The following is a 60,948-nucleotide window of genomic DNA, read 5'->3' on the forward strand; positions in this document are numbered from 1 at the left end:
ATTAAACCAGGAAAGCTCTCCACTGAGCAAGATATAGTAGAAGTATGCATTGGATTTTGTAAGTTATGTGCAGAATTGACAAGGTCATATGCTCAAAGATGACTTCATTACATAGCTGTGTTAAGGTCACAGTGAGAGGTAGATCATCAGCTAGAAACAACATCATACGTCAAAACGGACTTTTTTTTTTCTTTTACAGGGCAAATCTCACAACAGTTTATCCTCGAAGCTACATCTTCCCACAGGATTTGTAAGAATCCATTACTTAAACTGATGATTTGTGAAACACTCAGGATACAGAATCAAATCAGCTACCTGGTATCCCAGCTACCATCCATCCCAGGGCAAGGCATGGCCATCTCTCCATTTACCATCCATCTCTGAACTCTCTACGTGGGAGTAAGGCAAATGAAAGACATTCATGGAAACATTTTGCTGGGAAAGTCAGCCTGCTTAGCATCTCACAGGTAGTAAACCTGTGAAAAATGGTCCACTGCTGCTGTCCTGAAAGCTTGTCCGTTCTTACATGAAGGAGATGGCCAATCTTAACACTAATTGTTTTAAAATAATAATGAGCAAAAGAAAAGATTAAGAATAAGCTAAAATGAAGTCTGATCCGGAATCAGTATTGATCACACTCTGAGAAGGAGGTTGGACATCCCAAAGCCCCTTCCAGCCTGCATCTTCTATGATCCTGTGAGCAGTTCCTAGAGATGCTTCTGCTCAACTCACATGGCTGCAAGACATGGGATGAAGGAAATCTACTTCACATCAGCTCAGAGCAGCAACTCCTTGTCACCACAGGGCTTGCCAGTTCTACACTTCTGTGCAAATTGGAGGGCAATGGATGAAGTTGATTAAGCAAGATTAAGGAGAAGGACCTGGAGATATTTGTACTTGGAATGTATCTCCAAGGGTACTGCTTAAAGATCTGCAGTACTGATCTTCCTGTAAAGAAGAGTGAATGGCATTTCAATGAGAATGAACTTTTAAAAGAGAAAAAAAAGTGCAGATATCCTGATTTACCTTTATCTGAACACAAACATCTCCCTGGAAAGAAAAAAAAAAAAGTAAAAAAAGATGACTTCACAAAATTGGTATTACTTTACTGTGGGCTCCATGCTGCTCTTCAAGCTTCATTATACTTGCTGAAGTTACGAGCACTGGGTAGTAAATACACATTTTAAATGAGATGCAAATTCAGTGAAATAAGTGATTCCTAAATAGCAAAGTAGTTTCTGACTGCTTTTAGGTGATCTGGAATGGATGAATGCTTTCGTGAATATTTTCAGGAAGGATGGAAATATTGAGGCCGGGGCCCATGAAGCAATGCAGGAACCCCAAACCCCTACTTTGAGAAAATGAGCTGCTGCCAGAAACTAAAAGTGGAAAGGAGACAGTGGAATTATCTTGAGAAAGCAGTGGAAAGGGTGTTTGGCTTGCAAAAAGTTGGGAGAATATTAGTTGAGACTATAAAACCCATTTGGATGCACACTTTCAAGTAGCAATCAACCGGCAACAGATAGAAATGGGGAGAAAAACTTAGGTCGTGTATTTTCTTAGCTGCCTTGATGCCTCTTTTTCTGGATTATTATTAGATTTATACCGGGAAAGTCCATTTTAAATATGGGTTGTCCAGACAGTCCAATTTGCCCTTTAATTCGGTCTGGTGGCAGAGTTTGTGGTTTGCTAGTGAAGTGGACACCCCATGATGAAGTCTCTTCTCTGATATATTTTTTTGTTGTGTTTTTACAAAGATGTAGGTTCCAGGATGGCAGCTGGGACTCCAGCAGAGCTCTGCCTTCTCAGGCAATGGTAGTGACCCAGTTTTCTGGTAACATCAAGCAACAACACTGGTTCCGCGCTAATTTTCTCTTTAAAAACTGGTTCTTACCTTTTCTTTCAAAAAGGTTGGTGCAATTCTTGCTTCTCCTGAAGTCTCACCAGTCTGATGATTTGAAAAGTGGTCACAGCACTGAGCTTATCAGAGTTCAAGAGGCATCTGGACAATGCTCTCAGCCATATAGCCTGATTTCTGTATGGTCCTGTGTGGAGCCAGGGTTTGACTCAATGATCTTTACAGTCCTTTCCAACTTAGGATAATCTTTAATTCTATGTTTCTATGATGGAAGCATTGCTATTGAGATGTGCCATCCTTTCCCATGGTGTGATCAGTGAATTTCCCATTCTTTTGGTCATTTTGGTCCCAAAATGTTTGCAACATGATGATGGGCTACCGATAGGTTGTTTCTTTCTTACAGTAAAAAGAAACACACTCTTAAAGCGTTCATTCTTTGGTAGTGCTAGAAAAAAAACACATTAAAAAATGGAAAGAAAAACTGACATTTCTAAAGTAATAAAACTACAGCAGCATGTACTGCAGAGCAATAATTTCAAAATGGCAGTAGCCTGTAAGGGTTGGGCCACAGGATCCCAGGGCCTCTTCCACTCCATCCTCACTCGGGGTCAGTCTTCAAGTCTGTTTGCAATAATATCTGTCTTTTGTTTTTTTTTTTCCTTTTCCTCAAAGACACCCTGTAAAAGCAGTCCATTCCATCCCCTCTCTTCAGCAGTGTTTCAGAGACAGCTGTAGGACAGTACAGCTTTATAGAGCAACAATCTTAGTGTGAAGTTTTACAGTCAATGGAAGCCATGAGCTCTTTTTCCTTTTCATTCCTTATTCGGAGAGTTTAAGACCTCACTGTGAAATACAAAGAAAACAATAATTCAGTACGATTTAGCCTTGTGCTGCCATGGTGACTGGTAAAAGAAAGAGTAACAAAAGTCAACAAGGTGAAGAACTATGAAGTGTTTTCACACACAAACAAAGTTCTAAACCTTCAAATGTAGGAGGTTCAAAAAAAAAGCCACAAGCAGACATATACAGTCACACGCCAGCCTGCTTGTAGCCTTATGAACACAGAGTCAACATAAAGTAAATAATAACAGAAACCAATTTCAGAATAAATTTCATTTACTCAAATGCCCTTAGAGAAAATCGCCAGGGAATGTGCGACATTTTTGCACTTTACACTCTGTGTGTTCCTCTGTGTATGAACCCTTCTTTGTTTTCTGGCTCTAAGCTTGCTTCCTGAGGTATTTCTTGTGATAAGACTCTAAGAGATGAGAGGCGGGTGTTGCCCTGTGGCAATCAACATCACTGTCTGGACAGTTTAACGTTTCAAAGCATTTTTTTTGGAGCTGTATGCCTTCAGAAGGGAGTGCTCGGGACTGTTTACTGGTGGAAGATCTGTCCTGTGACCAAATAATTCCTGTTTGCTATGGGAGACTCAAAGAACCTCCTCTCCCTCCTATAAATTGGAGCGAGACACTCTGTCATGCTCGTATTTAATCACATAATTTTATATGTTTGGGTTTTTTTTGCTTTGGACACTGACCTTGCTCACTGCACACCCTGGATGGCACTCAGCTCACGAACAGCAAGTCAACATGTTGTTCTCTTCCTGTTGCTGAGAGCTCATTGCTTGACTTGTAGTGTATTTAAACTTTGCTACTGTTGTCTAAATGTTGGTATGGGCCCAGAGTTATCACGCTGATTTCCTTCTATGATGCCCTCCTGTGTCAAGGAGACACTTTCCCATTTCACAGGTGGAAAGAGAAGCAATAACAGCATATGCACTAATTCTGAGCGCTCAGCCTGGGAGACCCAAAGTAGGATCTTTGAGTATTTGGTATCAAGTAGCTAAAAAAATCCAGAAAATACATCTCCCACTGACCAAAGTTTCAGTTCTGAGTACGCAGGCTCTGAGTCACAGTTCAGCAATCCAGAAAATAAGAAGCATGGGAACAGGGCAGTGCTCAGCAAACATCTCTGTGATATATTGGTGGTGGAGGCAGGGTGAAGATGTAGCTCTCCAAGGAAATGCTGGGGCTGTTTCTGGATGCTCCCTGCTTTGTCCATTGCACACCAATCAATCTTTCCCACACAGCCACGAATTGCAGTTCAAAGCACTATCTTTAAGGGTCTCTCAGAAAGCATTATGGAGAATTAAACTTTTAAGTTCTTACACATGAAATCCTAGAAAATATATATAAATCATTCCCAGCTGATTTTCTATGCATGCAAATATAGAGTTCCGTGGTGGAATAAGCATTTAACACATAGATAAAATATAAGCAAGGAAACAAACGCCTCTCATAACATTTAGAAAACATTATCAATATTTCTACCTGGGATCCTCATAGAACATTAACCTTAATTGAAAATACTGTAAAAACTGTATAAACAGATAGTTTGGACATATAACACTTGTGTTTCATTTAGTAGGCAAATGTAAGCACCTTGCCTCTTTCACTGCTGACTGTTCAGTCTCATAACAAGATCATGTCCCCTGGACTGTTCAGAGACTGAAAAGTTCTTAATGTCCATCCTTAGGCCACTTCAAAACTGCAGAAATTCGGCTCCTCCTTGTCCAGCTGCCTCTTAGCACTCAAGTTACCATGTTGTTCAAGGCTGGAGAGAGAACCCTCACAGTGGACCCCAAAATGCCAAGCTCACAAAGCAATCTTTTCCTCTTGCAGGCAGAACTTTGACACTGTGCAGTCTCACATGAGCTGGTCTGTCTCTGGAGATGTGCTCTGCTGGGTGAATTATCTGCATTTTATCTTTACAGCTTCAGGAAAAGAGACATGGTTATGTCGGTACCACCAGCAGCCATCCCACTCAGCAAACAGTGTTGGTGCCAAGGCATGAGATATTCAAGCCAGCATTCCCCCATACCTCCAAAAAAACATGGTGAGTGTTTGTGCTTTCCTCTTACGGAGCTGTTGGAGCAGGTCCAGAGGAGAGCCATGAAGATGATCAGAGGGCTGGAGGACCTCCACTATGGGGACAGGCTGAGAGAGCTGGGACTGTTCAGCCTGGAGAGGAGAAGGTTCCGGGGGGACCTTATAGTGGCCTTCCAGTACCTGAAGGGGGGCTACAGGAAAGATGGGGAGGGACTTTATATCAGGACATGCAGTGACAGGATGAGGGAAAATGGCTTTAAACTGGAAGAGGGTAGATTTGGACTAGATATTAGGAAGAAGTTCATTACTGTGAGGGTGGTGAGACACTGGAACAGGTTCCCCAGTGAGGCTGTGGATGCCCCCTCCCTGGAAGCATTCAAGGCCAGGCTGGATGGGGCTTTGAGCAACCTGGTCTAGAGGTGTCCCTGCCTATAGCAGGAGGTTGGAACTACATGATCTTAAAGGTCCCTTCCAACCCATGCCATTTCTATGATTCTATGACAATTCAAAGCCTTAACTTTGCCTTGGCAACAGTGAGAGAGTGGAGGCTTTGCCCAGACCTCAGCGCAGTTTCACACTGTGCAGATACCCAGGGATTTGCATTTTATAGTAGATCACTTATTTGTTTATCCTTTTTTTTTTTTTTTTTGGTGAATAATTCATGAGCAAAAGACACTTGAGGCTCCTTGAGCCATAATGAATATACATCCATTATAGCTTGATGATTGATTTTTGAATTTCAGCCTGGCAACCCAAACAAACCAGGTAAACATTACAAAAACAAAACCAGAGCTTATCAGCTGGTGCTTCTCCACTGCCTGCTCCCCAAAACAGCACTGACATTTATGATTATTGTTGCAAGTCTCTCTCAAAGCACGCATCCAGAATTACCATGTAGACTTTTGAATGCTTTCAGTGATGCCTTATTATTCACAGAATTAATTACTAAACAGCATTCTCAAATGCCATTGTATGAACCTGGCATCTAAAAGCATCTATTTATTCAGCCCAGCAGCCCAATTGAGTACATAAGACAGCCTCTCTTCCTATGTTTGCAATAAAAGAGACACAGGAGAGTTTCTTTCAACTGTCAGCCATGGATTTCCATGGCTTCAAAAAACCTGATGTAGAGTCCTAATGTGAAAGAAGGGAACTGTATAATTCATGACCACGAGCTGTCTCTGGGATTTTCTCATGGGAAGACAACACCAAGAACAGTGTGAAATGCAGAGCAGTTGTTGCTATAAGAGCCTCATCCCTGGGCTGGCGCCAGAAAGTGTTGAGGTCCCACATCTCCTGCCAAAACTGTGCTGGGGAATCAGCAGTGGGGCTCAGAGCACTCGGGAAGTTGGGTAAACCACCTGCACAACTGGGCCCTTTTTCCAAAATGAAATACCCATCTTCTAGCCATGCACTGTGGCTTTTCTCATCACTCCACACTGTTCGTGCTCTTCGGCAGGGTTGATATCTGAAGCTGCATGTTGTAAAACAAGCCATGCTACAAAGACAGTAAATGAAAAACATCACTCTAGGTAATGGGTCGGTGAGCCCATTCATCACATCATAACGAAAATATAGTCTTATCCTCCTTTTGAGACATCATTCTGTAATATGTCACTGACTGGAAGGCATGATCATGCAAACACTTGCAAGTACACGACGCTGAGAAGCCACAACCTCCCTGGACAGCCTGCTTCAATGCATTACCACTCTCACTGAGAAGAAATTATTCCTAACATCCAACCTGAGCCTCCCTATGTAACCTAAGGCCATTACCTCTCATCCCATCACTGTGCTCCAGATTCTTCACAGCTTTGTTGCTCTTCTCTGGACACACTCCAGCGCATCAATGTCTTGTAGTTGGGAGCCTAAAACTGAACATAGCACTCAAGGTGTGGCCTCACCAGTACTGAGTACAGAAGAATGATCACCTCCCTGGTCCTGCTGGCTGTGCTATTTCTGATATAAGCCAAGATGCCATTGGCCTTCTTGGCCACCTGGGCACACTGCTGGCTCATGTTCAGCCAGCTGTCAACTAACATCCCCGTGTCCATTACTTCCATGCAGCTTTCCAGCCACTCTGCCTCAAGCCTTAGTGATGCATAGAGTTGTTGTGACCAAAGCACAGGACCCAGCATTTTGTCTAGTTGAAGCTCATACAATTAACCTAAGCCAAGTGATCCAGCCTGTCCAGACCCCTCCGTAGAGACTCAGACAGATCAACACTTATTTCCAACTCGATGTCATCTGCAAACTTACTGAGGGTGCACAATTTAGCCCTTTGAATTCCTCTACTGGAATGAGCATTTTGAAAGTACACTTTTTGCACCTTTCTTCAAACAGCCACAGGAACAGTTGTACTTTTGCAGATACAGATGCTCCCTGGGCTTCTGCCTTTGGCAAGGTCTACCAACTATGACACTACATAAGGATGCTGGTATAGGAAACAGAAACTTATGAAGTAGCTCCCTATGAGGAGCTGCAGGCACCATCAGGCCTCCCTGATGCTTCTCTGATCTGGGCTGAGCAAACCAAGAAATCTCAGCCAGTCCTCATCCCTCTTGCCCTCCAGACCCCTCACCATCTTTGTAACCCTTTTTTGGACACTGGCAATTTTATCATCTCAGCACGCAGCTGAGACAGAAAGGTGGATGTGTAGCTTGCCTCAAAATGCTCAGTTTTAATGGAAAGGCTTTGGAATATTTCTAGCACTTTTAAATGAGCAGTTTCAATGGACAAATGTGAACAGGCAATTCTCAAGCCTCATGGGGAGACAGAGCAATTCTGAGGAATTTGTGTGGTTGCTTTTCCACACGGACTGAGCTGCCTTCAGCTCCCCGAGCTCTAATTCCTCTAAGCTGAGGGATTTAAGGAGGAGGAGACTTTGCTGTTTGATTGCATCTCTGCACATTGCACCAGGCAAGGCATGGAATGTGAACAATAAGATGGAACTCAATGCTTTTACTCAGAGCAGTCATTTGTTGAAGTTCTAGTCATTCCTGTATCAACTTTAGCTTTAATAAAAACAGAAATTAAGGAAAGCACCTAATACACTCATTCGATCTCCTTTTCTCTCCTGTGTTATGTTGCAACAACAGTTGCACATCTCTTAACTATTCCTTCCTAATGTCTTCCTTGTTAATAATGCTGCCTCTGTGCCATGGCTGAAGTTTTCATTAATTTCCTTCCTTTCTCCAAGGAAAGTTATACTCCCACTGTCTCTTTCCAAGGCACGCTTTGGGTTATTGTTCTCATAATTTCACTTCTTTCAGACCATAATCCAAAGCCTCCTTGGAATAGAGGAGCCAGAGCCCTTTGAACCATCTCATTCAGCTATTGCTTGGCTGAACTGAAGGAAAACATCAACCTGAAGGAACAGTCTCAGTCCTAACCTCATACCGTGTGGCATTTTGTTGCATTATTCCTAAATAATGATCTCCCTCAGTGTGGTATGAAACCGGGAGCAAAACTACATCGATAAATGAGCTGTGCCCCTGTGGCAGCAATGAAAGCAATTGGAAGACCTTCAAGAGGTGAGCTGGCACTGGAGAAAAACTAATGGCAGGGAGAAGAGCAGGAGATCCAGGGAACGAGTGATAAAAGGAAAGGTGATATATTAGAATGAATTCATTTAGCCATACAGCAATTTCACCCCCTCTGTTTGACAATTTTTTTTTCTTTCCTAGAAACTGGAGAGTTCTCATATCTTCTATTAATTGTGAATCTTCTATCATTTGGGTGAAAATCACTTTATATGCACGACCCCAGAAGCCCTAAGTGCCAAAGGTTCCCATGAAACTCTCACAGAGCAAGTTAGAAATCTCCAAGTAACACTGAGTGCATTAAAAATTGAGTTTTTAGTGAATAAAACATGGAAATGAATAATGCAGTCAGCGCGCTAATCTTTGTGTTATTAATTTGATGATAAGTTTAATTAACTTAATGCTGTCCTAAATTTAAATTTTCCTTGTGCTGCCAAATCTCAGACTAGAGATGTCAAAGGGCATTGTAGAAGTTATAGAGAAACTGCTAGGAATTGCTGCAGGTGTAGAGGAGACAGCTGGAGTCACTGAGGGATGTAAGACATGGGTGACGGTGCAGGAGCATGGAGTGCAAACATCCATCTTCCAAATCTTACTGGGTATTTAAGCAACAAGCAAGGCTAGTGATGAGGGAGAATAAATCTGCATTCCTTTCTTCCAGTAGCTGGGGTGAGCTGAGGTAGGTTAGGAGTACATGCAGTATATCCACTGGGCATGTTGCTCAGTGCCACATCTCCATGCTTCTGGACATCTTCAGGGGTGGTGACTCCTCCACCTTGCTGGGCAGCTTATTTCCATAATCCTGCAGCTGGCTCTGGTGTCTTTTTGTAGTTACATCAAGGCACAAAAGTTCTGCTGCAGGGAGATGTCCGCCCATCCTCCAGGCAGTTTGCTTTATCCCAAGAGGAAACATTCAGGAAATTACTTTTAATCTATGTATTCCCTTGACAGACCTCCAGCATATCCTCATACTGAGGTCAAGAGCCGTCTGCCTTACAGCAAAGGTAGCCCAAGAGCTGTCAGCCATAGACAGAGGGACCCAGGAGAAGAGGGATTACTGGAAATGCAGAGGTGCCCTGCATACCTTAGTTACTTCAACATCTAGATTTTCATGGTTCAGTAAATTTGGGTGCATAATGTATTTTGCTGTGCAACTTTCAAATATTTATCAGGTTTTCTGATGCATGGAGGAGGGAGACAGTTTGCCTGGCGGTATTGCAGACCTGCTTTCTAGCAAACTTTCCCCATTTCTTCAGAGTTTTTGTTGGTAAATTAAGTAGTTGTGCTGCTGGCTGGCTACCAAGCAGCTGCTTTCATATGCAACTACACAACATGATCCTCCTAAATAGAAGCTGTCTCTGACAGCAGAGAAAATACTTGTCTGGAAAATGACAGTGTTGGTGCTTTGGGGAACCAACATTTTTGCCCTGTTTTTCCAGACCAGTAGAGCATCCTTGCTCACACTTGCTTCCATGGATTCTGATTCCCAGTCTTCACCCTTCCATCATACCAACAAAGACATTTGGCCTCCATCTGCAATAAGGTGGTAGGTCCTGTTCAAGGCTGGGGCTGCACTGTGCAGCAAAAAAGCCACTGCAGTCTTCTCCCAGTTCCTCTGTACTGGTCTGAAAGGGCACCAATCTGCTCGAGAGGGCGAGTAGGTCCTGCCTGGAGAAGGGGCAACTTTCAAATTGGCTTAAAGATCCAGCAGAAGTGGGGGGTGAAAGAGGGCTCTGGAGTTGAATCCCAAGGAGATTTCATGAACACACACACACACACACAAAAAAGGGCATAACTACTGGCATATTTAATCAGTCTGGGAGTGCAAGGTGTGAGCTGGGCAAGTAAGCATGGCAAAACACAAAGTAAAGAGATATGATATGGTTTTCTTTTGTTTCTTCTACAAATCTACACAACAGGCTTCTCTTATCTTTGATCTAACTACTTTTATTTACTTTAACTACAGTTTGGCTCTTCTTTGAGTGTTTTCATTCAGCTCCATCACTAGAGATAGAGCATAAGACCCATCTGTCAAAGATATTTACCTTCTAAAGAGGTTCCTGGCAGTAGCAGCTTCTGAAATGAAGACGCAGCATTCACTAAACCGATGTTGCTGCTCTCTCCTATTGTCAGTGGATCCTCCTAAGAGCAGATATGGGACGGAGGCCTGACCTGGGAGACCTCAGGCACCTTTAGGAAACCTGAAGCAAGTCTCCTGCTCTAAATTGCCCTTGGGTCAAGTTCAGTATTCCTCTCTGGTTGCTCAGAGCACCAGACACTGCCTTCCTGTGACAGTACAGTCTTCCAGTGTCTACAGACACTGTCTTCCATCTCAATACAGCATTTACTTGCAGGTATGGGCAGCTCCACGCATTACAGTTCTGTCTATAAAACCCACACATCTTTCAAAATCTACAGTGAATGCTTTTTAATTCAACAGTTCCCTTCGTAGAGTTAAACTAGCAATGGTTTTCTGTAAAACAAATGATTGTAATTTGTGGGCTTTTTAATTTATTCTTTTCCGTAAATCCCTTTTTCTAGAGGCTGGTGGATCTTCCTTCTGTCTTTCTTCTCTCTTTCTTCTGTAGGAAGGTGAACAGCTCTTTCAAATGCACTACTGAGTTCTTCAGATGATAAGAAAGTGTGTAGCTGCCACCACTTAGAATCCCAACAAGTCCTGAACATGCTGCTCCTCCTGAAATGAGTGCAATTCATAAGAACAATCAAATATGGACCCGTGGAGATTAAAAGAAGGCATCAAAAAATGGTGAAGGAAAACAAGCATGTGAATCAATGAGACAGCAAACGGAGAGCACAAGGCAATGCAATGCAGACCGTGTAAAAGGGGAGGCAGAGCTCTCAGCTTTTGGACAGTTAGCTCATGGAAAATGATGCTCTCCCTGCCTGTTCTTGCTTGCAAGCACTGTTACCCTTTCTTCCTGCCCGAAGTGCAGGGAGATTTGAGCCCAGTGCTGGCACAGCTGAGGGAAACTGCTTGGGCAGAGCCAATGGCCCTCAGACATAGTCATGGCTTCTCACAGGGAGGGGTGAAAGAACAACATGATGAGCTGGGAGGGCAAGAGAGATTTCAGCACACACAGAACAGAAGATAAACTAAGAACCAGGAACACAGATAAGTCCCCTACTGAACTTCAGTGCATGTGGAATCAAGTCCAGCTCCTCAACCTTTCTTCATAGGAGAGGTGCTCCATGCCTTTCATCATCTTCATGGCTCTCCTCTAGACCTGCTCCAATAGTTTCACATCCTTCTCATGCTGGGGGCCCCCAGTCTGCACACAGATCCAGATGGAGCCTCACCAGGGCAGGGTAGAGGGGGACAATCCCCTCTGTCTCCCTGCTGGCCACCCCTCTTCTGATGCAGCCCAGGATACTGCTGGCCCTTCTGGGCAACTCTTGCAAAGGAAAGACAAATCTTCCATCAATACATCAGTTCTGAGTAAGGTTTTTCTTTAAAGTTTTATTTTTCAGAAAAAAAAAATGTTTACAGACCTTTTATCATCCAATACACCTGAGTGACTTTAATGCTCTGTTTCTCAATTTCTCTGAGGAAAAACACCTGATTGCCTCATCATTCCCTGCTTATGGAAGTAGCTATTTCCACAGGTTGTGAATGCAGGAGGAAAAAACACAAGACAAGTGGATGGTGAACACCTGTGTGTATGGATCCTTCATTAGTTTTCTCGCACTTTAACACACACTTGAAAATCTTCCATTATGTGGCAAGGATTGCTTAATTATGGCTTATCTTACAAAAATAATTATTTCAGTTGACTGAAAAAATGTAGTTTAACTTGTAGGATGCTTCAGCTAATCACCTCCAAAGAAAATAAATGCATCTGATCCGTTAAAACACGCCCATAGAACAGAATTCAAGGTTCAGCCACTGATGGTTCTGAACAGTTTTGCCTCATTCATAGCCATGTTGGGTTCACAATATTCCCAGCCCCCAGTCACTGGTGATTGGGACAGAATATCTGTGAGGTATCACTGCTGCTTATCAAGATCTTTCCCAGTGCCCTCTACCAAGCAAACATCTCACATTCCCCATGCAGTGCCTGTTATATACAACTGTAACTGAATTTCAGTGGTATTTACAGCTCACATCAGTTTTGCAGCAAATACACACCAAGGCTGCTGAAGACTGGCTCAAACTGCAAAGCTTCAAATTAAATCTAGCAGCTGTAATAAAGGTTTTCTTCCTCCTCAGGCACCTGAGGAAGTTTCCTTGCATTGCAGCTTCCCATGGCTGGGATATGCAGGTGTTGAAGAAATTGCTTGTAGTGACTGCCTTCATCAGGCAAAGAGGTTCACCAAGCAGCTGATGCTGTCTTTAGAAGCAAAACATGGTACACTGTCACACGTTCCCCAATACCAAAAAGTGAAAATTCACCCATGATCCTTGCACGACTCAAAAGGGTAGGCCATTGCTTCATGCACATTCTTTGTTCACATTAGTTTGATATTTGTAAATATATCTGGTATTTGTTTAATGAAGCTATCATGGTTTGCTAAGCTTAACACTAGTGTAGAGAACCCAATAGCTGATCTCTGAATCCCACATTGCCAGTGGTTAGATTGCTTTTGCAGAAAGGAAAAAAGCAGCAGCATTTGCTTCTATGATTATCTCAAGACAGTTAACAAAACTCTGCATCAATAACTGTGTTAAAAGGCAGCAAATCATCTAATACAAACTCCTTTCACTACCATTAAAATTCCAGGTCTTTTGAGACTTTTATCTCTTAGAAGTTATTCACACATTCTTCATGTTTTGTTTATTTTGTTATAAATCTTGCTTCTGGCTGTACAATTTTAGTAAGCTTCCATTCAAACACATCTCTGATGCTTAGTATTCCAATGCAGTAAGGGAAAGCAGGTTGTTCTGTAAAGCATTAAGAAGATTAAAGTAGTTCTGACAATCAGCTTTGGGCCCTAAAATCATCAGCTACGTGCCAGATGGATTAACAGTTCTTAGTTGCAACATACTTGGACTAAGATGAAACAGGCTGAAGAACAATTAATATATATCAGTAATTAAAAGGTCCCATTGGCACTTTGTTAGGCATATGGAGATTATTTAATTTAGTTTCAAGATACTTTCACCAACCAATCACTGGTTGTGTTTCAGCATCAAGTGAAATAACTAATGTTTCCAGACTCCATCAATGGTGCCATCTCTATACATGACCCTGCCCATGATATTTCATGTTCATACTCCTTCCATGCCCACTATCCCACCTGTGACACCATATTCAACACCTTCCATACTACTGTTTTCAAACAGAAATTCAGCTTTTTCCATTAAGAAGTATTTACATTATAAAGGCATAAACATTGCTGAAGTGCCTTAAAGTAACCATCTTCATCCACACACCTTACCACTTTAAAGTGCAGAGTGGTTGGATACAGTCTGAATGCTTAGCTCAGAGACTTGGATGCTGTCTCCCTCCTACCCCACACCTATTCATTATCTCTTTGAAGGATGAGGTTTTTTGTTTTGTTTTTAAACACTAGTGGTAAAATAGCTTTCTGACAAGTCCATTGCTTGTGAATGCATTACTGAGTATTTCAGTGTTTTACATTCATAGAAAATTATTCTTCCTTGGCTTCCTCTTCCCTATTCAACAGTTCAAACAGTGCATAAGGAAATTTTGGACTAACAACGGGTACAGTTTTATTTCAGTTCTAAAAGCCCATTTCCATTTCTTATTTTTGGCAACATCAAGTCACTTTTGTTCCACTGTTCTTTCCTCTTAAGTTAAAAGAAAAAGGTAGACTGTAATTACGTTTTTAAAAAAGAAATCCATCTCCTTATGAACCTGTAAGATTATCGTTCTACATAAATTTTAAAAGCAAAGGCTAGAAGCAAACATACACATTTGAAATGAATTATATTCTCAAAATCATTCAATGCTTAACAAGTCTATTCAGGCTGGTTATCGCTGCAAACCCATTCAAGACCACTGAATAAAAGAAATGCCAAGCATACCTACAGGCCCAATTTAGCACACTGGATTAACAGCACACAAGTTATGTGTTGTGAGAGACCAACTAGGTCTGAAAATAACCCAGTTTAAATTCTACGTGAACTTAGCTTCTGCTAATTTTCTTTGGTACTGTCAATAAGCTACTGAAATATACCTTGCTTGTTTAAAGTTTCATATCACCCTACCTACTTCAAAACTGCGTAGCATTGGCTGTAAATTTCCCCACATTCCATACATACATTTTAAGTCTTTTGTTAATGTTTATCTTAGAATGAATCATATATTGGTTTGAGTTGGAGGGAATTTTAAAGATCACCTGGTTCCAATCCCCCTACCTTGGACAGGGACTCCTCCCATTGGATCTGACTGCCCAGAATCCCATCCAACCCAACTGTGAACTCTTCCGATGATGGGGCACTCATAGATTTGCTTTGTAACTTGTTTCAGAGCCTCACCACTGTCATCTCTTCCTCGTATCCAATTAAAATGAATCTACCCTCTTTCAGTTCAAAACCACTGCTGGTTAAAAGACTTTCTCCATGCATCTTAAAAAGGATTTCCATTTTGAAATCCCGCAGTAGACAAATTCATTATTATTTCCTGACAAAACCACATTTTGTTAACCAAGAAAACTGCATTTAAACAAAAAATGAAAAATTGCAAAATACAAAAAAAGTTTCCAAACTTGACATTAAATTACTAAGAGGTGAATGTATGCATCAACAGACAAGTTTCAAGTTGTATACAATGCCAAAAATCAATAGCGCTTTAAAGTGACAAAATCTAGCTTAATGAGTTCACATTTTTAATCATATAACTCAAGGGAAAAAAAAAAGAACATATGATATTACTGATTTACTTCTAAAAAGCTTTTATCTTGCTACCTTTAAATCCCAACTTCATCTTCGTGTTTATGCAATTGATCAAAGTGGCGACATACAAAGAAAAAGACAGAAGTTGTTTTGGGAGACATTTTATTCATGTACAATTTTATCAGCAATGTACAATAGACGCTCTAATCCTCTATATATTTCATCTCTTTGAAGTTTGGTAAATGCTTATTCATATACAAAACTACATGATGCTTTCTTGTAAAGCCCCAAAATTGTGAAAATTTAAGTGCTACAGTATATGTTGTAGTGATTAAACACGTTGTCCAGAAGAGTAACCAGCCACTTCAATGAAGCACTTCTAAAAATGTTTCTGATCAAGTTCAAATGCACCTGTTCATAAATAATGATCTGTTTGTTCAAGTCCATTATACTGCTAAGTACAACTGTCTCCAATATAAAATACCGTTTCAATACAATTCTCCACAGGGACAACTAGATAATCTAGTCATATTTATATTGAACCAAGGCTAATACAAATTTACAAGTAAAGGAACTTTAGAATTTATTCAGAATAATTGTTCAACCAGAAGCTTTACTTTGGACAATGCAGCTGTATATTGCAAGTAACATTCTGCAGCAAAAGCAGGAGGTTTGAGAACAGCTAAGGACTAAATATTAGCAATACACACTTTTACAAGAAGTCCAACCATTCTGAATGTTAACATTAAAGACTAGGTACTTCAGCCTGCGTGCCTGCCAAATAATCAAAACCTCCGCACAAAAAAAAAAAAAAAGAAAAACATCCCACATAACACAGTATTTCAGAGAAACATATTAGACGCTGGCATGACATTTCTCAGATCAAATTGGCAACTGAAATTTAACATCCACCTGAGCTTGTTTTGCTAAGCTTACTATCTCAGAGAGTTTCACCACCTGTAAAAGAAAACAAAGACTTAAATTCAAAACAATCCTATCTTTTTTTTTTTTTTAAGCTAAGTAATTTCAGAAGTTCTCCTTCCATTTGGAGAGGTGTCAACTTCTCTTGCGTAACCTTCATGAATTAATTCCTGCTAAGGAATACGTCCTCATTTTTTGCGCATTAAAATTCCTCATTTTCACTACTGCTACATGTTTGTAGAATAACTTCTTGTCCACATTAAGTAACTTCAAATTCACCTAAAATCTTTGTTGGCCAGTTTTCATCTAGTGAACATTCAGGTGGGAACATGTATAAATACAACCTTTTAAAATCACTGATTACAGTCACTGCTTTGAATGCTCAGCTCATTACACTGTTCTATCCTCATCCATCTGTTTATCAATCTCATTGCATCATTATATATAAACCTGTTCAAAGAATTACCTATTGGCAACATATACAAACAAACTGAATCCTTTCCAAAAATGCTTCTCCAGGTACAGATATTTTTAAGTTAGAAAATTAATTCTATTTGTATGGCTCCATGATTGAACCAGCAAAACATCAGTTTTAAGAGACATTATATAGATCCAATACAGCTTAAGAATTCACATGCATTCCTAGGGAATATTTACAATCACCAAATCAAAGCTTAATAACCTTGCAAGACTTAATATTATTCCTTGAAAACAAGGGCTGTATCATCAGGCTTAACAAGTTAAGCAATCCAGAGCTAATTCTAGAACTTCAACATTAGGAAATAAAAATCATAACCAATCTGTCTGATTATCTAATTATCTTGCTGCAGAAGCAAGGTGATCAACTATGTTTGATCACATGCACAAATATCACGCTATGTCAAAAGAAGTGTTACATTTCTCAGTTACTTTACTTAAAACTAACCTCTCAGCCATTTCCCTAACAAAAAGGATGACAGATACATCCATTTAACTGTGCGTTGGCTTTTTTCCCCCCCAGTTTTTTCTCTTTAAAACTGCTTTTCAGAAAAAATAAAATAACTGAAGGTTATTCACCACTTCTCAGAGTGTTGATGCATGGGAACAGGCTGCCTAGGGAAGTTATGGAGCCACCATCCCTGGAGGTGTTCAAGAAACAGGTGTAATACTTCGGGACATGGTTGAGTGGGTAATATTGGTTGCAGGTGGACGGATGGACTAGATGATCTCAAAGGTCTTTCTCAACCTTCAGAAACTCTGGGGACATAATAACTCCCAACAGCATAGTAAGGGAATATTTTGAAAGGAGAACTAATCTGTAAAACATTTGCTTGCAAACCTGGTAATAACTAGCACTGATTACCCAAGGCTACCTTTTGCTGACTGAAAGAATTTTCAGCTTTTCAATATTCTGAAACAGATCCCATGTTCTGAAAATAATGTTCACTATGAGCTCTCTTACCATTTTAGCAGCTTCATCCAAGTCGTCACAGGCAAGAATTTTGAGGCCACTAGCAGTTATTAAAGCTTTAGCATCATCAACTCGCGTACCTTAAGAAAAGATAAAATGCAACTCTTACAGAATACTGGACTACCATTTCCATTGTATGTGGATAAACGTAGAAGACAACTACTTTAGTAGTTATAAAAGCAATAAATCTCTTTTTATCAACTTCCCAATCCTCATCACCTAAATTCTATGTTTTTCCTGTTCTCCCATAGTCTAACAGCTACCCAGCTTATTACATAGCAAGTTTTCTGTATCTAAGGTCAAGAACATCTGTCAATATAGACAGAAAGATATTTATCACATACACTCACCTTGCAATCGTACCACAATAGGTATTTTTAGGTCCAAATCCTTTACTGCCATAACAATGCCTTGTGCTATTACATCACATCGCATAATGCCTCCAAAAATATTTACCAGAATAGCCAGTACCTACAAAAATCAAGAACAATATTTACGTTAAAAATGGATAGAGACACATCGGCTAAAAGCACCACTCACAGCTTTCAACCAAAGGAAAATTCAAGCTCTGTAAGTGTAGTAAGGGACTCAGCTCAAGAAAGGGAACATTTGGTTGCTGAAGTTCTCTGGAACACAAAATACAGTTCTATGAAGTCACACACTTCATTTCAGGAAATACAGTTCTTCATTTCAAAAATGTATGACCCAGGATATTTTCATGTTGTCCATATTTTGTGAAACTACCTGAGAAAAGAAAACATTTTCTGCACAAATCCATCACAGTACATTATCGGAATGGCCTCAATTGTCCCAGGGTGGTTCAGGTTGGATATTAGGCAAAATTTCTTCTCAAATTGGTGAGGCAAAGAAACAGGCTGTCCAGGGAAGTAATGGAGCCACCATCACTGGAGGTATTCAAGAACCACGTGTGGTAACCTCAGGGACATGGTTTACTGGGTAATATTAGTTGCAGGTGGACATATGGACTAGTTGATCTTAGAGGTCTTTTCCAACCTTAATGATCCTATGATTTTATTCTATAATTACTTCAGAGAATGATTAATAAAGAAGGCTTGCATTTCTTTGAGCAAATCAAACAGATGAAACATCAGTAATTAAAGCAATTTAACTACTTAATTTGTCAACTGTTTATCTTTTCATTTCTAACATTACCAGCAAGGGTATTTCCCACATTAATAACTCAGCATTACTGAAGAAGTCACTCTGAAAAGCATATGAAATTTAGAGAACTTACAACACTGTTTATGCAGCTTACTTAAAAGCTAGCATGTTTAGAGACAGATATCTGATGGATATTTAATTCAGGAGGACTAAGCCTGAGGTTAAGGGAAAGACTCTTCCTGCTTAACTAGCAGAAAGAAGGCTGGAAAGATTGCAGTCAGTGGTGAAAGAGAGGACATGTAACAGCCTTGGAGGACAGAATAAACTTAACAAGACAGTTTTAATATGCAGCTAGTACTAAACAGTAGGCTGGTGCTCATTATCTTGCAATCAGACTAGCTTATTTGCATATCATTTTCACTTCAGCTACTAATGTGTAAAAGCAACCTAGACTGGAACCCCAGAAAGCTGTTCCAAACAACCCCTGAAGTGGACCCAAACAGACTGCAGTCCATTCCACCAGTGAGCTGTATTACCGTTCGACTTTTCAGCACCAGGAATCTCAGCTACTTCATTTTTACTTTTTTATTTTTAATCAATCAGTAAACACTTGAAGGAAACCAGAAAGGGAAAACTAAACTCCTCTAACACAGATCTCTATTTCCTTCTGACCCTTTCCACAGAGGTTCAAGAGGTATATTTACTTGTGACCTAAATGTAGTATACCATTACCAGATCCTGCAAGGAAATCCCAACTTTTTTGGTTACTGGGATAATCATCCCTATGTAGACCACCAAATCAATCTTCATGTTATCTAAGACAGTAAAGTTATCTCTCTGGTTCCAACCAATTTATTATCTTAATAATGCTCAAACACTACTGATAAACTTTGGATAGGATAAAGCTATTCCATGCCCATTACGAAGTTATTTATTTACATTATATAAAATTAGTACCTGAGAAATTTGTGCACAGCACAAAGAATCTACAACTCTAGCAGCTGCAAAACTAGCACAAGAACACACACAAAGAAAGGAAATTTATCAAAATACTGGTTTCTGTTTAAAAAGCCAGTGTGGGCAATTTTACACTCACAGGATTTCTGAACAGACTCACAGCTGTAATTTCAACCAGAGGACACAAAACCGCCTACTCAGTACACAGCCAAAGAATTCATATAAGAATAAAAAATAAGAAAAAACTCGAGCAGGTGTTCAGAACTTCTCCATTTGTAACAAGATTTAGCTAACGTCTCCATTTTCTTCCCTTTCTAATTTTACACTTACAAAAACATGTTTTCTGGAGAACATGCACTGAGCATTGTAATTCAAAGTACAGCTTGTGTTGTGCCTTTGTAGGACCTTCATATGCCAAGTCCCTACCTTTTTATCAGAGGTAATAAGCTTAAAGGCTTCTGTGACTTGCTGCACTGTAGCACCACCTCCAACATCAAGGAAGTTTGCTGGAGTTCCACCATGAAGTTTAATAATATCCATTGTGGCCATAGCTAAACCAGCACCATTGACTATAAGAGAATAAATACAACATTTAGGAATTCAGTTTATAAATTTACTAAGTCATTTAAAACTCATTAAATAGAGCATACCTAAACAGCCTATATTTCCATCCAATCCTATGTAGTTGAGATCTGCTTTTGCAGCATCCCTGTCTCTTTCATCTTCCTGTGTCCAGTCTTGCATATCAAAGATTTTCTTCTGACGATAGGCTGAATTGCTGTCAAAATTTATCTTTGCATCCATACACATCACTGAAATGAAATCACAGTTTATAAAAGTCATTTAATGCCATTACTACTATAACAATACTTCAACTGCTACGTATGCATGTTAACATCTGTTACGTCAAGCTTGGCAGCCAGCTCATGTAGTCCAACATTTTGCTGAAATGAACCACTTAACACTGCATGTACATACAAGATTCTCTCCAGCTTCCCAACCAAGACAACCATCTAAATAGATTTATATTTATACGCTGTATTAAATTTGTTTTCCAACACAACATGTTAATGTCAAGTCCTCCTTGCCACATACCACTGAAGTATTAGCTGAAACTCATTGTAAACTAACACAATTATGAAAGCATCAAGCTGTTACAAAAAGCATACGAATAAAAGAAACATTACCAACTCCTGATGCATCTTCAACCATAGGATTTATTTCTATCATGGTAGCGTCATATTTCAGAAAGAGATTATATAATTTGATCATGTTCTCAGCTGCTTCATCCACAAGATTAGGAGGAAATCCCATTTTTTGGGCTAGCTGAAAGTAAAAGTTTGATTATCAGTTAACTGATGTTCATGTTTTGATTGACATTTACAAGTTAGGAATCTCTAAACTTAAATATTATTTTGATACTGAGTTTGTAGACACAGACTCCCTCCTGTCTTTCAGCAGAACAATAACTCTTGGGTTTCAAAAGACCATTTTTGATATAAAAAACTGCAATTATCTTAAAGGAGAGCTAGTCATCACTGTCTTTATGTAGCTATATAAAGCACTGCCATGCATAGCTGGATTTACATTGATTATTAAACTGAAAATACTTAAATCACTCAAATCTGTTTCAAAATGTCAAAATGCTTTAAGACAACTCAGCAGGCTGAACACACACACACATTTCATCAACTTTAGGAACAACACTACCCATCCTTGCTAATGTGTACTTTTCCACATTAACAATTACCCTAACAGCTTGCTCCTTTTTTATGCCTTCTACTATATCAATGGGTTCCTTAATTATCGCATCAGGATTCTCTGCAGCAACATCTTCAATATTAACACCACCCTGAGAACTGCCTATCAGCACAGGACCCTGGAACAAAAAGAAAAAAGGGTAAAAGTGTCAGTAATTTTATACCCCACAACTGAAATGTAGTTTTTTCCATAAGACACTTTCCAACAGTAAAGCCCTGCTCATAGTTGGACACCTCTGTATTTCAGCATTTTACCTACATGCTTTTACTGAAAAGAACGTTACTATCTTTTTTATTCAGTACATCTATATAAACACTTTTAATAATACTTCCAAAATTGCGAAGTGTTCCTTGAGCCCAATTTCTTTTCACAAGGAAAAAATTTTCTATACAACAGATCAATCAACAGATATAATATATTTTGACAGAAAGATCCAACTTATTAATTATACGCATTTTGTCTTCTAGGCTGTATCACTAGAAAAGGAATATCTCCCCCTTCTCCACTCACCCCTACACAAACACACATCCAATGCCAGGGACTCATTTATTCATTCCACCATGCTCCAGCTCCAAGGACAAATTTAGGTCTGCAGAATCCAGTGATAAATTACTGCAAACTATGCCTGTCCAATAGGATCACGAAGCTCAGTAACGACAGCTATTGCTGAAAGTCAGTCAAGGTTTTCTGACAAAATATCACCCAATTATTCAATAATAAAAGAAATTAAAACATATATATATAAAAATAAAACAATAGATAACATTTTTTAGAAACTTTTCTGTTTGTCTTTTGTTGTTTTTTTCCCCCCCCCATGCTATCTAAATCTCAAGGAAAACATCAAGGATTCACTACCAATATACCTACAACCTCCCTCTGTGGGAACAGTCTTCCTGTTTAAAGACACACACTTGTTTTTATCCCAAGTACCTTCCCTTATCATCACCTGTGCATTAATTATGACATCTGGTGTACCAGAGCAGCATTACTTAAACATTAAAAAGCCTTATAGCTGCTGACAATTTAATACAGAAAGCAAGATGCTGATTCCAGGAGCATGCTTAATAAGCACACTATTCCCTTCTCATCACCATCTTTCCAAATGGAAGCACGTAGGTGATTAATTATCCTACATCAAATAGCAAGGTTCAACACAATGAACATTTCTGAATGTTTATATCCTGAACAGTCAGGAAGCTAAAAATACTTTACAAAAATAAAGTATTCCACAGAATTGACTAAAATAAATGGTTTTAATATGCAAGTGGTCTTGCCTCCACTGGCAAGTAAAACCCAAGATATCACATTCTACTTTCAACTCATTATTTTATAAGTTTTTTTTCTCTCCTCCTAAAGGAAGAGGTCTGCAACAGTATCAGAAATACCAGCTGTGTGCTATTCAACTTATACAATTTCTTCTTTGGAAAGGTTCTTCCTAATCATCAGCACCCTAGACTCGTTAGAGCAATTAGAAGCACATCCAAAAACAAGACTTAAAAAGTCAACAGTAAAAACAAAGTACATCCCTACCCAAAAAAGCAGAACTTATGGTTCAATAAAAGGCAGTAAGATTTTTTTAATTAAATAAGAACAAGATGTTAGAATTACAAACTGGGCATTGGCAGTATTTTCATGCCACCTTGTGGTAATTCTGGGATGCATACTGTAATATTTGGCTCTTCCAAGCTTTTGTACAGTACAACAGAATGTAGGTGCCCAAATCACTTAACTGCACTAAAATCCAAATGATACTTTCTTATTAAAAATAAAGGAAGACACAGGTATAAGTACAATATTGAACTTCTAGTTTTCCATTAAAAGGGATTAGTTTCCTCCACAGAAAATTACTTCATGCTCATGCTAGAGACACTCCTCAATGACCAAGAACTATCCTTCTACAAACTCTTAAACATTTTTACTGACTAAACTCAGCTTGCAGAGCTTCAGAAGAAAAATTTTCAAGATCTGCTTTACCTTGGCTTCATTACCTAGCAATTCATGTTCCATACTACCAAATGGAACATTAATCTGTCAGATTGCACTGACACATCTCAGTAGCCAAGTTTGTATTGTAGCCTAAAAGGCTGCATAGCCATACATACAGAATATAAAAGAAACTACAGTTTTCATCTTCCTGACAGCCGTGAAGACAAGTCCTAAGCTTCCTACCACTTACTGAACAGTGCTGGTATAAGAAAGCTACCACCACTCCCAAAACTGAGGGAACAAATCTGTGCATCCCAAAGAATCTCCACACTGTGGTGAACACAGGTACTTGATTTATCTAGAACTACAGCCTCTTCCAAAAGACTTTTACTTATCTTGTTTCTAACAGTCATAAATAGTGTGTACACATGCATGCACACACAAAGCTGGATTTTTAAACTTAATTCTAGTACAAGCATCTGGTAGATAAGTGTAGATAAGTGGACACTTTAAAAGCAAAATGAAAATAACCCTCTCAGTCTACCCACCTCCCCTTCAGCCCCGTGAATTCGAGCTTCAGCTGAGGCTACCAGTACTTTTTTACTACAACTTAAATTCTAGCATAACATTTTTAAAGCATTTAAAACTCTATGGCAATTACACAGTTAGAGATACTAGGAAATTACATTTCACTTGTTTATATTTCTGACTTTCAAATGGAAGCAACCAATACAGTGAACAGCATTTTTTTTTTTTTAGTTCAATTATAACAAGTTAATTAGTTGACCTCTATTTCCAATATTACTCACTTGAAATGACCTTTCCATTGTTATTGCAAAATAGTATTCTCTTCTGGGATATCTGCGCTCACAGATAAATACTTGATTGCATATCCTGCCCTTTTCTCCTGTCTGCTTGGTAAACAACTTCTTCCCAATCATTTTGGAGGAGATATCTTTTGCTTCTTCTGGACTAGAATAAAAGAAGCTCAGAATGTGACAGAGAAACTGCTGGAAAAACAAAAGTAGTATAAAAAATTCTTACCTCCTATTTGTTGTTATTTTAAGGTCAATAATTAAAATGCTGATTTTAAACTTGGCAAGAGGTTCAATTCATAGTAAGAAAGTGAAGTTTTTCCATTTGGTTGGATAACATAGAAAGAACTTACGAAAAAACTATTTTCACTCCTCCTTTGAGGCCACCTTCAAATGTTCCTTTTCCTCTACCACCAGCTAAAACCTGTGCTTTTACCACAAGATCCTTTGTACCTGTAATGAAAGAAAACAAAATTTATCATGCATGACTATTAAAAACGAATTGCCCCAGGTATAACAATAGAGGCTGTTTTCACTTTAACCCCCACCCCTCCATATTCAAACAACAAACTTGAATCAAAGACTGTATCACAATTCACATAGAAAACAAACCCTGGTGAGTCAGTATTAGGAAAAAAAAATCTTTCTTCATTAACTATTTTACTTTCTTAAACACATTTGAATCATAACTGATCGAGAACTCAATAATAAATATTTAATAAGTCCCAGTCTATTAGTAAAATGGCACTGAATATCTGAGGTATTACAATCCAAGATCTACCTGAATGAAGTATAAATCCCCTATGTCTATAACTATCTTCTCAGCAATGATATGCAACTATTGCACTTACCTGAGATAACTTGCAGGTGTGCTATGGTTTCCATTTAGCAGAGCACTGAAAGCTTGGGTGCTTTGCAGAAATCAAAGGCCTACGCAAACCCATTATTTTTACCAGAGCAGGCAAAGTCAGTCTTTTAATTGCCCTAAGCCATTTTAAAATATTCCTGAAGGTAGGGCAGGCTGTGCATATGAGTTTAAAGAAATGAAATCTGAAAATAAATTCACTATCAACTGGGATATTCTGAAGCACAGTTGAAAGAGAAAGAATTTATCGTTGTATTTAAGGTGATAAAGGCAGAAAAATAAAACCCCTCTGAGATACCACTCAACTTCAATTACACTGAATAAGTGCAGAAACAGCTGGATTGCAGGATCCAATCTATGTGGCACATCCCATCTTCTTTCATGCCACAGCTAGCTGAGCCACTTCGCTCTTAGTGGGCAAACGTTGTCCACTTGGATGTGAAAAGGAAGCCAAGTAAAAGCATAAGAAAAATAACAGTCTTGACTGTGTACCTAGCAACAGACCTGCTGAATGTACAGCTGATATGGAGCTCCTTGGCATGAGAGGCTTGAACATTACAAACATGCAAACATATGCTTATTTACTATGCTCTATTATCTAAGATTTAATTCTGGTCCTGGAGATAACCATTTTTATGGCTACTGAGTACTAGCAATCAAACAGGTTAATGGGCTTTACAGAGGCCACATAAGACTTTGGTCTTTTTAATTCATGAGACCATTTTTTAAAGCAATTACTTTAAGCACAAAGCTAGCTTGCTTTAAGAAACAGTAAGCATCATGCATGGGTAAAATCTTTAGTAGCTTCATGGATATACGAGAGCCACATGCTCCAACATGCCAACTTAACAATAAAGTTCCAGCCATTTGAACATCATTTACCTAGTACTTACACAAAATGTGGAGAAGTGTGATATTTAAGTGACAGTAAAAAACTCTGTGTAGTGATTCAAAGCAGACGTTCAGGCCCCTGCTCACAGGGGATTTTTCAAGTATTTCAAGTGACTCAAATATTTAAAGATTTCACAGCACTATTTAATTCACTGTTTTGAGGTTCCTACTGAAGTTTTGTATTTGACAAAGATTGAGATCAAACATGCTCAATAATCAAGACAGAGAGACTTAAAATACAGTCCACTAAGAAGCTGAGAAAAGAGGATCCTCCTAAACCCTGTTTTTCACCTCTTACACCAAGTCCAGAAGGTAAAAGCTACTTCCACAGAGAAGTTTCCTGGAAAGTCATGAAAATTACCACACATCTGCGGCATCAGTGCTTTCTGTTTCATAGTCTTTGTGAGTGAAAACAAATGCCACCTACCAAGGCAAGTCGGTTTGAAAAAAGAGTGCAAATGATTTTTTCTTACACAGAAGATACTGAAGCATACCAATAGACATGAAAGCAGAATAGGAGATTCAAAAGAAACCAGGCAGAGATGCTCTCTTTAATATTTTGGGGAAGACTATTATGGATGCAGGAGGGAAACAAAGGGTACAGACTGCAGAAAATAGCCAGGTTCACAGTCTCCCAAAATAGCATGTTCTTTTGGCTCTTTCAGATTTTGGCTATCCATACCATAGGCCTGTTCCCATGGGGTATTTCTTAAGAGTTTGAGTAGTATCAGTGGTTACACTTCAGCAACGTATAAAGACATCTGGAAAAAGCCTGTGAGAAACAACCTTAAACAAAACTATCATTGAACTGTCCCTTAAGAACAGAATGCAACAACTTGTAGCATTCCACAAACAGGCTATTAATTATTTGCATTTTTTTTCCTACACCACTGCAAATAAACTGGCTGGTTGATTGCACACAAAACTTCAAGAGTTATTTGAGCAGCTATGTTCTCGAGCAATTAAGTTTCATAGATGTACCTGAAGCAAAAGTAAAGATAACCATGTCCTGAGAAAGCCTTAACTTGACTCTATAAACAGTTCTTTCCTACAGCACCCATTTAAAGTTGTCCTTAAACTCCAGAGGAGAGAGATGCTGTGTCACACACATCATCTGCAGTGTTACAGCTGCAGCACTACTACAGATGCCACACAACAGAGAACTGCAGTTATCCCCCAGTAACTCAACAAAACATTTGGAAAACAGCAGATAACACCATTTTCTACTAATATGAACAGTTTTGCTGTCCTGTGTTTTCCCTACATTGCTCTAAAATGCTGCTAGGCTTTTGTTTCAATGACAAATAGCAGCTCTGCTTTGGAGCAGGTATCCATATACCATCTTTAGGCAGCTGAGTGCAGCTAAAGTCTCAGGAAAGCAGTTAAAGAGGCAAGCAAGCTAAGGCAGCAATGTACAGAACTCAGGAATTAAACTCAGAAATGGTTGGAACCACTAAGAAGAAGTACCTGGAATCAGTGTAACACTGAGTTAGCATCTATTCAGGATGACAAAATCCACACAGTACTAACACAGGTTTCATATTCAACAATGGTTTATTAACTAGACAGCAAAAAACAGTGGTGCAATCAGGAAATGCCCTGTTCTTTATTTCAAGCAATACTGACACTTATCAACCTGAAGGAATCATTACTGATTCCACAACCTAAGCTTTCAGGCTGGCAGAAAAGTCCCTTTCTCACCACACTCACACACTGATGATCGAAGTGCAACACAATTTTATCATAAGTTTATTAAGAGGAAAGCAGGCTTGGTGTTCTGTCACCTCTCAAATGTTCTGTGCAATTAGGAAGTTTGATGATTAGGGCAGACATCCTTAATTAAAGTTTTCTGCTTTACATGTTTCCATCCTGAATTATGTCAAATCACTTTTGTTGTCACTTCTCTATGCCTAATATTCACTACAATGGCAGTGCTGCTTTCCACCTATTGCAAACGTCTTCATGATAACCATGCAAGCCTGATCTGTTCTAACAAAAAAAAAAAAAAAGGGAAATAAGAGGCAATAATAGGATAATGACAAGTAGCAATTGAGATCTCAGCTGCCATTCAGCTGCAAACCGTGGTAGACAAAGACTCAAATCTTTCATAGAATAGAATCACAGAATCACAAGGTTGGAAAAGACCTGCAAGATCATCTAATCCAAAGGTCCTCCCATCACCACTGCTACCACAAGCACTAAACCAAATCTCATAGCTCCTCATCCATAGCTCTCTCACCACCAGGGACGGCGACTCCACCACCTCCCTGGGCAGCCATTCCAGTTCCTGACCACTCTCTGAGAGAAAAAGTTCTTCCTTATGTCTAACCTAAACCTCCTCTGGTACAACTTGCTGCCATTTCCTCGGGTCCTTTGCCAGTTACACTTTATTTAAAAGCTTTTAGCTCTAGGACAAATTTCTCCCAGTTATAATGCAAATCAATCTTTTCTTCTTGCACGGACATAAGAATTCAAAGTGTAGATAATATTGTTGTATTTACTGGAAGTAGGGAAAATATAGACTTGTAATAAATAATGTATTATTCACAGAGTAACAGAGTAACAAATGCAGAGAGCCTCTTCAAAGCACACTGTACTTTGCTAACTAGCACAGCTACTCAGGATAGAACTTCAAAATCACATTTTCTCAGCGTTAGAAACATTCAGATTAGAAGAATCTCTGCAAGCAGAAGTCTAATTATCAAAATAATTATGTGCCAGCAATCTTCATGCCAAGCAGGAGAGTGAACAACATGTTTCACACTTCTTACACAACACTACTTTCTACACAAACACAGCCTGACATTATTCACCTGCATCAAGTTTTTCATCAACTCGCAAGGTTTTGGCAGTAGCTGAATCTAAGTGATTAAAATACAGCAGTCACAATCTGAACAGGCGGTTAGACAAGTTATCTGAATGACTGAATTATTATCAACAACATGCTTTGATATCGGAACTTCAAAGAGGTGAAATGCTATAAGAGAAAGCAAAGGCTGAAGCAAAATGCAAGCCTTGGATGTCAAAAAGTAGTGCTTGCCAAAAAAAAAAAGTCAGAAAACTTCGGTTTCTAGACTATGACTGCTGGTTCCTGAGAGTCTCTGGCCAGACAAGTAGGATCCTCATTGAAAAAATTGCTTAGCAGTCCATTTGAACCTGACCACCATGGCAGCTGGATTTGAAGACTTGGAGGATTTTTGTACAAAACACATACTTACAAATCAAAACATTCCTTTATAAATCTACCCACATGTTACTTTAAAAAAAAATACAAACTGCATGTTTAAGCAATTGACAGCAAAATCAAGGCCAGGCTGGATGTGGCTCTGGGCAGCCTGGCCTGGCAGTTGGCAACCCTGCACATAGCAGGGGGGTTGAAACTACACGATCATTGTGGTCCTTTTCAACCCTGGCCATTCATGATTCTACGAAAATAAAAATACTGAAAAGAACTTAAAGCTCTGAAAAAAAACATGTACTCATCAGGGAGCTGCCATTAGGAATGCAGCTATGCCAACCATTTCTGTCATTCTGCTGAAAACATATCAACAGAGATCTCTGCTCATAAACTACACTGATAAGGATCCACTGCTAACAGTTAACAATAGTAGCAACAAGGATGATTCCACTGTTCCACCAAAGCTGCTTCAAGATCTCTCTCAAATCATCACAAAAGGAAACATACACTTCTCATGAAAGAAAAGCAAGCTTCTCCGTGGGCACAGAATACATCACTCCCTCTCATACACAAAAACTGTTAACAGAGGAAGGTGTCAGGAAGCATCAACATTTCAGTTACCACAATAATTTCATAGGTGCTGCTGCAACTAACAGCAGTGCTGTATGCTTCAAACAGTGCATTCCACTGAGCTATCTGCTATCACACCAATGAAACAAGCTCTGCTCTTCAAAGAATAGCCTCTAGGCCTGTTAGTAGTGTTATTGACACAAATACATATCAGCTCCTGGTGACAGCGTTAAATGCAATCACACATTGGCTGAGAGTAAACTAAGCTCATAAGCAGTCATCAAGACATACTACAGCATCTTAACAATACTTTTTCAAAATGTAAGCCATATCATAAAATCACAAGGTTGGAAAAGACCTGCAAGATCATCTAGTCCAACTGTCCTCCCATCACCACTGCTACCACAAGCACTAAATCAAATCTCATAGCTCATCCAGACGCCTCTTGAACACTGCCAGGGATGGCGACTCCACCACCTCCCTGGGCAGCCATTCCAGTGCCTGACCACTCTCTGCAAGAAAAAGTTTTTCCTTATGTCTAACCTAAATCTCATCTGGTACAACTTGTGTTCAGACAGCATATAAATAGTCATATTGCAAAACTCAAAAATAACTAAAAATACCAATATTAAAAAAAAAAACGTTTAAAGTCTATATCAGACACTGGGAATCAGTATTCTTAACTCTGAGTAGAACACATTCCTTCATCAGCATAAATTAGATGTTCAGTGGAGACAGCGAAATTGTAGCAGAAAATTATGCAGTGACATTTACAGGAGGTCCAAACCTGTTCCCAGTGACTGAATTACTCAGTAATTGCTTTGAAGAAATATGTCATTCCATGACCCGCTTCAGTATGTGATAACAAATCACTTGAAATGAGATGGAGGGCTCTTCCGAATGAAAAGCTGTTCGGTAAACAATAAATGCCAGTGACCCTCCACAGCCAAAAAAATATGAAAAGAAAAAGTTATATGCAAGCCAATGTTTTAATAAGGTCCAACCTTCACGTGACACAACAAAAAGCTTTCTAAACAATCACAGAATCATAGAATGGCGTGGGTTGAAAAGGACCACAATGATCATCTAGTTTCAATCCCCCTGCTATGTGCAGGGTCACCACCCACCAGAGCAGGCTGCCCAGAGCCACATCCAGCCTGGCCTTGAATGCCTCCAGGGATGGGGCATCCACAGCCTCCTTGGGCAACCTGTTCCAGTGCATCACCACCCTCTGTGTGAAAAACTTCCTCCTAATATCTAACCTAAACCTCCCTGTCTCAGTTTAAAACCATCCCCCCTTGTCCCATCACTAACCACTCTCGTAAACAGTTGTGCCCCCTCCTGTTGATATGCTCCGAACAAAACAGAAGCAAAACAACAGAATTGCAGAATCCAGCTAGAAAGGAAATCTGAGTTCAATAAAGTACTTTAAGAAATGATACAGCAGAAGAAATCAAATTTTGAAAAACAGTAAAGAAAATTTTGAGTTTTTTCCTCAAAAAACCCATGAGTGATCTGCCATCATTGCTCTAACACTGTTCACAGCATCTAATTTCATCTCAGTTTCCTTTAAAAATATTAGAAAAAATGTTACAGGGAAGAAGTGCACTCTTGCAACTCAGTTCTAAGATGAACTGCAATATTCACACCCTCACTCAGCTTGATTCTGTCCTACACGAATTATCTAGCAGTGATGATAATCCTTGGTACAGTTAAGCTTTGGCTTTGTTCTGGCTTACACTGACTTAGCTATAGATACAGCTAAATTATGGTAATTTCTGTTAATGAAGAGAATGCGTTTGTTGTGTTGTAGGATAAAAAGTTACCCATTTGTAACTGGAGTGACCTATCTGCAAAAGGAAAGAAATCCAGTGCCAAAGTGAAGTTTACAGAGAGCAGGTTTCTGGCTAAAGGTTATCAGGAGCATGTGGGTTAGCACCAGAAAGGCAGAGCAAGCAGCATTACCAACTGTCTTTGTCACAGGTTAGACAAACATTTGGAAAAAGGTTTAACACACGAAGGGAAGCAAAAGATAATCTCCTGTCTACCAGCAACAACTTTTACACAGTAAAAACAAATAATGAGCGGGAGGACAAAAAAGTGAGTTTTTTTCATTCTTCTCCAAATTTTAGGGTTGTTTTAAGTGAATACTATGGTTAGAGTAACACAGAAAACCAAAATATTGCAGCCAAGATCAGCCTGCCACATGCAGGCTGTTCTGGGCAATGCTTAAGAAAAGCCCCAAAAGCTCCTTCAGCTTCTCCCCCCTATTAGGAAGTCTTCCTTTCCTCATCCCTAACATCAAACAAAGCCACAGTGCCAAACACAGACCAACTTAAAGGAAGTATATGAATGGCAATAAGCTGCTCTGAATTCTTTACCTCTTGTATTCTTACACGATGCCAACTCATACACTTCACAACTTCATTTTCCTCAGCCCTAAGAAACTGCACAGGGTCACATCTGCCAGATAACACAGGCCTGTGGGCCTCCATGGATGAGACAGAACTATAAGCAAGCAACCACAGACATACCTGCTTTGCTACAGGTCTCCTCCCTAAACAAGGAACAAAACAAAGGAATTCTGAGGCATGAGTCCGCCTACTGTTCACCAAAAAGCACAAGGGATGTCTTATTTGTCACCAGCAAGGGATTTGTGCAGATATTAACATAATAGGGCATAACCCTCTGCTTATTGAAGTTTACACTGTGCTACAAGCTCACTCTGCACTGAAGGTATGAGACTGAATTTTAAACCATTCAAAGAATAGTTGGAAAGGAAGCATTTTAACATATTTCCTTTATGATGGTGAAGCTAGAATGGGATCAAGACAAAGAAGACAAGCAAAATACACCTGCATTTCTGGGACATCAAATCTGAAGCTGCCCAAGTCTTTTCTACATTACAATTTGCTCTAGAAAAAAATAATACTTTCAGATCGCATAAAGTCAAAACACGAAGCAGAAATGAATCCAACAAAACATATGACCTCAGGAATAACTAGAAATATATCCATTTGGAGATGAAAAGAGAAAGGCATTTTCATTTAGAAATGAAATAAGCAATGTCTTCTGTTAAAATTGTGTGACAAGCCTAACACACTTGGGGAAGGAAGCTCTAAACTGAAAAAGAAAATAGTATTGATAATGCAAATTATAACAGACTTCTATATTATATCCAAATCCCCAAAGTTTTTTTTTTTTTAGTAAGATGTATAGAAGGTAAAGTGGTATATCAATGGGTAAAATCAAGCCCTAAAGCTCAAGTAATCATTCAAGCGTCAGGTAGAGGAGATTGGATGCATTTTTACTAAAAAGACATGAATCCAGCATTAACTACAGGCTGTCAAAGTCCTCCTGTCCTGTAAACTGGCTGCATTCTGACAGAAAAGTCTATTTTCAAAGGCACAGGGTTTTACCCTTCCTCTGCAGCCTAAAAGAAAGCCTCTTTCGCATCTTCTGCACTATAGCAGATTTTGGACTACAGAAGTCCTACCAATATCCATCACTGAAGCTCATCACAGAAGATCTACTCTACCCTGGATAGAGAATGAGAAGAAATCCATGATTTGCACGAAGGAGAGTCTATTATTCATTTCAAAGAAGCCTAGGCACTTGTACAACCTAATGCTAATGCAACTTAAACCTGCCACATCCTCTCAAAATACAGTCCTTCTAAGCATGACTCACAAGTTACAGGAAAAACATCTTTAGCATTTGGGATATGGGAATGATGGTGACAGAAATACAAGTTCACAGCCTTCACTGGAAGTAAGGTTAGATCCTTCCCCATTGCAGTTTCACAGTTTAAATTCATAAACCAGTCTCCACGTGCATAACCCAGAGAGTCTTTAGAACTGTCACTTAACCGATTTCACCATTTGCTCACGCACTGAGCATTCTTAGACATGAAATATTCTTAGGAAAAAGTCAGCTCCAAAGTAAATACTCAGGTCTGCAAGAAAGATGCTCCACAGGAAGGGTTCTCATAAAGAGAAAGTGCATTCAGAACTCCAAGGAATGTCTTACCAGGAAAGAGACAAAGTACTTAAAACCTGTATCAATCCCACACCTATATTGTATATGTTCTCTCTAATATTATACCTATTTCTTTTGCTATTTTGTAAGCTTCATCTGGCGTCCTGGCAACCAGTCCATGTGGAACAGAAATGCCAGCCTCCTGCAACAGTCCCATGCTCAAGTATTCATGTAGTGACAGGTTCCTCTGCTGCTGCTGTTGCACCTGAAACCCATGATTACTGAGTATTCCTGGACTTCCACCAAGCACCTGAAAGGAAAAAAAAGAGAGGAAAAAACCAAAGAACATGACTGTTTTATGAAAAGCTGCTGTTTAGCTTACAAAAAAAAAAAAAAAGCCTATAGATTAAACAAGAACAAGTTAAGTGTATCAAGGCAATCATCTGAATGCTTTCTTCTTTGTTTCATGTACATTATCTTTCATACTAGCCACTCGTGGTATTGGTTTGAGGACAGCGAGAAAAAGCTGGGGGCAATGATAGCAGGAACAAGGTTTGGTAGAGCTAAAATACCTTTCAGCCACTAGTTAGCACCTAAGCACTTTAAGGAGCACATCTGTAGTGAAAAAAAACTGGAAACATCACAAAACTGAAATGCGCGCAAGTTTGTGCTGAAGTTTTGGTTGTGTCCTTCTGCCAAGCTAAGAACTGAGCTCTGTGAAAGAAGGAAGTTACTCTACATCAGCTTCAGCCCTATAAACTGTACACTAAGTTTGTTACAGAACAAAGTATTCAGTGTTAAAATGATGATCATGAACCAGAGAAGCCTATATATGAGCAGTTTCAAATACTGATGCTGAATTGGAGAGTTGTAAAAAGGTAACTTTGACATTTCAGACGCTTGGTAAAAGAAAACATGCTTAGCACTGAGCCAGGAGATTCCAGCACAGAGTGAGTCTTAATTTCATCTGCAAAACTGACGTAGAGGACACAGACAATTTCTGACATTTTCAATAAAGCAGTCCTAAGAAAAGACAATTTTGATCATAAAACATCAGGAGTGGCATCACATGAACTATCTTTTTTTTTAAAAAAGAACAGCTACGTATAGACTTTAAAAAGAAGACCTTAACTTTGCATGCATACAAAACAGCAGATCTACCAAACTCAGCCATGTATACAAGTCACAGCTGAAAGTTCAAAGTAAAAAGACTAGAAAACTAATCCAGCTTCAAACAAAAAAGGCCTTGCTGTTCAATCGTTTGGTAAGTAGTGTTGGCACAAGTACCATACACGGAAATCTGCACTGGGAAGTTTCTCATAGGGGAGACTTCGCATATTTTCAATCACTTTATTTAAAGCGAGCAAACCAACCACGCAGTCACCTTAGGACGGCATTTCAAGGCAGAGGTTTAACCTCCGAGGGATCCCCCGCACACAGCGGCCCTCTCGCTGGCACAGCCCCAAGGACGAGGTGCTGCTGGCAGGAGCCGCGTCCCTTGGCGCTCGGGGACTCCGTGTAACGCGAGAGGGGAACTCGAGCGACCTTTCTCCGTATGGGGAAGGAGAAGAAGGTGGCACAGCGCTGGCTCGCACCAGGCCCGCTGCCTCCTTTGTTTGCGCGGCTCTCCTGCGGCCCCACAGCCGGGCACGGCCGGGCGGCTCGTCCTGCACAGCTCCCGGGGAACGGCCCCAACCCCAGCTCCAGCTTCTACCCCAATTCCAACCCCGGCCCCAACCCCAGCCCCGGCCCAGCCCCGCCCCGCTGCCTCACGGCCGCTACCTTCGCCGTGGCAGTGCCCAGAGCGGCGCGGAAACCGCTCCCCCTCAGAGCGGCCGACAGCCGGCTGCAGATGATGGAGGCCGCCATGGCTGAGCCCCTTCGCCCTCAGGTGCCCCTGGCAGCGCGCATGCGCTACCATCGAGACGAGGAACGGGTGGGGCAGAAGGAATGGGGCGGAGCCGGAAGCGCTGGCGCGGCTCCATCGCCCTCAATGACAACAGCCCGGGGCGCGGCGGGAGGGCGGGCTCTATGGGCTCCAGAAGCGGCTTTGCTGCCCCCTGCCGGGGCGGACTGCGGAGGGGAGAAGTTTTCAACTCTCGTTGTTTTATCAAGGATTAAAGTAGGGATCAGAAAAAGCGTGATAATTGAGGGCAGCGGGAAAAAGCTGGGGACAGTGATAGCAGGAACAAGGTTTGGTAGAGCTAAAATACCTGTCAGCAACTAGCACTTAAATACTTTAAGGAGTACATGTGTCATGAAAAAAACCTGGAAACATCACAAAACTGAAAAGCACACAAGTTTGTGCTGAAGTTTTGGTTGTGTCCTTCTGCCAAGCTAAGAACTGAGCTCTGTGAAAGAAGGAAGCTACTTTACATCAGCTTCAGCCCTATAAACTGTAAATTAAGTTTGTTACAGAACAAAGTATTGCGTGTTAAAATGATGATCATGAACCACAGAAGCCTACATATGAGCAGTTCCATATGCAGCAGTTTCTGCTGCAGCCCCACAGCTGGGCAGGGCCAGGCAGCACATCCCGCACAGCTCCTGCAAAGCAGGACTCCATCCCATGTCACCATGATGGTTGCAAAGGGTTTCCCCCACCTCCTCAACTGGAGGGGCCTGCAGACCCACTGTCCCCAAGGCAGCCATGACTGTCTCTCATCACGCTGAGATCTCCCCAGGCACCCATCCACCTTCCCCAGCGTATGAGCACCCAGCCTGGCACAAACACAGACATCCAAACACAGTCCTCCAGTCTGTGCTCATGACAGACTGCGTGCTTCCCTTTACTCCTGCAGACACAGCTGCAGTCACAGTGTGCTCCATCACAGGAGCATGCGGTGGCGTGGCAAGACTCCTCCACTTTGGTTCAAAATGAAAAAGAAAAAAAAATCATTATTAATCATAGAATCACAGAATAATTAAGATCATCTAGTATGACCATAAATCCATCCCCACCATGCCCACTAAAACCCTGTCCCTCAATGCCACATCCACGTGGTTCTTGAACACCTCCAGCAATGGCAACTACACCATCTCCCTAGTCAGCCTGTGTCAATACCTCATCACTCATTCTGAGAAGGAATTTTTCCTAATTACCCAAATCAAATCTCCCCTGGTGCAACCTAAGGCCATTACCTCTCATCCTATCACTGTTACACAGGAGAAGAGGCTGATCACCACCTCACCACAGCCTCATTTCGGGTTGCTGTAGAGTGCAAAGAGGTCTCCCCTGAGCCTCCTCTTCTCCAAGCTGAATAATGCCAGTTCCCTCAGCCACTCCCCATAACATCTGTGCTCCACACCCCTCACAGTTTCGTTGCCCTTCTCTGGACACGCTCCAGGGCCTCAATGTCTTTTTTGTAGTGAGGATCTCAAAACTGAACGCAGTACTCAAGGTGCAGCCTCACCATTGCTGAGTACAGAGGGACAGTCACTTTCCTTGCTCCTCCTGACTGCACTACTGCTGATACCAGCCAGAACGCTGTTTGCCTTCTTGGCCACTTGTGCACACTGCTGGCTCATGATCAGCCAGCTGTCAATTAACACCTCCAGATCCTTTTCCTCCACACAGCTTTACAGCCACTTTGCCTTTGTCTTGTTGAAGCTCATAAAATTGGCCTCAGCCCATCAATCCATCCAGTCAAGACCCCTCCACAGAGTCTTTCAACCCTCAGGCAGATCAGCACTTCCTCACAATTCAGTGTCATCTTCAAGAATGTTTTTCACATGTTGGGAAATTCTGGGAAACCAGAATGAGAAGTATGCTCCATTAATGGTAGAGGTCAGTAATGAAGAAAAATGCAGTTATTTCTATGCATGTGAACCACAAAGCTAAATCTAATCTCAAGGAAAACAGTGATGGATATATGATGCTAGTGAGTTTTGTGACTGGAATTACCCAATAACTGGTTGCATTTTTCTTCTGAAACTGAAAGTGTACCATCATAGCTTCTCTTTAGGCAAGTATTGGGAAAGATAGAGTAACAACAGTTCATTTATTTTGCTTCTGGTCCTCTGCTATCTGCCTACAGCATTACTCTTATCTGCAGCAAACTCCACAGAGCACTTAGGTCTGCACCTCTTACATTCAGACGTTCAAGGCATGAGCACCTCACTGAAGCTGTAAGGAGCTGCAAAGTTATGATAGACCATATTAAAGAACTGGAAAGATTATGGCAGCTATTGCCACTGTGTACAATCCAAAAAACAGCTGTATGGAGGGCTTTAATATCTGCATGTTGTATTGTCTGAGTTCATTGTTGGCTGTGAGAATTAGTATAACTGGGATTTGTTGTAAAAAAGTCATGAATTTCTCTGTTTTCTGATCATGGATGCCACCATCTGGCTCAGACTGTCAGTACAAGGTAGCCTGGAGATGTGCAAATAAAAAACAAACCCTGCAGAAACCATTAAAAGTTAGTTCTTGGAAAGGATGTGTTCACCTTTTCTTTGTTTTCCTAGAGAAACAGGAAAATATATTGATTTTGGCTATAACCAGGATGCATTGTAGATTGGTAGATATGTTTAGCTGCCAGACTAGCCAAAGTCAGAGGGGAAAACATGACCAGAAGCAAAATGAGAAAAAATCTTCAGTGCAGTCTCCATAGCTTTACACAGCACATCTTCCAGCCAGTTAATTCTCACTGTGTTGCTAGTTAGCAGGACAGCTGTCAGGGTTGACACTGGACAAACTGCTAAAGGGAACCTCGGGAGCATTTAATAACATGAAGCTATTCACTTGCATCAGTCTGAAGTATGAGGTTATTCCATCTGTTCTTCCAGTTGTCATAGAGAAAGGCAATCCAGTGTCTCAACTTAAGGATGCTCCTGCATCTCTCCTGCAAAGATTCTCACCTGTTTTCATATGAGGAACTTGTACAGCTTCGGGTTCTGGATGGGTGCAATTTTCTTCAGAACATTAAGCACCACTTCACCATTTCTCCACATATAGGAATCACGAGAAGCCAGGGGAGGCTATTTGGTGACAGGTTCACTGCAGCAAAAGGAATTTGCTTGCACAAAAGCCATGACAAGTGATCCTTCACATCGTGTGTAGTTCAGTTGCGGAGCACCTTCCCATAGATGGTGCAAATATCAGGAGTTCACTTGGGCTCAATAGGGGTCTTCATAAGTTCAAAGAAGAGAAAAGAGAGGAAGGTTACTAAATATACAGAAGCCACCTTTGCTCTGAGAAGTACCTGAGATGCAAATGGCCGTAGAAGAGCAGTCAAAAGCCCTGTCATGTTTTCTTGCCTATTTTTCAGAGATCCAAATTGGACCACCAGCTACTGTCTTTGATGGATTTTTGGCTTGAACTCATGGAGACATTTATATTCTTCTGTCTCAATCTGCCCTGACTTTGAATACACACAGGAGATTTACAGAAGTTGGATTACAATCCATCTTTTCCAGAATATGAGTTGCCTAAGGTCACTTAAAAAGTTAATGGCAGTGCTACAAATATAACAGAGTTGTCTCACCTCCTACACCCATTCTGATGACTCAATCTTGTCTGTCTACACCAGAGCAAAGAAAAAAACTAACAAGCAATTAAAATAGTAAAGCAAATACTTGCATATGCACACCATTATTCTCCATAAATCATTGTAAAGACGGTGGCCACTTTGGGGCTGACAGTATATCTTGATGAAAAAGAGAACTCTTAATGCAATCAGATGTGAATGATAATTCCAGCATCAATATAGAAAAGAATATTCTGTTGGTAGTTGTTTTTTTTTTAAGTACAAGATTTAGTTTGTGAGAGTCAGTGAACGTTACAGAAACAAAACTTATTTTGCTCAAGCAGGCTTTTTCTGAAGTATGCTATTGAACACAAGAATTTTCTGTTCTATGATAAGGAAGTACATAATGTAGAAAACCTAAAAGCTCTCATAAATTCTGATACGAAAATGTAATGAGTTGGAGTTTACAGAGAGGTGAGGATTGTGGAGAATAATGCAGATCATAGATTTGTAATAATGGTTGTGACACAGGCAGAGATAAAGCAAGCTAACTTCTGCAAAATTTCCCATCTTCATTTGGAAAATTAAGAACAGTTGTTTCTGATTATTCCAGTATTTTAGCTTCAAGGGTGCAGTCTTTATTTTCATTGCTCTATATTCTTCACAGTTTCATAGTTGGCCACTCCATCAAATAACTAAGTACTGTGACAGGCCAGGGGCACACTGAAGATATTGTGAATATTTTCCAGCTTTTTATCTAAAGATTTTTCTAACAAAAAAGTTCTCTTGTGCTATCCTATTCTACAGCTGTAGAAAAGGAAGTGTCCAAGTTCAGAGGCAAAGCCTGGACAGACAGCCAGGCCACATGGGACCTAAGCAGCAACCTCAGCAGGTCAGCCTTTCTTTCATCTTCTTCCACTTCCCATAAGCTCAGGCAGGCAGACCAAGTTAACTTCTTGTCCCTCACCAATCTTCTTTCATTTTCCTTGATTAATATTCAGATGCATTGTGTAGATTTTATGAAATCCTCAATGGAGACATACAAAGTATCATATCTGGTTTCCACTAAAAAGAAAAGAAAAATGGTTTGACAAGCATTTAATACTAATTGTCAGCATATTTGACAGCATATTTGCAATTACTGAGAAATAACATAAAGGCGAATAAATTAAAATCTCAAATTATAAGAAAACAAACCAAAGCTTATTAGGGGTATTATTAGAAATCTAAATCTATCACAAATATCATTGTCTGTCACATATGTAGAAGGGGAAAAAAAAAAGAGTGGATTTGGGGAACAAAAGGCAACATAGTTTTGTTTTTTTTTTTTACAAATGGAAGCACATTGCAGCTTAACAAGTTGCATGACAAGCTATTAAATAGGAAGATACTCCTGTCAGCTACTCTGTCATGTTTCACACAGGTAATGATAAGAACAGTGGAGTACTCAGACATGTATTGCAAGGATCTTCTGTGACAACAAAGAGCAAAATCTGTTTAACTGTCACAGAACTGGACTCTAGTGGAAAATCCTATTTTATCTAAAATCTCCAAAGCACAGGATCCCAGGAAAAGATACAGTTGTCAACCTCATGCAAGACTCCTCTTATAAGCATGGCAGCATTTATGCCAATTTTATCAGGACAATTTAATGATTGAATCTGAATGGAAAAGGCAACAACAATAACAAAAATAAGGCATTTGATTTCTCTGTTTGTTTTGCCTAAAGCATCTACTGTTTTACATCAGCAGAAGGAAATGAAGAATATCAGTCCTGGAATTGTAATGGAATCATGGAGACGAGATACTCTCTTGTCATCAACATTTCTCATAGGCAGTTGGTGACAGCTTATTAGATCAGGTCTCAGCTTCGCTGACTGTGTGAGCAGTTTTTGGCTGAATACTCAGTTCTGAAAGTGTCTTAAACTCACCTGCTGATACTGAACACGACAAGGGCATCGCCCTGATTTCTCAGCTGTGAGGCAAAACTACCTTTCAGTTCCAACTGACAGCATCTCAAGGAAAATTAAGTGGGCACATTTAAGCTGGAGGGGTTGGAATATGCCATGTGAGGTGAAATACTCAGATAATAATGGCAAGCCTCTAAAACGCTCTGTGTACAAGTGGCAAGGAGATTTATTGATGCTAACTTGAAAAGATGTTCATCTTTTGACCAATTTGCATCTTCTTCCTCCTGAAAGGCTTTTTTTTTTTTCCCAAATCCAATTTATATTTTCCCCCTTGCATCTCTTATAATTAACAGAACTGTTTCCTGAAATTTCTCCCTTGACACAGAAAAGCAAATATGCTAGAAATTGATAGGATTAGTATTTAAAGTTTAGAAAACTTACCAAAACTAAAATCAAGGAATTATAAAATACTAAGCACTTTCAACTTCTCTTTTATCTCCTCAAGAAATACAAATCATAGAATCACAGAATTGTTTGAGTTCAAGGGGGCCTTTAAAGGTCATCTAGACCAAATCCCCTGCAGTGAACAGGGACATCTACAGCTAGATCAGGTTGCTTAGAGCCCTGACAAATCCCAAAGGACATAAGACATTTCTGTGATCTTACAGAGCTTGTCATCCATTCTTAGTTTTAAGTAGATGAGATCTTTAACTCAGAGGAACTGCTTACGTAAGAGTGAGGAGCTGCTCCTTCCCATTACATTAGCAGGTAGAATCATTATTTAAACAAAAAATGCAGACCTTTTACTGATTTCCTGTGTTCTTGCAAATAGTGAGTACATAAATTCATCAGAAGAAGTCCTAGCTGCTACCAGAATAGAATCAGATGATAATTTAGGTTGGAATGGCCATCTGTTACAATCATCCTACTCCCCTCATACAAACTTCAAGCAGATCACCCAGGGCTCTGTCCAGCTGAGTTTTCATCAGTAACTTCAGAGCTTGCACAGCCTTTGCAAGCAGCCTGCTCTAGTGCTCAAAAACACTCACTGCCTATCATCCTAACACTCTGCACAAGTGAAGTAGGTCCCCAAAAGACTCATTTTAGCTCCCAAGTCAATGGAGTTCTCTCACTGCTTTGCCAGATGGGAATCAGCTCTCTGTATGGCAATATCACCAAACATAGAATACCCTGAGTTGGAAGGAACCCAGGAACACGGTTGGACTGTAACACAGGAAGTTGTATCCAAACATGAGAAAAAAACTTATTTACTGGAACAGGCTGCCCAGAGAGGTCATGAAGTCTCCTTCTCTGGAAATATTCAAAACCTGCCTGGACATTTTCCTGTGCAACCTACTGTAGGCTTTAGCAAAGGGTTGGACTCAGTGATGTTCAGAGGTCCCTTCAAACTCTTGTTATTCTTTCTGTGGGTCTGTTCTCCAGCCTTTCATCCCCCAGTTTGTCTATGGCTGATTGAGTGAAAGGGAAAATCTTTACTATGTATATATTTACTATTACTATTATAGAAGATGGAATTGTACTTTCTCATTCTGGATTTGTTTTCATCTCTTTTCTTCATTGGATGTCTGTTCATCATCACACTTATATTGGAAATATTTCTTTAACAATCTGTGCAAAAGCTGAGTGCACACCTGCATCCTAAATAAGTCCTGTAAAAAAAGCAATTAAAACAGAGTCAGTCAGAAAAGAAGTGCTTTATTTTTACAGCATCCTTTGCTAATGATTGCAAACATAATATAAGGAAATTGAATCAAAGACAAACACCTGTATTCCAAAGCCTCCACCAAAAATCATACGTTTGTAAGCAAAGGTAGTTGTCCTGCTACCACTGAAACAAACGTAATGACCACGAGTAGTTTTTGCATTTAACAGCATGAGTTGAATGAGAGCAGGCAATCCTCAGTCCTCTTTGTAAATGCTGTTTGGTGTAAGATACAGGAAAATGATTTACACTTAACACAAAGAAGAATGTTTTAATTGCTGATGATGATGAGTAGTCTTTGGTAAAATTTAAAATCATTATCATCTTTTCAATACACAAGTGGCATAACTGACCAGTGTTTAATCTGAGGATTACTATGCCTATACTGGAAGACACAGACAGAAATAAATGAATTGGGTTCACAGAATGCCCATTAGCCTGGGATTTTGCCTGAGATATTTTTTTTTTAACATACTGATATCAGTAATTCAGGGTGTGGACTGACATTACAGATAAAAACAGACAACTAGTTTCAAAGGGCACCTCTGCCTCCAACACACAGTCTGGCACTTCTGCATACCAACACTGGGGTCATCTGAGGCCATACGGAGTCAGTTCAAGCAACCCAACATCAGAAAACAAATCCCACAAAAAGTAGCGATCAATAGGCAGCCAATTTGGCCAAATGACCTTTGTAATAAGTGAATAAAAATACTTGTATAAAGGTACATTTTCAAAGCAGGACAAAATACTATTTTAAAGTCCTGAAAAGGACTTCATATCCTTTTTGTGATCAGTGGGCTGGTGAAAGGGAAAATCATGGCCAATGACAAATTTTAGTTATTTAGACAGAATATATGAGCCAGCAATGTACCCTTGTGGTCAAGAAGGCCAACGGTATCCTGGGGTGCATTGAAAAGGATGTGGTCAGCAGGTTGAGAAAAGCCACCCTCCCCCTCTACTCTTTGCCCTGCGGAGGCCATGTCTGGGCTCTCAGTTTAAGGACAAGGAACTTACAGAAAGAGTCCAGCATAGGGCTACAAAGATGATTAAGGACCTGGAGTATCTTCTTTACAAGAAAAGCTGATAGACCTGGCAGACTGGAGAAGACTGAGAGGGAATCTTATCAGTGCTTAATATGCTAAACATCTAATGGGTGGTAGTCAAACGGATGGGGCCAGGCTCTTTTCTTTGGTGCCTAGCAATATGACAAGGGACAACGGGCACAAACTGGCACACTGAAAGTTCCATACAAACATAGTTAAGTGCTTTACTTTGAACTTATAAAGCACTAGAACAGGCTGGCCAGAGTTGTCCTTCTCCAGATGTATTCCAAACCCACATGGACACCTTCCTGTGTGACCTGGTACAGGGAATCTGTCCTAATAGGGAGCTGGACTGGAGGATTTCCAGAGGTCCCTTCTAACCCCTATGATTCCGTAGTATGTGAATTTTTTTTCAATGCCAGTCATTCTATAATTGAAAGAAACATGAAAAATGTTTGTTAACACAAATTTTCATTTATTTTTCCATTTCACCCTTAAAGAACTGCCATTGTGCCTCTTGATTTCTGCATAACTGTGGTTGCGGGTTTTCTCTTGAATAATTTCTAAGTGATTTCACCTAGCTGAAACCACCAGCTGACACAGTAAGAACCATCCGCTCCAAACAGATCTGTAGATCAACTGGAACCATGTATTCCATGGCACGGAGTGGTATCTAGGTGGGACGTTCTTGTTTGAAGCCAGCCTTCTTTGCTCGCCTGGTTAACACCCTGCTTTCCACACGAGTTAAGGCTGCTGTGCTTACACTGCTATCAGCCGCACAACGTCCTTCAGCCTGCGAGCATTTCCCCCCCTGGCGGCGGGCGGGAAGAGCGCCTGAGGCGAGGCCACGCCTCTCCACGAGACGCCGCTATGCGCATGCGCAGCCGGCGCACCGCCACAGCCGTCCGGTAGCGGAGGCACCGTCGTGCACGGCGCGCTGCCGCCATGGGCGAAGCGACGCGACCCCAGCGCCCCGGGATCGGCGTAGGGGTGGTGGTCACCAGCCCCGCGCACCCCAACTGCGTCCTGCTGGGCAAGAGGAAAGGCCCGATAGGAGCCGGCACGTACCAGCTCCCCGGAGGCCATCTGGAGTTCGGGTAGGAGCCCCGGCCCCCCGGGCGGCGCGAACGGCCGGCTGCCCGCCGCGGGACCGCAGCTCTCCTGACGCTCCCGGTCCGCCCGCAGGGAGAGCCTGGCGGAGTGCGCCGCCAGAGAGACGCTGGAGGAGGCGGCGCTGCGCCTGCGCAACGTGCGCTTCGCTTCCGCCGTCAACGCCGTGTGCGCCGCCGCGCGCTACCACTACGTCACCGTCCTCATGAAGGGCGAGGCTGAGCCCGGGGAGGAGCCGCGCAACTGCGAGCCCGACAAGAACGAGGGTGAGGGCGGGAGGGGCGGGGCTGCGGCACCTGACTTGGGCAGCCGCTGGCTTAACGTTGGGCCCGAGTACGGCGTTGGCAGCTTCTGCGCAAGAAGCGCCCATACAGATTTGGAGAGGTAATACGGTCACAATGTTTATTTTTTATTCTTTCAGGTTGGGAGTGGGTTAAATGGGATGAGTTTCCCCCAGCAGAGCAGCTCTTCTGGGCCCTGCGGTGCCTGAGGGAACAAGGCTACAACCCTTTTACGGAAGACCTCGATCACCTGAAGGGGTACACAGGGAGCCATCAGCTGGCATGAAACCTGGTGGTGTGACAGCCCAAAGGACAGTGAGCCATCAGCTGCTTCTGTGGTGCAGAAATCAAAAGGACGCGTCATCCTGGCTTTGCCCGTGTCTGAACTGCAGTTACCAACGTGTCATGTGCTGCAGTGCTTTCGCCTGAGTTGTCGTGCATCCAGGAGGTACACAGGGCTGCCTTCCAAGCAACTGCAAACATCTTCTGTAGCTGTTAATGATTAATGTTTTCCTTTAGGCATACTGTTTTATCTGGGGAATCTTTATACAGATGAGATGCCCTGTGGAAGTAAATGAGAAGCTCACTTGGAAACAGCTGTAACGGCATGCCCAAGGGAAAATGATTTGTTTAAAGCAACGGTCCTGGTTTCTTCATAAAGCTGTTTTGTATATCATGTTGCTTTCCTGCAAGTATACATCTAACCTGGCCTAGTGTTAAATGTGGAGGTCGGCAGCCCTGCCTGCAGCAGGGGGGTTGGAGCTTGATGATCTCTGAGGTCCCTTCCAACCCAAACCGTTCTGTGATTCTATGATTTTGGACCAATCTTTAAACTTAGCCTTGTTTCATAGCTCCAGTTAAGATGCTTTCAGCGTTTCTGTGAAAAAAAAGTCCATTTCCACAGAATGTCATGTTCTCCTACGCTATACTTGGAAATCAGTATTATCAGTATTATAAACATTAAAAGATTGCTGCAGAGAATGAAAATTCTCTGACCCTTTTTGCTACCCCCTTTCACCTACCTTTTGTTTGCAGTAGAACTTGTTTACAGAAATACTTCAGATCTCAGTTGATTATCATTTCTGACCATGTTATTGAACCCTAGGAGGTTAATGTCAAAGCACCTACAGTCCTCTGCTAGGCTGACAGAACACAGTGAAGAAACAAATTCATTTATAGATGTGTAGCTCTATGTCAGGTAGCTGCACTTTCTGGCTTAGGAGGGCTGTCAGTATTAAACAGCACAGAAAGGTGTCATCCTTTACAGCTACTACGACTTAACATCTTAATTTTCTGCATGGGATGACCCAGTAATTGAATTGGTAGCAAACAAGATCACAGAATATATATACAAAAATGATGGATTTGTCATTTTTATAGCAACTGTAACCAAAGTTGGCTCTTTTCAGGCTGTAGATATTAACCATAAACCAGGCTGGATTTTAACCATTAATTTTTGGTAGGGACAGATTGTGACTTTAAAAAAAATCACATAACTGCCTTATTTTCTTTTCTCTCCAGGGTTATTTTAAAATACATTTGTTTGTTTTGTTTAACAATATCCATTGTAGAAAATTATCTGAGATGTGTTTATTTTCTTTAAATAAAAGAAGCACAATAGTGGAAGATTAAAATTGTCTTAAATTATGCACTGACTTGGCAATTCCTACATGAGATTGAATAGCTTAAAGCTCTTCCCTACTTTGCATAGAAACATTCTTTAATGGAGATGTTTCTTTTTGATGTGAAACAGGAAGATGATAAAAGGCACAAAGATGTCTCCTAGACAGCTACTGCTCCAAACTCTATATGCAGCTTCCCTTATGACAGGTTTTCTATGAAAAAAGATTTTGTTAAAAAGCAGTTTTGAAATTAAAGATGCCAATGAAAATTCCGTTACTGCTCTACCTTTGTATGAAATCTATTTTTCTATTCTGAAGTGGAGATTTTCTTCCCAAAAGCAACTTCACGTTTACTAATAATTGCTCCATTCAGCTGTCAACAAAGCGGTAGCAGGAAGAGTTGACAGATGTCCAGCCCACCTGTCCCAATGAATAATTAAAAAAAAAATTGGTAATTCAAACAACTTAGTGGTCTTCTAATTATTGCAAGGCATCTAAGTATTGATGGGAAAACCCAGGTCAGCATATAATAGTTTGCAGTGCAATAATTGCAGTTACAGTTAATGGTTATATTCACTCCATCTGTCGTAAGTAGACTAGTAGCTACTGAAATGAGGACACAGCATCACCATATGTCAGGGTTACCATTCCCTTCCTAAGTGGATTGATTAAATGACAGTGCATTACTGCAATCAGCTATCAGCAATCCCAAAGTTCACTTGTTCTAAATGCACCTTGCATTTCTATTTCTCACACCTGTGAGAAATGCATCCCCTAGCACTCCCAATATTTGATGCTCAATCATTTTTAGTTCTTCTTTTCAACTAAGCAGAAATACCAAAAATCAAATTAAATATTAAAGCAAGTAGGAAAATGCATTCTGTACTCATCTAAGCAACTGAATAACACAACATGCAGTTAAACCTTTGCAAGTTTATATTAAATTGCTTATAGTAGCCAGCACCTTGACATACCACTCAGAAAAAAACATTCCTGAACAAATAGTTTGAAGTGTTTACACAATGAAACTTTATCTAGGATGCATCTGATGTGCCAAATCTAATTTTATGCACGAGAGCAGCAAAGCGAACTGTGAGAAAAGCTGATTTCTTAAATATATCAAACAGGTAACTTAGAGGTACCTTTTAATCCCTTAACAGACCAGTAAACAACCCAGGAAAGTGTTTATTTCACAAAACTCTGGCTTCTGTTCCTTTTTTATTTATATCTGGAAAGAACCACCCACCTTCTCAGTATTTAAATGAGTGAATCACATGATATTGCCATATGAGACTTTGGGGTACGTTACGCTTCTAAGTAATCATTACTTGTTAGGATGGTTAATTTATGTTGATCCAAATCATAAAACCATAGAATGGCTTGGGTTGAAAAGGACCACAATGACCATCTAATTTCAACCTCCCTGCTTTGTTCAGGGTCACCAACCACCAGACCAGGCTGCCCAGAGCCACATCCAGGCTGGCTTTGAATGCATCCAGAGATGGTGTCAAATGCACCTGGCCTCTTTTAAAGGGCAAACACTTATCTTAAAAGACAGCTGGAAAGTAGGCACCAAAGAGAAAAAGCTGATCCTAGCATAAAGATTAAAATACCTATGAATAAGAATTACTTCTAACTGTGAAACGGAGATAAAAAAATCTTAGGAAGTGAAAATACTTCCAAAAGTGATAGCTGAAACAAAACCAAATTGCCCATATTCCCTTTAAGTGCTTGAACCTAACTGAAGAGGTGATTTTCATTTCTATATCCCTATGGGACTCATATATATATTGGTCATATGGTATCATTACTGTCACTGCTGAAGGCCTGCCTGAACAAATGAGGAAGGATTCTTGATTTAACAGCTATTTCCTGCACAGAATATGCAGAAGTTGAGAGAACTTTGATCTGTGTTTCAGATAGCCTTAACAGTAAGGCAGGGCAGAAACCGGTATAAGTAACAGTTTGCATGAGTAATCTGATCAAATCACAAAAATAAAAGAGTAGCTGTCATCATATGACTCCCTAAGCAAAACAGAGCAAAGAAAGCCACGAGAAATGACTTTGGAAAGATAAAAGAACACTAACAGCTGAGGTAAAAATGCAATTGCTGAAGCAAACAAACAGGTTCAAAGAACTGAAAAAAATTATAGGTGACAAAGACCAAATAATAAGTGAGCTCCTTCTGAACTGAAAAGAGCTGAATCTGCAGTGTGCTCCAAAGCATCCATGGCCCTGGGATACCTAACCAAAATTTCTGTGGTGTCTGGCAAATGGCCATTCTACATCGCTGCTTTAGGGTCTGCAGTTGTGTGTACCTGATAGGCTCAGCTGAAAAGAACAGACTTGCAGGTGCTGACTGCTCTGCTGCTTCTAATACTGACACACTGCAAAGGGAAAAAGCCTGAAGGCGGCTGCAGGGTGACCTCATTGCAGCCTTTCAGTACCTAAAGGGAGGCTACAAACAGGAGGGGAGTCAACTCTTTACAACAGTAAATATCAGCAGGACAAGGGGAAATGGTTTTAAGTTGAGGGGAGAGAAGGATGTCAGGGGAAAGTTCTTGACTATGAGAGTGAAGTGCTGGAACAGGCTGCCCAGAGAGGGTGTGGATGCCCCAACCCTGGAGGTGTTCAAGGCCAGGCTGGATGGGGCCCTGGGCAGCCTAGTTTAGTATTAAAGGGGGAAGTTGGTGGCCCTGCATGTGGCAGGGAGGTTGGAGATCCATGATCCTTGAGGTCCCTTCCAACCCGGGCCATTTTGTAATTCTGTGATTACACATCCCAATAAAAGGAGCACTAACTTCTGAAACTTAATCAGAAATCAAACACACACACACACACACACACACACACACACACTGAGATGAAACGTGCTGACTAACGAACTCGCACAACAAACCTAAGATTTACATTTGCAAAGTGCAGCAAAGTTGCATCAAAGGTGAGTTTATTATATATTACAATAATTACAAACTTCTTTTTTTAAACACCTTATTGCCATGGTTTTGTTCTCAGAACACACTAGGTGATTAACAACATGCATTTCAGCAGTAACAAAAAAGGTATTAAAGTTACAAATTTTATGCCTCATTTCTGTGTCATAGAAAAGGCTGTCTTCAAAAGAGTTGAGTTACTAGCAAACATACAAGGGGATTCCCCTTACACCTTTTGTCCCAGGAACGTTGTCATCTAATATGTATAGTATATATATATATATATATATATACACAAATGCACACATCTCTTGCAAACATACACATTCACACATTTACATCAGCACTTGAAATTTGACATCTCTCATCCAGCAGAAAGCTCCCAGTCATTTTAGTTGAACATCTAATGGGAAAAAAAAATATACATATAAATTGTAAGTTCATGGTTTGAAATTAGCCACTCTTATTTTTGAGCTGGCTGTATCTTCTCCCTGTACAGGGCTGCCAGCATAATAAAAGGGACTGTGATTAACAGCATCCAACCTACCTTCACCACAGGAAAGGTTTACTAGGGATACTGTCCCTCCTGTACCTAGTCTGAGTCACTGCTGCTGCTTGAGGAGTCTGTTGACATCACTTCTACATCATCTTCATTCTCTTTATTGTGTCCCGGGGGCTCCAACATGAAGTCATTACTATGATTAGGAGGTAGCATGTTCATTGACATATCACTTGACTGCCAAGGATACTGGGGAGCAAGCACATCTGGAAACAAGGGGCATAATCAAGCTATCAGTTTTGTACGTCCACAAACTGAATAAGGGAGCTCAAACAACAGTGTAAAATTAAAGCAAATCTTAAAAACATTACTGGCTTTCAGACAGCTGAAAACATCTTGTGATGGAGTCATTCTATCACTGTAAAAGCCTAATTTGCCAAGGCCTGTTTATGTAGGTGGCTTAATCTCTCATCAAAAGAAAAATTTCAGAACAGTATACATTCAAACTGTGTTTTGAAGATGAAAAGCTCTACATGAACTGACTTAACAGTCAAAACCACCAGCAGTTATGAAAATGGTCACTCTCAGTCACTACGCAAAAAGATGAAAACATTACATCAAAAAAGAATAAGTAAGGTAGACATAGGAATTCAGATTTACGTTTAGTCTGAACTAAGCAGAAACACCTTGGTTATCCTTTTTCAAAGAGCAAATACGATACACCAAATGCAAAGGAGAAGACAGTCCTACTACAAAACAAGGGCCATGAGCAGATGTATGTGGGAGGTGGGAATGCCTCACAGTGCCCCAGCAGACCAACCCCAGCAGCCTCCAACTTCTCTCAAACCTATTTCTCCTCATCTCTAACTTCCAAAGCCCTCCCAATGTGTATTTCTCATGAACCTACAAGGGAACTCCTCCCTCCACAATACTTCTTAGGTCTCTTTCCTCTTTGCCCTCAAAACACCTCCTACTTCAAAGCTGCAGCGTGCATCCGTAATGTCATTTCTGCTTCTTTCCTTCTAATCTCTACTCCTACACATACAGGTTGGGTGGAGAATGGCTTGAGAGCAGCCCTGAGGAAAAGGATTTGGGGGTGTTGATTGATGAAAGATTCAACATAAGCTGGCAATGCACACTTGCAGCCAAAAAGACCAACAATACCCTGAGTTGCACTAAGAGAAGAGTGACCAACAGACTGCCCCTCTACTCTGCTCTCATGAGACCCCACCTGGAATACTGCATCCATTCTGGAGCCCCACACAAGGACAGGGAACTGTTGGAGCAGGTCCAGAGGAGGGCCATAAAGACGATCAGAGGGCTGGAGCACCTCCTCTATGAGGACAGGCTGAGAGAGCTAGGGCTGTTCAGCCTGGAGAAGGCTCCAAGGGGAGCTCATAGCAGCCTTCCAGTACCTGAGGGGAAACTATAGGAAAGCTGGGGAGGGACTTCTTATAAGGGCATGGAGCAACTGGATGAGGGGAAATGGCTTTAAATTGGATGAGGAAAGATTGAGACTTTATGGAACTACAGCCATAAATCCCTAACACTAGATGAGCACACTACTGCATTAGCTAGTTGCATAAATCCAACTCACCACCAGATGTAAGGACACAATGCAGCTTTTATACCAGTTCTACACTTGCTTTAAGAAGACCTACACTCAAGCACCACCTTTTCATCAGTCCTTGCAAATATCTTTTAAATTCTGGACTGAAAAGAGAGTAGAAGACAACAAAGCTCTTTTCTTCTGAATACAGCATTCACAATTCCATCGTCGTCACTCCCATGAAAAGTTTGCTTTGGAAACACTTTTTCATATGATTTAATATCAATCAGCTTACAGCATTTTAAAATAAATTAATTGTTGGGTAGTTAAACGAGTTTTCTTCATATTTACTTTGTTCTAGTGTTTGCAGTATCATTTAGCATGAAACAAATAAATAAAAAATAGTTAACAGAAATTAACTTTATTGACTAGTCCTTCACTGCTGGGAACAACATTGGCCATAATTTTCACTCTTTTAATTCTCATTTCCCATTGCTGAGAAACATTTGTAATTACTCTGACTATACAAGGAATAATTATTAAAAAAAAAAAAAAAAGCTGAACTTCTCTTACCTGGCAATCTGCCTGCTGCAAGTGCATCCCCTGGTAAGTGTCCATTAACCCCATTAGTGGATGGGTTGTTCATCTGACCCAAGAGACCACTCCTCATTTCTAGATCTGTAGGATACGGCCTGCGTGGGTCCCCTATTAATAATAATAGTGATAATGATTAGCAAATATTTTTCTCTTCTGTGTCTGGTTTCTGGTTTCCTGTCTGGATCAAAATGAGCATCACCTCTATTCTATAAGAACTGGAGACTTTCCTTGCTCATTCCTACTTATCATAAAAATTACATTATAATAAGTTCAGAACATCTTTGCTCCCTCTGCTACTTGACAACTAAATAATAAGGATGGGGCATGAATGGACTGAAAGTAATTCTGTAGAGAAGGACTTGGGGATACTCATGAATAAAAAATTGAACGTGAGCTGCCAGCATATGGCTGCAGCCCAGAAAGCCAACCACGTACTGATCTGCATCATAAGCAGCGTGACCAGAAGACTGAAGGAGATGGTTCTCCCTCTATTCTCTACTCTTATGAGACTCCAGCTTAAGTACTGTGTTCAGCTCTAGGGCCCTCAGCATTAATAGACAAGGAGCTTTTGGAGCAGGTGTAAAGGAGAGCCACAGAGATTATCACAGGGCTGGAGCATCTCTCCTATGAAGAGGGACTGAGATAGGGGAGGTTGTTTAGACTCAAGAGAGGCTCTGGGGAGACCTAATTACAACTTTTCAATGCTTATAAAAAAGATGGAGAGAGTACCTTTTTACAAGGGCATATAGTGATAGATTTGGACTAGATATAAACCGAATTAGATATAAAAGTAGATTTACATTAGATGTAAGCAAGATATTTTTCACTATGAAGGTGATGAGGCAACGGAATAGGTTGCCCAGAGAGGCTATAGAAGCCCCATCCTTGGAAGTGCTGAAGGTTGGATCAGATGGGGCTTTGAGCAACCTTGTCTCGTGGAAGCTGTCCCCACAGAGGGGTTGAAACTGAATGGTCTTTAAAGTCCCTTACAACCCAAGTCATTCTATGGCAAGTACTGGGAAAAAAAAAAAATCCTCCCCTTTAATTTTGGATAAGAAAGATAGCTCCCAAAACAATTGTAACATAATCAATGGCGTCAGATGTAGGGCTTTCATAGGTTACTAGGACATACATACATATATCCTATGTAATGTGCAGTGAAGGGACACAAACACACAGAAGTCTTCATCACACTTCTGTCTTTTAATTGGGGTCAATATTTAGGAAAAAGAAAAGCAAACTAATGAGAGAAGACCAATCAGTTAACAGAAGTCTGCAGTTTCATAGACTTCTGCACATGAAATCTATGAAGTTGTGCACATGAAGTTTTTTTTGGAAATGCTAGATGTAACAGCTATAAACATTATATATCTTTAATAAATCAAACTGTCCTTCATTGTGTAAAAATATTCTAAAACCAGATACTGGCTGTGCTTTATTATTCAAGAAAAAGAACAGTCATAAGAATAGTCATAAACATGGTATTTACCTGGTACCCATGTCAGAGGTGCACAAACAGCATTACTAGCACTGATCCTGTGGGCATATTTAATTATTTCTTCAGATGAAATGGCACCTGAAAGAAGGAAGAAAAGTTACCATATTTAAGAGATTGCATCATTTGATTATTTCTGGATATTGGACAGTTTTTCATATTGAAAAAATGAGTGTCATTTTGTCAAACATCAAAAGCATGCTTCAAGTGCAATGACTGCTCAGAGACTGCTTGGACTATACAGAACAAGCATCACAGTGAACTCAATTTACAGCCACAAGTTCAATATGCCTTCAGTGTTAACTCTTTAATCTTTTGAAGAAACAGAAACCAGTGTCTTCCACAGTGCACTTGATAAGCATATTTTTTTAAGAAAAATTCAGCACTTTTACTACAGAAGTTCTGCAGTAATTAAAATATTTCTTTTTTGTAACGTAGTTACATGTAGTAGCCCTTCCTCTAATAAATACACCTGTATTAGAGCTACTAGAATCATTATGAAATTCCTTGATTTGTTTAGAAGGAAGTGTGGCAAAAATACTATGAATGACTTAAAAATGCCACCTACTAAAAAAAAGAAGTAAAAAAATCAAGTTTAGCTTGGCAATTGCCACAGCATAGCAGCATTTGATACAAACATGTATTACCAGCTAAGAAGTCTTCTATAAACAGTGCTATAATATACATGCACACAAAAACTCTTCCAGGTAGTCACACTGAAGTCATTTGCTTTTGTGAGACATTTAGGTAACCAGATAGACGGTTACTGGTCCAAGAAGAGCATCCAGAAACTTGAATTCAAGTCTAATATTAAAGACATTTCTGCCACAAAAGAAAAAAGTTATTCCTAAAAAAAAAGAAAAATCCCCACATGCCCGATCTTTTTTCTGTTGAAATGGTTTACAGATTCATAATGAAGTCAAAGTCTACACACAAAGCATCTGAAATCTGTGATGACAACCTTAAGAAAAAATTACTAACTTGAATTCACTTGCAACATTCTTCACAACTGTTTGTATATTACATACAGTCATGGATAACTCACCTTTCCTTGCCTTTTCAATTGATTTCAGTTTTTCCTTTGCTTGATAAACAGCTGTGGCCTAATTGTGAAAAGAAAAGAAACAACACAAAGCCAAAACTTCAGTATCTCTCTCATCCTTCTGTATTAAGTCCTCTGTGAAGAAACCCTTGTGTGTAACTGCATTTTAAGAGAGAAACTATTCAGGGGACACTTCAAAATAAACAGAAACAAAATAGGTTTTGAAGAAAATTATCAATATAAAGTAACTGAATGCCATGATAAAGTAGTGTTACTCGGGGAAAAAACAGTTTTAAAGTTTAAAAGTTTTAAAAAATCTTCTCTGACACAAAACTGCTTTCTCCAAAATAACTTTCTTTTCCCCCTACTAGCAGATGCTCAGAAGCAAAGACATCCTTATGAACTTACCAGTATGTGCTCTGCTTCTTTCAGTTGCTTCTGCAGCTGCTGAATGTCATTATCTCTCTTTTCTACTACCTTTTCTAAAAGCTGCATTTCATGATGGATTTTCCCCTGATCAACTGCCAACTTCATTAGCTCTTGAAACTCTCCATCTCTCTGAATCAGCAGCTCCAGGATCTATTGGACAAGAGTTTTGTAGAACTTTTAATTAGCTCAGGTAACAACATACCCTCCACCACACTGCAAAAAACAACTGATACCCACAAGAGTATTATTTCTTGCTCAGCTTGCAGAAACAGCATGAAATGAACGAACAAGCAATCAAAAACATGAAACCAAGAATGCTTTTTCAGTGATGCCAAAGCTTCATCATCATCATTAGTCCAAGTACAAAGGGAGAAAATAAGAAGACGTAGTGTTTATCTGCACAAAGAATGACAACTAAGAAAGTCAGTTTACCTGGCTCTCTTCTCCTGGTTGCGGAAGCTTCTGGTTTCTTGAAATTGCCAAAATCTCAATTAGTTCCCTGAAAGGAAAACACCATCATGCAACTTTCTAAGCTATTATTTGTAAATCACATTAAATCTTCCCTAACTGGGTATTTATATCATTAAAGCCTTCATGTAAGAGTATTTTACAGTTTTATGTAATAGTGTTGACAGGAATTTCACAACTACAATTCTGTAAATAGTTTCATGACTGCAGCACGATTTCATTTTAGTTCTTTGAGCTCATGAAGTGTTCACATGTATTAATACTTAAAAAGAGCTAAATTCTTGTCCAACTACATTAGACACAAGCAGAAACTGAGAGCAAACAGCATAATTAAATGCACCTATATCCTATTTATAAACAACTTTGTTCCATGAGGATGAAAGTTGAATTGATTACATTATTTTTGCTCTCTATTGCTCCATATTTTTTTAGTTTTCTTTTTATTTACTACAGAGCAAATTTCACACTCAGTTTACAGCAATTAAGTTTACCATTCACATTCCTGGGGTTTGTTGTAAAGCCACTTCTATAGAAGTAAGTATTTTCACAATGGTTTATCAGCTGTGCACTAAACACATGTGAATACTAGAAAAACTAATATTCTAGGTTAAAAGAGCTTCTCAAACAAACCTCTTGATCTTGCTTCCAAGTACCCATTTAGTTTTCCGCCATCATGTAGAGCCATCAAGAACCTCAAACAAAACTCATAAATAAGATCATGCTGCAAAAAGGCATTTGCTATAAATTTGGCAAACACGTTTGTTTTTTCAGGCTATTAACATAAGTGCTGCGCATGAGTAACCACTTATCCAAGGTAAGGTCCTTGGAATGGTACTGACACGTTCTTTAGTCTGGTGCAAGCAGCTCAAGAGAGATGTATAACTAATATGGTGGAGCCAGAACCTTAGAACAATGACAGTTCTTTTCTAAAAGCCTGAAAAAGCTCCTGACCAGTAAAGCTATAAATAGTATGTTGGAACAGGCTGCCCATGGGAGCAATGAAGTCACCATCCCTGAAGGTGCTCAAGAAACACATAGCTGTGGCACTGAGGGACGTGGTTAGTGGGCATGGTAGGGGTGGGGTTATAGTTGGACTAGATGATCCTGAAAGGTGAGAAGGGCCCCATAAGTGAAAGTAAAAAGGCAAGAAGGCATCACAGTGACTGAGAATAAGGGGGGGTGAAGGGGAATAGTTAGAGATAATTTATAGAAGCAAGAATGTAGAGTTTGTTAGAAAATAAGGGATGGCAGACACTGGGTCTGGGATGAAGGCCATTCTGATAAGGTTTGAGAACAGCCTGAGGACATTTGGCAGGGAGGTGATTAGATGTCCACAGGGCAAGAAGAAACTGGCTTGGGGGGGTGCCCCCCTGAAAGGTCAGAAGTTTAAAGTGAGAAAGGTCAGAAATCTTTACGAGGAAGACAACAAATCTTCATCCCACAACCCACTACACACACACAAGAGAGGAGAGTCTGCATGCTAACGAACTTTTGGGGGTGTAATGAATATATATCCGAATTCAGGAAAACTATTGATTATGTATTAGTTTGGCCTATATCTGTACCATGATTTTTCCTGATGGTGTGCAAGTTAGGTGGATCTAACCCTCCTGCAGCCGGTGTCTGCGCAGCACTGAATAAACTGTACCTGCTTTGTAATCTTACTTGGGTTACAAAGTTTGATTCCACACATCAATCCTAGAGGTTTTTTCCAACCTTAATAACATTTTCTGTGACTGAAATAATTCAAAGCTATTAGTGAACACTGAAACTTGTTATTACTGAAATATTGCCAAACCTGAGCAACACTGATCACTAGCAAACTATCTGCTGTAAGTGGTCAGCTAACACCACCAAGACTGATGTTGGGGAGGGCCGTAATTTGGCCCTGCATTAGCACAAGGGACACAGATTAGACATGTTACAGACACATGTCCCCTACCACCCAAGCCAGTATGATGATCATGAAAGGCCCAGCTCCGTGGTTCTGCTGATCACTAACATACTACTGACATGCTTTGGGTTCACTATTGTAGAATCACAGAATCGTAGGGGTTGGAAGGGACCTCCAGAGATCATCGAGTCCAACCCCCCTGCCAAAGCAGGTTCCCTACACCAGGTCACACAGGTAGGTGTCCAGGTGGATCTTGAGTATCTCCAGAGAAGGAGACTCCACAACCTCCCTGAGCAGCCTGTTCCAGTGCTCCGTCACCCTCACCATAAAGATGTTCTTGCGCACACTGGTGCAGAACTTCCTATGCTGCAGTTTCTGGCCGTTTCCCCTTGTCCTGTCTCCACACACTGCTGAAAACAGTCTGGCCTCGCCACTCTGCCCCCTACACCTTAGATATTCATAGACCTGGATCAGGTCCCCTCTCAGTCTTCTTTTCTCAAGGTTAAACAGACCCAGTTCACTTAGCCTTTTTTCATAGGGGGATGCTCCAGGCCCTTCACCATCTTTGTGGCCCTCTGCTGGACTCTTTCCAAGAGATCCCTGTCTTTTTTGTACTGGGGAGCCCAGAACTGGACACAGTACTCCAGATGAGACTTTACCTCTGAGGGCAGAGTAGAGGGGGAGGATCACCTCCCTCAACCTGCTGGCCATGCTCTTTTTAATGCACCTCAGAATGCCATTCGCCTTTTTGACCACTGCTGGCTCATGGCATCCACCAGGACACCCAGATCCTGGTCCAGGAATCACTGAGGCTGAAAAAGACCTGTAAGTATATCTAGTCCAACCGTCAGCCCATCCCCATCACGCCCACTAACCACGTCCCTCAGCATCACATCCACACAGTTCTTAAACAACTGCAGGGACGGGTGACTCCACCACCTCCCCGGGCAGCCTGTTCCAATGTATCACCACTGTTTCTGGGATGAAATTATTCCTAATATTCAATCTGAACCTCCCGTGGAGCAACTTGAGGCTATTACCTGTAACAGTAGAGTATTAGATACAAAATGAAAAGAATAAAAAAAAAAAAAAAAAGAAAAACACATCTAAAAATCTAAACGGAAACGAGAAGAGCAACAGATGCGCTTGTTTTCTGTGCCCTACCTGTGGCAGTCAGTGAGCCACACGGGAGGCTGGCAGTGAGTAATACGAGGCCCACGAGCCGTTCAAGGAACAGTCAGCACAGACAGCAGCCGACACAGAGGCCAGCGAGGAACAAAGCTCCGAGCCCAAGAAGCACCGCCGCAGCTCTCGCAGCCCCTCGCTGCAGCCGGGCTCCCCACCCTCAGCCTGCTGGCGGCAGCGCCCCACGCGTGCTCTCGGCCCCAGGCCGCCGCTCAACTCTCAGCCCAACCCCCGGCCCTCGCTCGCCGTCCCCGCCGGCGCCTCGGCACCGAGTGGCGGCCATCCCGTCGGCTACCTGGCCAGGAGCTCGAGATCCTCCAGCGCCGCCAGCAGCCGTTCCCGGGTGCTGCTCCGCTCCCCACCTCCCCCGGCCGCCGCTGCCGCAGCCGCCATCACGCTCGCGGACCCGCCCCCGCCTCATCCAGCCCCGCACGGGCGGCAGACAGCGCCTCCAGCGGCCGACGGGCAGCGGCCGACAGCGCATGCATGCTGCGACCCGCCAAGCAGGAGGCGGGAAGCGGCGGAGGGGTAACGGCCGCCCTGAGGGGCGGGAAAGGGCGGGCCGGCGGAAGCGGGTGGGGCGTGGGGAGGTGCGGTGTCGGGGAATAGAGGTTGCGTTGCGCCCCGGTGGGGTTGGATGTGGGCTTGTGAACGCCCTCTCCTGGAGCTGGTTCGCTACAGGCGGAACTGTGCTTAGAATCATAGAATCGTTACAGTTGGAGAAGACTTATTAAGTTCATCCAGTCCAATCATCAGCCCATCCCACCATGCCGGCTGACCATGTCCCTCAGTGCCACATCCACACGGTTCTTGAGCACAGCTCCAGGGACGGTGACTGCACCACCTCCCTGGGCAGCCTGTGCCAACGCCTCGTTCTGAGGAGAAACTTTTCCTAATACCCAACCTGAACCACCTCTGGTGCAACTTGAGGCCATTCCCTCTCATCACTGGGAGAGGAAGCCAACCCCCACATCACTGCAATCAGCTCACTGCTGTTTTGAATGCATTTCATATTCCTGGATTTCCTCTAAATGGGATTCAGACCTACTCTAAAGAGCTAGAAAACAAATGATAAAGGGCATATGACTGAATTACATTTTATCATTTTATACTCAGTGTCTGAGGGTGCTGATGTCTGAAAATCCTTTAGGTGGCTTTATCAGATGGAGGATGAAAGGGGCTGAAGAAAGTTAAGAGCAAAGCTGAAAATGTGACAGCAGTCCAACCTGTTAGTGATACAGAGCCAGGATCACCTCTCACCTAGGCTTCCTGTCCCACAAGCAGCAGGACCTCACAGCTATCAAGGAAACATGATCAGCCCAATATGCCAAAGCAGGGAATGCAGGCTTGCCCATGGCAGCTAACAGCAGCTCTGCTTCATTACAGAGGTCTGCCTGTGATGATGGGGCAGTTAACATGCAAGTCCTGCCCTTTGTCCTGCCAGCAGTTGAGCTAGAATTAAAAAGTACTGAGTTTTATGGGTTATGTTTTTGGGTTTTTTTAAGTGTTGCTGTAATTTGGGTGGTTCTGTAAACAGGACTCTAGCTCTGGGTGGGGTCACAAAGGAAGCCAGAGTGAAGCCAGTGGAATTTTTTACATTCATGAAACTTCTGGTAATATGAAGAGATCAGGACAGAAGGTGGAGGCAGATGAGAAGTGAAAACAAATCTAGGCCCAGGGTTTATGGCTGGGGTGAGGACTTAGGCAGAAGGCATGGTGTCCTCAGCCTCCACATTCTTCTCTTGCCGGCAGGCAGCTGCAGAACCCGCCAGCAATCTGTGATTCACTTCTCTCTTCATTAGAGAAAGCTTCAGATGAATGATAACGTCTCTGGCTGTTCTGGTACTTACGCTGATTATCTTTTTACCTTCTGTAATAAGTATGTCCCTGAGAAATTTACACTTATTAAAAAAATGAAAGGCAAGAAACTCATTAATCAATGATTCTTTGAATTGTGGTTTATATAAACAATTCAGCGTTATGAGATTTATGATGAAGTAGAGAGATTTGGCAACCCTGAGATGAAGATAACTGCCAACAAGAGTTATTTAAAATTCATTTACAATGTACAACAACCCTCAGAGTCCTGATTGTAGATAGTTTGGGAATTCTCTTTATGCTACATAGCGGATAAAATCTCATCAAATAGTTCTAC

At 40.9% G+C, this 60,948-nt stretch overlaps 3 protein-coding genes across 4 annotated transcripts; 1 reads left to right on the forward strand and 2 right to left on the reverse strand.

The window, feature by feature from the left end:
- Positions 1 to 15,253: 15,253 nt before the first annotated feature.
- SUCLA2 (succinate-CoA ligase ADP-forming subunit beta) lies at positions 15,254 to 35,491 on the reverse strand. Its single transcript, XM_031615674.2, has 11 exons — positions 35,325 to 35,491; positions 33,669 to 33,852; positions 24,414 to 24,513; positions 24,055 to 24,217; positions 21,309 to 21,437; positions 20,746 to 20,884; positions 20,209 to 20,370; positions 19,985 to 20,127; positions 17,830 to 17,950; positions 17,471 to 17,559; positions 15,254 to 16,065 (listed from the first exon to the last, which is right to left on the reverse strand). Exons 1-11 carry the CDS (start codon positions 35,409 to 35,411, stop codon positions 15,991 to 15,993), a joined length of 1,392 nt encoding a protein of 463 aa, XP_031471534.2. The 5' UTR covers positions 35,412 to 35,491; the 3' UTR covers positions 15,254 to 15,990.
- A 9,050-nt stretch (positions 35,492 to 44,541) lies between these two features.
- Positions 44,542 to 45,366, forward strand: NUDT15 (nudix hydrolase 15). Its single transcript, XM_031615697.2, has 3 exons — positions 44,542 to 44,786; positions 44,875 to 45,065; positions 45,221 to 45,366. Exons 1-3 carry the CDS (start codon positions 44,635 to 44,637, stop codon positions 45,364 to 45,366), a joined length of 489 nt encoding a protein of 162 aa, XP_031471557.2. The 5' UTR covers positions 44,542 to 44,634.
- A 141-nt stretch (positions 45,367 to 45,507) lies between these two features.
- MED4 (mediator complex subunit 4) lies at positions 45,508 to 59,298 on the reverse strand. Of its 2 annotated transcripts, none has more exons than XM_090131767.1 (8): positions 59,089 to 59,298; positions 55,679 to 55,745; positions 55,226 to 55,396; positions 54,821 to 54,878; positions 53,770 to 53,856; positions 52,257 to 52,388; positions 50,183 to 50,400; positions 45,508 to 45,642 (listed from the first exon to the last, which is right to left on the reverse strand). In XM_090131767.1, exons 1-7 carry the CDS (start codon positions 59,184 to 59,186, stop codon positions 50,228 to 50,230), a joined length of 786 nt encoding a protein of 261 aa, XP_089987893.1. In that variant the 5' UTR covers positions 59,187 to 59,298; the 3' UTR covers positions 45,508 to 45,642; positions 50,183 to 50,227. The 2 variants fall into 2 exon arrangements, with proteins under 2 accessions (XP_089987893.1, XP_031471606.1); XM_031615746.2 differs by lacking the exon at positions 45,508 to 45,642 and adding an exon at positions 49,633 to 50,038 and having other exon boundaries at positions 59,089 to 59,294.
- Between the last annotated feature and the right edge of the window lie 1,650 nt (positions 59,299 to 60,948).

Source organism: Phasianus colchicus, chromosome 1 (assembly GCF_987193195.1).
Source record: "Phasianus colchicus chromosome 1, bPhaCol1.hap1.1, whole genome shotgun sequence".
NCBI classification, from domain to species: domain Eukaryota; kingdom Metazoa; phylum Chordata; class Aves; order Galliformes; family Phasianidae; genus Phasianus; species Phasianus colchicus.

Coding starts and splice junctions, on each gene's coding strand:
- NUDT15 (XM_031615697.2), top strand. CDS start 44,635: ATGGGCGAAGCGACGCGACCCCAGCGCCCCGGGATCGGCGTAGGGGTG. Junction 44,787..44,874: donor GGAGGCCATCTGGAGTTCGG/GTAGGAGCCCCG, acceptor GTCCGCCCGCAG/GGAGAGCCTGGCGGAGTGCG. Junction 45,066..45,220: donor CGAGCCCGACAAGAACGAGG/GTGAGGGCGGGA, acceptor TTATTCTTTCAG/GTTGGGAGTGGGTTAAATGG.
- SUCLA2 (XM_031615674.2), bottom strand. CDS start 35,411: ATGGCGGCCTCCATCATCTGCAGCCGGCTGTCGGCCGCTCTGAGGGGG. Junction 17,560..17,829: donor TATTGTGGTACGATTGCAAG/GTGAGTGTATGT, acceptor TCTTTTCTTAAG/GTACGCGAGTTGATGATGCT. Junction 16,066..17,470: donor TGGATGAAGCTGCTAAAATG/GTAAGAGAGCTC, acceptor TTTCTTTTACAG/GTGGTGAAACTCTCTGAGAT.
- MED4 (XM_090131767.1), bottom strand. CDS start 59,186: ATGGCGGCTGCGGCAGCGGCGGCCGGGGGAGGTGGGGAGCGGAGCAGC. Junction 55,746..59,088: donor GATCTCGAGCTCCTGGCCAG/GTAGCCGACGGG, acceptor TTTTCCTTTCAG/GGAACTAATTGAGATTTTGG. Junction 55,397..55,678: donor AACCAGGAGAAGAGAGCCAG/GTAAACTGACTT, acceptor CTTGTCCAATAG/ATCCTGGAGCTGCTGATTCA.